At 42.8% G+C, this 69199-nt stretch overlaps 1 protein-coding gene across 1 annotated transcript; it reads left to right on the top strand.

The window, feature by feature from the left end:
- Nucleotides 1-32020: 32020 nt before the first annotated feature.
- obi1 (ORC ubiquitin ligase 1) lies at nt 32021-61282 on the top strand. Its single transcript, XM_060920047.1, has 6 exons — nt 32021-32185; nt 38801-38936; nt 39310-39401; nt 54821-55039; nt 55991-56079; nt 60396-61282. The coding sequence occupies exons 1-6, from the start codon at nt 32114-32116 to the stop codon at nt 61264-61266; spliced, it is 1479 nt and encodes a 492-aa protein (XP_060776030.1). The 5' UTR covers nt 32021-32113; the 3' UTR covers nt 61267-61282.
- Nucleotides 61283-69199: the final 7917 nt, after the last annotated feature.

Raw genomic sequence — 69199 nt, 5'->3', positions numbered from 1 at the left:
GTCACAATAACTATCTAGTTATAATAATAATAATAATAATAATAATAATAATAAGCCCTGTGATGACCTGGCGACTTGTCCAGGGTGTACCCCGCCTTTCGCCCGTAGTCAGCTGGGATAGGCTCCAGCTTGCCTGCGACCCTGTAGAACAGGATAAAGCGGCTACAGATGATGAGATGAGATGAGATGAGATGAGATGAGATAATAATAATAATAATAATAATAATAATTATTATTATTATTATTAATCTTTGCTAGCAGCACTGTCACAAATTGTTACTCTCACTCTAGATTTTTCTACTTTCTCTTCTTCTTCATCTTCTTCTTCTTCTTCATCTTCTCATTATTATTATCCTAACATTTTTAGGATGCTATTTCTCCCTCAGTTTTCAACCAATCATCACCGAATTTCACATGAAGAATCCCTCTGGGCTGAATTACGCTGCTATCACTTTTGGTGCTGATCTGGATCACTGAACCAGAATGATCCATGAAAAACCGGCTTTTTTCCTCACTAAAAGTCTTTCTCTATCTCTTACCGTTCCGGATCTATAGGGTTCAGTGACCAGACGTCCCGGTTTGTAACAGCTAGCACAAATCACTGTGACTTTAGTCACAGTATCTATCTAGTTATTATTATTATTATTATTATTATTATTATTTAATTTGGTCCTTTGTGTAGAAAGTGTATAAAATATATTAGGGATATCAAAAATCAACATAAATATTTATTTAAAATGTCAGTCCAGGTCTCAAGTGAGTTTGGAAGTGTGTGTGTGTGTGTGTGTGTGTGTGTTTTAATAATATATCCAATATTTTCCCAGAAATGTCCTTAAATTGACTCTCCACAAGTGTAGACATTGTATGTTTATCTAATTGCGTGTTTAGGGTTTAGTTACGGACTCCACATTACAGTTTACAGTCCATGAAGCACAGCCTATAATCACACAGGTCTGTGATTTCCTCATTTTGTTATCGTGCAGGAAATCACAGCAGCACAGCAGGGCCAAGGTTATCACTGTCGTCTCACAGGAAGAAGGTTCTGGGTTCGAACCTTGTGGTCACCTTTCTGCATGGAGTTTGCATGTTCTCCTCATGTCTGCATGGGTTTCTTCTGGGTTCTCCGGTTTTCTCCTGCAGTCCAAAGACATGCAGATTAGTTCATGGCACCTCTAAACTGTCCGTGAGTGTGAATGTCTCTGTGTTAGTCCTGTCATTGATTGGCGACCTGTACAGGGTGAACTCCGCCTCTCACCTGAAGTCAGCTAGGACTAACTCCAGCTTCTTCTAGTGATTTGTCTGTTTGACTTTCTGTTTGAAATGAGTTTAATCCAAACCACAGTCGATAAATAATATCAGCTTGGGCATAAGGAAAAGCTCCGAGGCCCCAAACTCAGTGTCTGTAATATCACCGAACATGTTTAGTAATAAACTGAATATTTGAATCGTTTATAAAGAGGATCTTGGTCTTTATGAAAGAAGTGCATGCACAGTCTGGAGACTCTGGTCCTTTATGTCTCTAAATGTGGACCAGAACTATTGACTTTTACAGAAAGAGCCCATTTGAGTGACATTGTAGTCACTGTTCTGCACGAGGACACAGTGCACGCTTGGGTTTTGAAATAAAATGAGCACCTTTGTAAGCGAGATCATGTGTGTGGTCTATAATATGTAATGATTAAACCTCCACACTGTACTCCAGCCTTACATACTGATATTTACTCAGTGTGTCCATTAGCAAGCATGAAAAAGTAATATGTGTTTTGTGTATCTGTGGGCGTGGTCTATACCTGAAGGTTATTATTATTATTATTATTATACTGATGAAACAGTGATGCTAGAAAAATATCTCATCTCATCTCCTGTAGCCGCTTTATCCTGTTCTACAGGGTCGCAGGCAAGCTGGAGCCTATCCCAGCTGACTACGGGCGAAAGGCGGGGTACACCCTGGACAAGTCACCAGGTCATCACAGGGCTGACACATAGACACAGACAACCATTCACACTCACATTCACACCTACGGTCAATTTAGAGTCACCAGTTAACCTAACCTGCATGTCTTTGGACTGTGGGGGAAACCGGAGCACCCGGAGGAAACCCACGCGGACACGGGGAGAACATGCAAACTCCACACAGAAAGGCCCTCGCCGGCCACGGGGCTCGAACCCGGACCTTCTTGCTGTGAGGTGACAGAGCTAACCACTACACCACTGTGCCGCCCGCTAGAAAAATATATATTTTTTAATTTTTAAAAATGTTTTAAAATTATTTTATACAAATTTTAAAGAAAAAATTATATAAATATTTATTTTATTATAAGATATAAATAAAAACATATTTGTTTTGTTTGTCCAGAAATGTAGTAGAAATATAGTTCTATTTCAAGGCTGCTGTTAAAGTCAAACCACTGATAAAGAATAACGAATAGATGGATATAAATAAAAAATATTATTCATGGGCTGCACAGTGGTGTAGTGGCTAGCACTGTCACCTCACAGCAAGAAGGTTCTGGGTTCGAGGCTCCCAGTGGCTGACGAGGGCCCTTCTGTGTGGAGTTTGCATGTTCTCCCCGTGTCTGTGTGGGTTTCCTCCGAGTACTCCGGTTTCCCCCACAGTCCAAAGGTTAACATTGGGTGGCCTTGGGCTGAAGGGCCCTTGAGCAAGGTACCTAACCCCGAACTGCTCCCTGGGTGCTCTAGTGTGGCTGCCCACTGCTCTGGGTGTGTGTGCGTGTGTTCACTGCTTCAGATGGGTTAAATGCAGAGGACGAATTTCATTGTGCTTGAGTGTACATGTGACAAATAAAGGTTTCTTCTTCTTCTTCATACTAATGAAGCTGGTCTGTGGAACAGGGTTGCCAGGTTGTTTAATCTCTGTGTATTGTAGATATATACTACAAGTCAGAAACGTTCAACGTTGTTAACTTGTTTCATTTGATAATACTACAATAAAAAAAGAATAAACATGCGTTTACACTCGCTGGCCACTTTATTAGGAACACCCAGACATCCACCTGCTATTTTATTTGATGCAGTTCTCTAATCAGCCAATCTCTTGACAGCAGCACAATGCATCAGATCATGCAGATACAAATCAAGAGCTTCAGATAATTAATGTTCACTTCAAACATCAGAACGGGAAAAATGTAATTGTGATCTCAAAATGTGACTTTCTTTCACCGCGGCATGGGTGTTGGTTTGAGCCAGATGGTTTGAGTATTTCAGAAACTGCTGATCTCCTGGGGTTTTCACACACACACACACACACACACACACACACACACACACACACACAAAACAGTCTCTAGAGTTTACACAGATAGAATGGTGCAAAAAACAAAAAACATTGAGTTGATTGAGCAACACTTCTGTGGGTGGAAACAAACGCCTTGTTGATAAGAGAGGTCAGAGGGAAATGGACAGATTTAAGGTGGTTTGAGCTGCCAGGAAGGATATAGTAACTCATATAATCACTCCTGGTGAGCAGAAAAGCATCTCAGCATGCAAGAGCAGAGGAACACATTAGGTGCCACTCCTGCAGCCAAGAACAGGAATCTCAGAATCAAGAACAAGTTCCTATTATTGTAGCGGGTGAGTGTATATTTAATGTATTTTGGGTGGCTTTGCCAGGGCTGCCAACTTTTCGAAATTCCTTGGAGTGAGATTTTTTTTTGGGGGGGGTCGACGGCAAAATTTTTCCGCACACCATGCAGTAAGTGGGAATTTTGTATTCAGTTTGATATTCACTTGTCCCCCTGCATTCTGGTGTTTTGTCTGTGGGTTGTCCAGCTGGAGATGGACAATGGGGGGGGTGAGATTTTGGATTTAGTAGATGTTCCTGCATTCTGGTGGATTTTTGGAGTGGCCTGCTGTGCCATACCTACATTCTTACACACCCTGACTTGCCAGGCCTTCAGCTTGTGGCCAACAAAAGCACCAAGTTTTGGCTTAAAAGCCCCCACACCAGAAAACTACAGATGACTGCCAATGTTCCTGTAGCCCTATAGACCTGTGTTTCAGATTTAAAGGCAAGTTCATGTTGGAAAATATTTCATCAGCTAAGCCTAAACACCTTCTGAATTGAAACTAAATGTTAAGTTTTTAATAACTGTTGCAAAAAATAAGATTGTCCCTCACTGACTATTCATTATGCATTTAAGGGCTTTCCCTACCACTGGGTTCAGCAGAAGATTGGCATGGGGAAAAATATCAACAGCAAAAGAACAAATAAAATGCTTAAACAGTAAGCAAAATGTGCATGTGCTACAAAAAACATTAAAATGATTAAGTTTGAACAGTATTGAAACACAAAAAGCTGAACCTTGGCCATAGGTGGGAATGTGCACACAAAGTTGGGCTTAAAAATTTTGGTTATACTTAAATAAGCTATATTAATATATTTCTTATTAATTTATTTCTTATCTATGTTTCTTATTAGTAATAGAGCATTCGTCAGGGCCTGTTATTCTCTACCTGTCTTGCCCTCTTTGAAACCCCGTCTCCTCAGTATATTGTTCTCTGTCTTTTTTTTTTTTATTATTCACAAGTTCAAGTTCTTTGATATTACAGGTGACCATGCTTTATTTACTTTAACTGAGCAATTACATACATCATAAATAATTAAAAATAAATACCCTGTAAATAAACAATAGGTATGGTGGCTAATGGCTCTTCTTGCATTTGTAATATTATCTCTTACTTGCTTTATTTTACAACATTTCCAGTATGGCTTCAAATAAAGTCATAAAGTACGATAACATACAGTAAACAAACTAAAAATGCGCCTTAATAAACGTGTAAGGAGGTGCTCTCCCGTGCTGCTTGTTGGGGAAGATAGAGGCTGTGGCACGGCAGGAGGCCTATAATGATTTAGCATGCCTAGTACACAGCTCTCGATATGGCATTAAATATTCTCACAACACTTATAGGCTAAAACGATTCAGAAACTTTATACAAGTTCATAATTACGCCAGTAACACCACACATTGGCGTGCATATGTACAAACCTGTCTGAGACACCCGTCTTCAACTCGGACACCTTCTTCTCTCTACTCTTCCTCTAAATTGACGGTAGGCAATTATCCAACGTCCGGCGAGTGCAGCATCATTAGATGCGCCACCTACCATAGGGGAGTGTGTACAGAAGGGAACACCTCTCTGCCTGTTTAGCCGTGCGTAAGGCGTAATTGATCAATCGCAAGTGGTTGGCGCGACGCAATGGGTAGCCTAGATTAGATAGATAAACTAGATTTTTTTCTAGAGTGAGAAATCGGAGGTATGGCGTGTGAGCATGTGAAGACAATCAAATGCGTGTGTCTCACGCTCATTGCGTGAGAGTTGGCAGCCCAGGCTTTGCTGAAACTTGGCAACCCTGTGCATTACGAGTTCAGTCAGTTTTCCTTTTGTTTTATCCTGTACAAACATCACAATCATTTAATTTAGGAAAAAAAAAAAAACACCACCACCAACAACAACAACAGACAAACAAAAACAACAGTACTCCAGATCTGTATTCGTATTTGCTTTTGGATGCATTATCTGTTTATTTAAAAAAAAAAATTTAATCATATTTGGTTACATCCCTACAACCAAACTTGAAAAGTATCCCAATATGTAACATATTGACTAAAATTACACAATTACCAAATCACATTTACACACAGACAGGAAGTGAAGGAGGTCTGAAGGAAGTATTGAGTAGAGTAACGTGACAGATGAGCCTGAGCTGCTTTATTGGTCAGTGACTGATAATCCTCAGTGGGAGAGCTAATCTGATAACAAGTCTCTCTCTCTCTCTTGGCTGAATTGGAGGATAATCCTTTTCTTTAAACGCTGCAACACGTATTATTATCAGTTGTTCCTGGAAATTTCTGGAAAATATGAAAGACCTGTCATAGTAACAGCAACAGCACGTTCTTTCATTTCAACTTTAAAAATACAGTAGTCATGTGACGCAGCTTCCCTCGAAACGTTGTGTAATATCATCATCGATACCACGGATTTCTGCACTAAAGCGATAGTTTTGTGAGAAACGAAATGCAACGTTGCGTCTTACATGAAACTTAATCCATCAGCCAAGACATTGTCTTGTGTTTTGTTCCAAGGAGCAGACAATGTCGATAATCAGTATCGGTATCTTACGCTCCCCAGCTGAACACATTCTTCTCAAAACACGTGAATTAACACCATTAGAGCATAATCAGTTCCATAGAACTGCAGACTGAAACCATTATTGAAACAATCAGGTCTAAAAAGTGCAAATTCCTCCCTGATATTCAGCCATGTTTTGGTTTGACAGAAAATGCTGAGTCAGTACCTAGTGCTAGTGACTAGCAAGCAGCAACACGAGCAGGATTGTGTCAGATTTCATGACTGCCTTCAGACTGGATTTCATTTTTAGCTTGAACTTTGAGTCAAGCCCTGATGGAGACCCTGAGAGATGAGATGTTTATGGATTGATGCTCAAGTTCGGAGAATTCATGACCTTGGTACAGTATTATAAGGTTCCATCTTCCAGCAAGTAAAACTCTGAAAGTGCTGAAATTTACATTGACAGGTCAACAAGATCTAACTCTTCAGCTTATGGACATGACTGAAATTCAAAGACAATCAGAAAGTGAATGTTTTGAACAGGAGACAAACACAGATCTTATTATTCTATCTGTGTGAACAGTCCAATCATTTACAGGTCTGTTTTTATAAGATTCTAGATTATTCAGGAATCTTTTCATCGCAATAAAGAAGCACCTAGAAGGGAAATTGGTAGAGTGTATACCTCCACCAAGCCAAATATTATCGACATCAAAATCAAGTCACTTGAACCTATGATAATGCTAAAGCTATCCACCAAATTTCATCCAAATCCGTTCACTCGTGTTTGAGTTACGTTGGGAAAAGACAAAAAGATCCTGGATCCAAATAGATATCCAGATTTGTATCAAAATCTAACCAGTTGTTCCTTGGCCCATGGACCAGCTTTCCACCAAATTTCATCCAAATCCTTTCACTACTTTTTGAGTTACATTTTGAACATGCAAATAAACAGAGGCAAAAACATAACCTCATTCAACAATGTTGGTGGAGGTAATACCACTCTTTACAACTGTGGTGAGCAGAAAAGCATCTCAGAATGCACAATATGTCAAACCAGATGGGCTTCAGCAGCAGAAGACCACACTGTTTTCCACTCCATCCAAGTGAGAGACCAAGAATATGAAGCTAAAATGAAAATGTAGTCAATTGTTCTTTTGCCCATGGCCCACCTTTCCACCAAATTTCATCCAAATCTGTTCATTACTTTTTGAGTTACATTGGGAACAGCCAAACAAACAAATGGAGAAGAAAACATAACCTCCTCCAACAAAGTTGACAGAGGTAATAAATGGTGAGTCAACAGGGAAAGACTTTTAGAAAACTATTGGATTGTATTTTTTTCTCCAGTCAAAAGTCTGTGCACCCCGACTCATACATAGGTTTCTCTGTATTTTGTATTTTCTTCATTGTAGAACAATACTGAGGACATCAAAACTATGAAATAACATCTGGAACTTATATGGAATGATGTGCTAAACAAAAAAAAAGTATTAAAAAATCAAAATATGTTTGATATTTTAGATTCTTCAAAGTAGCCAGTGTTTCCCTTGATGACGCTTTACACACTATTGGCATTATCTTAACCAGCTTCATGAGGTCGTCACCTGGAATGCTTTTCAATTAACAGGTGCCTCGTCAAAATTTCATTAGTGGACGAGTTTCTTGCCTTCTTAATACGTTTGAGATCAAACAGTAAACAGTAAATAATAAAAATACAGTAAACAGCCCCATTCAACATCATCACTGTAGTAATCCATATTATGTCAAGAACCAAACAACTAAGTAAAGAGAAATGGCATCCATCATTACTTTAAGACATGAATTTTAATTAATAAAAATAAAGAAAAAACACTGAATTAGAAGGTGTGTCCAAACTTTTGATTAGTACAGTTTAACCAAGTTTATTTCTGAGTTTGATGGATTATGACCTATTGATACTGATTTTAATGATTTTGCTTATTTTTTATTGTCAGGTCACAATGGCCTGTTTGAGGAATATGATCTTTATTGGGAGGTGAGTGTGTGAAGAGCGGTGGAGGATGGTGTGTGGTGGTAGAGTGTTAGATACAGGTGTAGTAGCAGGCAGAGGAGAGGGTGAGGGTGTGTGTGTGTGTGTGTGTGTGTATGTGTGTGTGTGGGGAACAGATTGGCGTGGTGCTGTAATGGAGCTCCACCCAGCTGTGCTACAGGAGGGACAGAGCGGAAGAAGCACAGTATTTCCATAATAATCCACCCTGCGTGTTCCCAGAGGCCCCCTGACTCTCTCTCTGTGTGTGTGTGTGTGTGTGTGTGTGTGTGTGTGTGTGTGTGTGTGTGTGTAGACACTCAGAGGTTGATAGGGGACGCAGCTGCTCTGTAAAGGAGCATGGAGAGAACAGTACACCGCTGCAGGCCACGCAATAAAGAATACACATTATACAGAGAGAGAGAGAGAGAGAGAGAGAGAGAGAGAGAGAGCCTGAAAAAGAGAGAGAAAACAGAAATATACAAACAAAAATAGGGAAAGGAAAAGAGAAAACTAGATACAGGAAGAGAGAGACAGAATGACAGAAAGAAAGTGAGCGAGAGAGATGGAGATGGGGAGAGACAAGAAGAGAGAGGAAAAACAAGAGAGAGAGAGAGAGAGTGAGACAGGTAGACAAACAGAAAAAGAGAGAGAGGCAGGAAGGAAGATAAAGCAACAAAAAGAGAGACTGAGAGAGAAAAGGAGGAGTGAGAAAAAAATGAGAGCGAGAGAGAGAGAAAGAGAAAAAAGAGACAGACAGTAAGATGGTAAGATGAAAAGTGAGAGATGGTAAAGAGAGAGAAAGAAAGAGAGAGACAGGAAGATGGTAAGATGAAATATAAGAGATGGTAAAAGAGAGAGAGAGGCCGAAAAAGAGAGACAAACACATTTCCAAACAAAAAGAGGGAAAAGAAAAAACTAGATACAGGAAGAGAGAGACAGAATGACAAAGAAAGTGAGCGAGAGAGAGATGTAGATGGGGAGAGAGAGACAAGAAGAGAGAGAGAGACAGACAGACAGACAGACAGAGAGAAAAAGAGAGAGGCAGGAAGGAAGATAGAGTGACAAAAAGAAAGAGGCAAAAAGAGAGACAGTGAGAGAGAAAGAGGGAAAAAGAGACAGAAAGCAAGATGGTAAGATGAAATGTAAGAGATAGTAAAAGAGAGAGAAAAAATAAAGAGAGCGAGAATGAGACAGAGAGAGACAGACAGGAAGATGGTAAGATGAAACATAAGAGATGATGAGAGAGAGAGAGAGAACAGAAATATACAAACAAAAATAGGGAAAGGAAAAGAGAACTGGATACAGGAAGAGAGAGAGAATGACAGAAAGAGAGCGAGAGAGATGGAGATGGGGAGAGAGAGACAAGAAGAGAGAGGAAAAGCAAGAGGGTGAGAGAGACAGACAGAAAAAGAGAGAGAGAGGCAGGAAGGAAGATAGAGTGACAAAAAGAAAGAGGCAAAAAGAGAGACAGTGAGAGAAAGGGAGAAGGAGTGAGAAAAAATGAGAGCGAGACAGACAGAAAGAGAGAGAGAAAAAAGACAGACAGGAAGATGGTAAGACAAAATGTGAGTGAGGATGACAGAGAGAGAGAGAGAGACCAAAAGACAGAGATCAGTGCTGATGGTGTTTCTTGTGTTTCTCTCCTACAGAAATAACCGGAGTGTGTAAGTGTGTGTAACGCCGTTCAGCCTGACAGAGCTACACCACACTGACATCGGCCCTGTCCCAAATACACCATCTTCAACACTACACTGAAGTCCTCTCATTCCACCAGAGTTTAAAATGCACCCTCTCCCTCACCTCATCCCTCCTCATTCACCAGTCCGGTATTTAACACTGACACTGATTCCACTGACTCCAAAAGATCATTGGTTTGATTCCCTGGACCAGCAGGAATGGCTGAAGTGCCCTTGAGCAAGGCACCTAACCCCCAACTGCTCTCTGGTTGTCTCAGGGTCCTGTTGCACGTCGCTCTGGATAAGAGAGTCTGCTAAATGCCTGTAATGTAATATAATTTATTGGGAACAAGGAGACTCGGGACACGGGCAGCTAGGGAGACTTTTGTAAATTAGGGAAGAAGGGCACAATCAGGAAGAATGACTCTAGGGAGCAAGGAGACTAATACACAGGGTTCTAGGGGCACTTGTAAAGTAGGAATGAGGAGTCTAGGAAGGGAACAAGAACAACGGAACTGGGAATGAGAACCAGTAGACACTCAGGAAGAGTGAACCTACTGTAGGGACACTGGATATGAGGGATTATCTTATAAAGTAAGTAACAAGGAAATTTGGGACGCCTCAAAATTGGAAAACAAGGAACTGAGGATTCATGGAAATAAGGAGAAAAATAGGAAAGGATGAAGAAGAACATGAGGAACATGTAAACTATAGACATAAAAATACAAAGAATATATCTAGAGATATAACCTGTAAACTAGGGAACAAGGAACTGTGGGATATGGAACACAACCACCCCAGAAACATCTAAGTACTATATAGTCAAGTTCATAGTGTATAGGGTTAGTGCAGAGTGAACACTTTGAGATAAATTGGACAGAAGTCGAAGGTGAGCATCCGAAGATCCTGTCTCCATGGCGATCCCTGTTGGGCGCATCCCTAATCAATAACTCCGACCTGCAGGAAGTGGAGTGAAATGTCTCAATCGCACTGAGAGTTCAGCCTCGGCATGCTAAGGCTCAGCTAAAAGACACTAGTATGTGTGTGTGTGTGTGTGTGCATGTGTGTGTGTGAAGGACAGCAGGAGGGAAGGAAGGGGGCATGGCTAATTAATGTAAGCATTTGTCAGTGATTAAGCTCCGAGCCGTAAAGGTCAGGCGAGCAGCAGAGCTCGGCTCCGTCCCAATCCTCTGCTCTAAGGCAGTCTAAACCTTTCCAGCCTAAATGGTAAAGATGCCATTCTGACACACGGGTCACGCACCCCACCACCCTCCATTACGTGGCTCTGCCGATCTGTGTCATTTAGAGGATGAAAAATAAGAGCGGCGGGCGAGATCGATCAGCGATGGCGTCCCAACCGGCTGTGATTAATTGACTGTCACCAATTAATGAGCAAACGATTACAAAGCAGCGTGTGAGGCCTGTGTGTGTGTGTGTGGGGGGGGGGGGATGATAATTTTCAGAAAAAGTACTAAATATTCAAAGACTGCTTTATTTCTTTACAAATAATGACTGGTTTGGGTGCATGATTAAAAAAATGACATACTACTGTACATTTGCATTGCAGGGGATGAGGTCATAGACAGTGGTTACCCATAATGCTGTGTGTCTTCAGCAAAAACAAACACGCCCTTTGGGTCAATCAGGGTGGCGCTTAAGTAAAATCCATTTGGCCAATCTCATATGGAATCAATTTTGTGCCAAAATGTTCATACAATACTTTTGAAATATCAAACAAAAACGACAAATCAAAATACAAAAAAAGAAAAAAAGTCCATTTTTTTTAGACTGGCAAACAAATTATTCGTGTAATCGTGCAAAATATCAGTCTATTACTCTTCAGAAACCTTTTATTTTTGTTCTGCGTCTTTCTGTTTTGTTTGACGTAATTTATTTTGGTTGCGATTCCAGCTTTCTCGTTTGCGCTCCCTGACTTTTTGCTTGCAGTTTTGGCACAAACTTCACGTGTGGGCGGGCTGTCCAGGAATGCATTCCCATTGGCTAACTTGTGTTTGACTGACAGCTCTGCTCAGCCATTCCCTACTCGGATTCTGGCGGACTGTTTGACGAGTGACCGATCCATTGACGGTAAACAAGGATCGAGTGGACTTCAGTGGCGACTATGATCTCATCTCATCTCATTATCTCATCTCATCTCATTATCTCTAGCCGCTTTATCCTTCTACAGGGTCGCAGGCAAGCTGGAGCCTATCCCAGCTGACTACGGGCGAAAGGCGGGGTACACCCTGGACAAGTCGCCAGGTCATCACAGGGCTGACATATAGACACAAACAACCATTCACACTCACATTCACACCTACGGTCAATTTAGAGTCACCAGTTAACCTAACCTGCATGTCTTTGGACTGTGGGGGAAACCGGAGCACCCGGAGGAAACCCACGCGGACACGGGGAGAACATGCAAACTCCACACAGAAAGGCCCTCGCCGGCCCCGGGGCTCGAACCCAGGACCTTCTTGCTGTGAGGCGACAGCGCTAACCACTACACCACCGTGCCGCCCGGCGACTATGATATTGAATTAATTCAACAAAGTGTAAATTCAATATCATAGTCGCCACTGAAGTCCACTCCATCCTTGTTTACCGTCAATGGATCGGTCACTCGTCAAACAGTCCGCCAGAATCCGAGTAGGGAATGGCTGAGCGGAGCTGTCAGTCAAACACAAGTTAGCCAATGGGAATGCATTCCTGGACAGCCCACCCACACGTGAAGTTTGTGCCAAAACTGCAAGCAAAAAGTCAGGGAGCGCAAACGAGAAAACTGGAATCGCAACCAAAATAAATTACGTCAAACAAAACTGAGAAAGACGCGGAACAAAAATAAAAGGTTTCTGAAGAGTAATAGACTGATATTTTGCACGATTACATGAATAATTTGTTTGCCAGTCTAAAAAAAAATTACTTTTTTTTTCTTATTTTGTATTTTGATTTGTCGTTTTTGTTTGATATTTCAAAAGTATTGTATGAACATTTTGGCACAAAATTGATTCCATAATCTCAGACCAACGTGAAAACATCATCAGCTGTACTTTTTTCTTCTTTCACTCAAAGTATTACCACGACACCCAGTGTGATGGATCGGATATCGGAGAAAAACAGATCAGATATCAGATCCTGTAACAAACCCCAGAGACTGGAATCACATTTGGAAATGCATTTTTGGAACTGGAAATGTTTTACAGACTAGAAAGAGATCTTTTGCTCTACAGTTGATGTTATTATATTCATTATATTTAAATGGAAAGTGATTTTTGTGTGAAAGAGTTTAAGTGTGAAGTGCTACAGTTAAAAATGTTCAGATTAGTACAAATAGGTTTTTTATTTTTTAAAGAAGTGACGGCTGATCCTTGAGGTTTCAGTATCTGGACCGGAAAAGAAAACATGGTATCATACCATCTCTACTTACAACCCCAATTCCAAAAATGTGTAAACTGTAAATAAAAACAGAATGCAATAATTTGCAAATCATGGGAACTCGAAATTTCATTGAAAATAGTACAAAGACAACATACAGTGGTGCTTGAAAGTTTGTGAACCCTTTAGAATTTTCTATATTTCTGCATAAATAGGACCTAAAACATCATCGGATTTTCACACAAGTCCTAAAAGTAGATAAAGAGAACCCAGTTAAACAAATGAGACAAAAATATTGTACTTGGTCATTTATTTATTGAAGAAAATGATCCAAAATTGCATATCTGTGAGTGGCAAAAGTATGTGAACCTTTGCTTTCACTATCTGGTGTGATCCCCTTGTGCAGCAATAACTGCAACTAAACGTTTCCAGTAACTGTTGATCAGTCGTGCACACCAGCTTGGAGGAATTTTAGCCCATTCCTCCGTACAGAACAGCTTCAACTCTGGGACGTTGGTGGGTTTCCTCACATGAACTGCTCACTTCAGATCCTTCCACAACATTTCGATTGGATTAAGGTCAGGACTTTGACTTGGCCATTCCAAAACATTAACTTTATTCTTCTTTAACCATTCTTTAGTAGAACGACTTGTGTGCTTAGGGTCGTTGTCTTGCTGCATGACCCACCTTCTCTTGAGATTCAGGTCATGGACAGATGTCCTGACATTTTCCTTTAGAATTCGCTGGTATAATTCAGAATTTGTTGTTCCCTCAATGATGGCAAGTCATCCTGGCCCAGATGCAGCAAAACGGGTCCAAACCATGACACTACCACCACCATGTCTCACAGATGGGATAAGGTCCTTATGCTGGAATGCAGTGTTTTCCTTTCTCCAAACATGACGCTTCTCATTTAAAACAAAAAGTTCTATTTTGGTCTCATCCGTCCACAAAACATTTTTCCAATAGCCTTCTGGCTTGTCCACGTGATCTTTAGCAAACTGCAGACAAGCAGCAAAGTTCTTTTTGGAGAGCAGTGGCTTTCTCCTTGCAACCCTGCCATGCACACCATTGTTGTTCAGTGTTCTCCTGATGGTGGACTCATGAACATTAACATTAGCCAACATGAGAGAGGCCTTCAGTTGCTTAGAAGTTACCCTGAGGTTCTTTGTGACCTTGCCGACTATTACATGCCTTGCTCTTGGAGTGATCTTTGTTGGTCGACCACTCCTAGGAAGGGTAACAGTGGTTTGTACACAATCTGTCTGACTGTGCATTGGTGGAGTCCAAACTCTTTAGAGACGGTTTTGTAACCTTTTCCAGCCTGATGAGCATCAACAACACTTTTTATGAGGTCCTCAGAAATCTCCTTTGTTCATGCCATGATACACTTCCACAAACATGTGTTGTGAAGATCAGACTTTGATAGATCCCTGTTCTTTAAATAAAACAGGGTGCCCACTCACACCTGATTGTCATCCCATTGATTGAAAACACCTGACTCTAATTTCACCTTCAAATTAACTGCTAATCCTAGACGTTCACATACTTTTGCCACTCACAGATATGTAATATTGGATCATTTTCTTCAATAAATAAATGACCAAGTATAATATTTTTGTCTCATTTGTTTAACCGGGTTCTCTTTATCTACTTTTAGGACTTGTGTGAAAATCTGATGATGTTTTAGGTCATATTTATGCAGAAATATAGAAAATTCTAAAGGGTTCACAAACTTTCAAGCACCACTGTATATATTGCCAAAAGTATTTGCTCACCCATCCAAATTATCGGAATCAGGTGTTCCAATCACTTCCATGGCCACAGGTGTATAAAATCAAGCACCTAGGCATGCAGACTGTTTTTACAGTTTGGAGCTGGCCCCTTCCTCTTCCAACATGACTGTGCACCAGTGCTCAAAGCAAGGTCCATAAAGACATGGATGACAGAGTCTGGTGTGGATGAACTTGACTGGCCTGCACAGAGTCCTGACCTCAACCCGATAGAACACCTTTGGGCTGAATTAGAGCGGAGACTGAGAGCCAGGCCTTCTCGTCCAACATCAGTGTGTGACCTCACAAATGCGCTTCTGGAAGAATGGTCAAAAATTCCCATAAACACACTCCTAAACCTTGTGGACAGCCTTCCCAGAAGAGTTGAAGCTGTTCTAGCTGCAAAGGGTGGACCGACGTCATATTGAACCCTATGGATTAGGAATGGGATGTCACTTAAGCTCATATGTGAGTCAAGGCAGGTGAGCAAATACTTTTGGCAATATAGTGTATATGCTCATTTTGAATTTGATCCCAGCAACACATTTCAGAAAAGTTGGGACAGGGGCAACAAAAGACCAAAAACGTTGTGCAATGCTAAAAAAAAAAAATCTAATTTGGTTAATTGGCAACAACAGGTCAGTAACATGATTGGGTATAAAAAGAGCATCCTAGAGAGGCGGAGTCTCTCAGAAGTAAAGATGGGGAGGGGTTCACCGCTCTGTGAAAGACTGCGTGGGCAAACAGTGCAACAATTTCAGAATAACGTTCCTCAATGTAAAATTGCAAAGAATTTAGGCATCACATCATCTATGGGGGTGGCACGGTGGTGTAGTGGTTAGCGCTGTTGCCTCACAGCAAGGAGGTCTGGGTTCGAGCCCAGTGGCCGGCGAAGGCCTTTCTGTGTGGAGTTTGCATGTTCTCCCCATGTCCGCGTGGGTTTCCTCCGGGTGCTCCAGTTTCCCCCACAGTCCAAAGACATGCAAGTTAGGTTAACTGGTGACTCTAAATTGACCGTAGGTGTGAATGTGAGTGTGAATGGTTGTCTGTGTCTATGTGTCAGCCCTGTGATGACCTGGCAACTTGTCCAGGGTGTACCCCGCCTTTCGCCCGTAGTCAGCTGGGATAGGCTCCAGCTTGCCTGTGACCCTGTAGAACAGGATAAAGCGGCTAGAGATAATGAGATGAGATGAGATCATCTATGGTCCATAATATCATTAAAAGATTCAGAGAATCTGGAGAAATCTCTGTATGCAAGAAACAAGGTTGAAAACTGACATTGGATGCCTGTGATTTTCAGGCCCTCAGGAGACACTGCATTAAAAGCAGACGCGTGTCTGTAGTTGAAATCACTGTATGGACTCAGGAACACTTCAGAAAACCATCGTCTGTGAAAATAGTTCATTACTGCATCCACAAATGTACAACTAAGTTAAAACCAGATATAAACAATATGCAGAAACGCCACCACCTTCTCTGGGCCCGAACTCTTTTACGATGGACTGAGGCGAAGTGGAAAATTGTCCCAAGGTCTGATGAATCAAAAATAGAAATTCTTTTTAGAAATCATGGACACCACGTCCTCCAGGCTAAAGAGGAGAGGGACCATCCGGCTTGTTATCAGTGCACAGTACAAAAGCCACCATCTGTGATGGTATGAGGGGGCATTAGTGCACATGACATGGGGAGCTTGTACATCTGGGAAGGCATCATTAACGCTGAATGATATCTACACATTTCAGAGCAATATGCTGCCATCCCCCCCCGTGTCCACGTGGGTTTCCTCCGGGTGCTCCGGTTTCCCCCACAGTCCAAAGACATGCAGGTTAGGTTAACTGGTGACTCTAAATTGACCGTAGGTGTGAATGTGAGTGTGAATGGTTGTCTGTGTCTATGTGTCAGCCCTGTGATGACCTGGCGACTTGTCCAGGGTGTACCCCGCCTTTCGCCCGTAGTCAGCTGGGATAGGCTCCAGCTTGCCTGTGACCCTGTAGAAGGATAAAGCGGCTAGAGATAATGAGATGAGATGCTGCCATCCAGACAAAATCCTTTTCAGGGAAGGCCTTCCTTCTTTCAGCAAGACAATGCCAAACCACTTTCTGCACATATTAAAACTGCATGGCTCAATAGTAAAAGAGTCTGGGTGCTAAACTGGCCTGCCTGCAGTCCAGACCTGTCTCTCATTTAAAACATTTGGTGCATTATGTAGTTAACAATACAACTGTATCAGATCATCAGTTAGAATGTTTTACTCCCCTAAAAGAAACTGAATTACTCTCATTAATCTCTACATCAAAAGCCTCAACTTGCGTACTAGATCCCTTACCGACACATCTATTCAAACAGATAATGCCTGGAGTAATTGAACCGCTTCTAAAAATAATAAATTCTTCTCTTATGATTGGCTATGTACCCAAATCCTTTAAACTAGCAGTTATCAAACCCCTGATTAAAAAACCTGACCTTGATCCCTGTCAGCTGTCCAATTATCGGCCAATATCAAACCTCCCCTTTATCTCCAAGATCCTTGAAAAAGCTGTGGCACAGCAGTTATGCTCATATTTACATAGGAATAACATCCATGAAATGTATCAGTCAGGATTTAGACCTCATCATAGCACAGAGACAGCACTGGTTAAAGTAGTAAACGACCTACTGTTGGCGTCTGATCAGGGCTGTGTCTCGCTACTTGTGTTGCTTGACCTTAGTGCAGCATTTGATACCATTGATCATTCCATTCTTCTGGATAGACTAGAAAATGTTGTGGGAGTTAAGGGAATGGCCCTCTCCTGGCTCAGGTCTTATCTAACTGATCGTTATCAGTATGTCGATATAAATGGTGATATTTCTAGACGTACCGAGGTAAAGTTTGGTGTTCCACAAGGTTCTGTCTTGGGTCCACTGCTTTTTTCTCTATATATGTTACCTTTGGGCGATATTATTCGTAAACATTGTATTAGTTTCCACTGTTATGCTGATGACACACAGTTGTATGTCTCTGCAAAACCTGATGAGAGACACCAGCTTAATAAAATTGAGGAATGTGTTAAGGACATTAGACATTGGATGCTTATAAATTTCCTTCTGCTTAACTCTGACAAGACTGAAGTACTTGTGCTAGGACCACATAAAGCTAGAAGTAAGTTTTCTGATTACACAGTAACTCTGGATGGCCTTTCTGTTTCTTCACGTGCAGCAGTAAAAGACCTCGGAGTGATTATTGACCCCAGTCTTTCATTCGAAACTCACATTGATGACATCACCCGGATAGCTTTCTTTCATCTCAGAAATATTGCAAAGATAAGAAATTTAATGTCATTGCATGATGCAGAAAAACTAGTCCATGCTTTCGTTACCTCCAGGTTGGATTATTGTAATGCCTTACTGTCTGGATGTTCCAATAAGTGCATAAACAAGCTCCAGTTAGTGCAAAATGCCGCAGCAAGAGTCCTTACTAGAACTAGAAAATATGACCACATCACGCCTGTCTTATCCACACTGCATTGGCTCCCAATTAAATTTCGTATTGATTATAAAATACTACTATTGACCTTTAAAGCACTAAATGGTCTCGCACCACAGTACCTGAGTGAACTTCTGCTCCTCTATGACCCGCCACGCCTACTTAGATCAAAAGGTGCAGGCTATCTGCTGGTACCTCGTATAGTGAAGGCTACATCAGGGGGCAGAGCCTTTTCTTACAAAGCCCCACTGTTATGGAACAGCCTTCCAAGTAATGTTCGGGAATCAGACACAGTCTCAGCATTTAAGTCTAGGCTGAAAACATATCTGTTTAGTCAAGCCTTTTGTTAATGGTGTTTATGAGGTAAAGGAGTAGATCTGGAGGGTCCTCAGACATAGAGTGTTTTGGTAAACTGGGATGTATGGATGCTGTCAGTCCCCACTCGCTTGCTCACTCGAGTTTGTTGACGGTGCAGTGGCTGGCTGCTTTATGTCCCGGGGCTCCCTCATGCCTGTGTTACCTTCTGGCTCTCTCCTTTTAGTTATGCTGTCATAGTTAGTTGCCGGAGTCCCTGCTTGTACTCGGTGCAATATGTATACTGTTCCTACTTATTCAGGTGACATTGGGCATACCTAACCACCTGTGTTTTCTTTCTCTTTCCCCCCCCCCACCCCAAATCTGTCCCTCTGAGTTACATGGAGTCAACAGGAAATCTTTTGGTGGAGACGGTGGGGACCTCGACTGGCTATCGTAGCCTGCAGGGAATCGGCCGTCAGACGTTCTGTCGCATGTCCCAGACCCGGTGAAATGTAACTGAATTGTCTTGGCCAGGCCTAAGGGTCCCATCTGCATCTCATCATTGCTGAGGAGTGTGCTCCCATCACCCAATCAAGCATCCAGCCAGAGCAGGTCATGATATATTTTTTACCATATTAACATGCCATTGTGCGTCATGCCTGATGTAAAGACTCTCGTCTCTGCGAGCCTACCACACAGATTTAATACTTGTCATTTTTAGGGCATACCTAACAACGTGTTTTCTTTCTCTCTCTCCCCCCCCCCCCCCCCATCTGTCCCTCTGAGTTACATGTTGATCCTGGGATTGAGATGCTGGCCTCTTCTGCCCCTCGGACCTGCTTGATCCATCCTGGTGCCCTGTGTCTGGTCGGAGTTTTATCGCCCCACTCCTGTGAAGGACGGCCCCATGAGGACAGTTGAGGGTTATACCTGTTAAAACTGTTAATATTATAGTCAGGCTGTCTGTTGTTGCCCAAATGAGGATGGGTTCCCTTTTGAGTCTGGTTCCTCTCGAGGTTTCTTCCTCATGTCGTCTGAGGGAGTTTTTCCTTGCCACCGTCGCCACAGGCTTGCTCATTGGGGATAGATTAGGGATAAAATTAGCTCATGTTTTAAGTCGTTCAAATTCTGTAAAGCTGCTTTGCGACAATGTTTATTGTTAAAAGCGCTGTACAAATAAACTTGATTGATTGATTGATTGATTATGAAGCACAAAATCTGACAAAGGAGACCCTGAACTATTGAGCAACTGAAATTGTATATCAGGCAAGAATGGGACAATATTTGTCTTTCAAAACTACAGCAACTGGTCTCCTCAGTTCTCAAACGTTTACAGACTGTTAGTAAAAGTAGAGGTGATGCAACAGTTTTAATTATACCCCTGTTCCAATTTTTTTGAAACATGTTGCTGACATCAAATTCAAAACGAGCGTATATTTTTCAAAAAACAATAAAATTTCTCAGTTTCAACATTTGATATGTTGTCACTGGATTATTTTGAATGAAATATAAGGTTTCCATGATTTACAAATTATTGCATTCTGTTTTTATTTATGTTTTACACAGGATCCCAACTTTTTTGGGAATTGAGGTTGTAGTTACATTTAATGTTGTTGAACATCCAGAAAACATGTTAATTCCTGTTATCACTTCTAGCAACTACAGTCTTTCCCTCACCATCACCTCTCTTTTTTCACCCAATTCAGGTAATGTTAGTGATAACTAGTAGTTTTTATTGCTTTTGTCCATTTTGAGACTTTTTTCCCCCTGCTGTTAACTAGTAGCTCTTCGGGATGGCAGCAGGAAGACATTTGGAGTGTTTTAAATTTGCATAAACATTTTTAATGAGGGCGGCACGGTGGTGTAGTGATTAGTGCTGTCGCCTCACAGCAAGAAGGTCCGGGTTCGAGCCCCGTGGCCGGCGAGGGCCTTTCTGTGCGGAGTTTGCATGTTCTCCCCGTGTCTGTGTGGGTTTCCTCCGGGTGCTCCGGTTTCCCCCACAGTCCAAAGACTTGCAGGTTAGGTTAACTGGTGACTCTAAATTGACCGTAGGTGTGAATGTGAGTGTGAATGGTTGTCTGTGTCTATGTGTCAGCCCTGTGATGACCTGGCGACTTGTCCAGGGTGTACCCCGCCTTTCACCCGTAGTCAGCTGGGATAGGCTCCAGCTTGCCTGCGACCCTGTAGAACAGGATAAAGCAGCTAGAGATGATGAATGAATGAGATGAGATTTTTAATGAAGAATGAGGATAAAAGTCTACAGGCAGTTTGTGAATGTTAAAAATCATATCCAAGCATTTATTCTTGCCCACAATGTATGCAGGTTATATGTACTAAGTGTCAGATTTGACATGTTTAAGGGGTAATATTTGAGCGCATGCGATACACTTTCATCTACTTCTGTATGTTTTCCAATGACATGGTGAGAACAGCAATAAAGATAAACACCAGGGGTCCGTTCACCACACCGCAGCCTCAGGCGTCTCCCGGACAACTGGGTTCATAACTTTTGGGCTGGCTAAAGTGGAAGCAAGATCCAGTGAGGTGATGTGTAGCTCACACTGATGATGCATTACATGTGATGGGTTATCATGTTGACACTGAGGAGCAGGAACTCCTAACATATCTCAACATATTGTCTTCCTTTCATTTCACCTGGCTCAGTTGGACCTGGCGTGTGGATTCACTTCCTGTGTCTCTAAAATGGACAGACTATTAAAGAATTTATATCTGGCTTAAAGCAAAACATCCTACTAACTCTGGTAAAGATGTCACACTTCATTTTCGGAACATGCTGGAATTTCTTTAAGAGGGCTGTAGAGATCTGTGCGATTAAAAAAAGAGCATAATAATTATAACTTTTAAAATGGTGCATTTTAAAGCCACACATTGCTGTTTCCAGGGCATAAATAAAATAAATTGTTGAGATTTAGGCAATGTTTTTATTTAGATACAATGGATGAAATTGATGGACACGTTCTTTCATTAAATAATAACGTTATTTTAACAAATATTCTGTATGGGGAAATACACATGGCCAAATGGTTAGAGAAACAGGTTTAGGACCAGAAGGTTGCTGGTTCAAGCCCCTGAACCAGTATGATGAGCAAAAGTGCCCTTATGCAAGGTACCTAACCCCCAACTGTTCTGGCAAGTGTGGTGGTGTATCTTGTGTCTGATTAGCCAAAGAAAAACTGATGATGTGATTATCAGTTTGGCCAAGAACCCAACCCTAATTAAAAGAAAAAAATATTGTATGAAAAACAATAGTTCACAAAGTATTTTTATTGTCAGCAAATAAATTGAAATTCAAATGAAATTCCAAACAAACAAAATTGCAATGCCTTTTTCTCTTCACTGGATATAATTTCAGTTCATACATTTTCTCTGGGTTTCCTCCATTGGTTTTGTGGGTTTCCACTGGGTTCTCCAGTTTCCTCCCACAGTTCAAAGACATGCAGATTAGGTAAAATCCCCAGCCGCTGGGTTTGCACAAGCTAGTGTGTACTTAGTGCCAGTCCCAAGCCCGGATAGATTGGGGAGGGTTTTGGTGTAAATAAATAAATAATATTAAAAAAAAAAACACCCTAAGCCAAATGGAATATATGGATTATGATGATCTGCTGTGGCGACCCCTAATGGGAGCAGCTGAAAGAAGAATATATTTCTCTGATTTATTGAGAGCTAAAGTTCTGAATAATTAGGAGACCACAATTCAATTCCATTAATTTCTAGAGAATGTTTAAAGCAGCCAAAGCTGACCAAAGAGCTGTACATCCATCCATCCATTATTCATAACTGCTTATTCTGTGCAGTTTTGCAGGCAAGCTGAAGCCTATCCCAGCTGACTATGGGTGAGAGGCAGGGTACACCCTGGGCAAGTCACCAAATCATCACAGGGCTGACACAGAGACAAACAACCATTCACACACACACACACACACGGGCAATTTAGAGCCACCAATTAACCTAACTTGCATGTCTTTGGACTGCGGGGGAAACTGGAGCACCTGGAGGAAACTCACAGAACCATGGGGAGAACATACAAACTCCAAACAGAAAGGCCCCCATCAGCCACTGGGCTCAAACCCAGAACCTTCTTACTGTGGAGGTGACAGTGCTAACCACTACACCACCGCACCACCTAAAACAAACCCACTAAAAGATAATAAAATATACAAAGTATGAATCTGCTTAAAAATAGACATGTGACTTTATCAGACCAAGGGTTAGATGCAGTTTTATGCCGAAGAAAAAAATTAAGCTGTGAGGTACGATTGAAATTCGCCAACAGCTGTCACAGATCTTACTCTGAAAGATAGAGTATTCCTTAGTCTCGAGGCAGCTACTGAGAACACAAGGTCACCCTTGTTTTTAAGCATGAATGTAGGATGGCTAACAATAGTGTCTGAGAAGATTGAAGTGCTCTGCCTCAAGTATAAAAACTAATCATATCACGAATATACTTTGGACTCTGACCATCATCATCATCAATAGTCCATGGGCTTGAAAAAAACCACTGGTGCTTCATTTTGTGACGTTTACCGCTGCCCTCCACCATTCTCAATCTTGTGCCGTCTCCATCATCTGGTGAAGGGCCATGTCTGTCCATTCTGTGATATCATCAATCCACGCCCATCTAGGCTGCCCCTTTCTGCTGCTTCCATGATTGTCTTCAACACCTGGTCATCCTTCATTCTACACATGTGCCCAAACAGCTGAACTTTCCTCCTCTTGATGGTCGTCACATCATCATCATCATCATCTTCCAGGTGCACACGCTGCCTGATCTCTTCATTCATCACATAATGGAACCACTTCACATCAATAGCCTTCTGTAATACTTCATCTTGAATGCTTTCTGTCTTCGCTCATCATCTTTCTTTAACGTCCAAGTTTTGGAGGCATACAGCAACACACTGAAAACACAAACACATAGCAGTTGTAGTTTCATCCATAGACTCAGTTCACCGACTTGTTGAATCCAGCCAACACACCATATGCCTTCCCAATCCTCTGGCGAATTTCCTTGCTGCAGTCATCATCACATGTGATTAGGCTACCAAGATACTCAAACCCTGACCATGCAGCGCCTTAAAAACAAACCCAGAAGTTTCAAATTAGAAGGTGTATCCAAACGTTTGACTGGTATTATATATGCACACACACACAAAGACAAAAATATTAAGAAAGCGAAAGGTTATGGTTTTAAGACAGCAATGGCGGCCTGCAGCTTTGTCTCTACATCACGCACATCTCCACGATATTCTAATAGCAAGCCAGCGATGGATGTTGTGTTGAAATGAAACACTTGCATTAAATGACACTAATGTAGTTCCAGCATCGGTGCAATCAATGTACAACACTGTTTTCCCAACGGTTCAATGCTAATCGAGTTAGCTCACGAGGCCTCGGAGACTGTCTGGCATTACACTATAAGACAATAAAGCAACACGCATATTCTGCCCTGATATTTGACAATGAGTTATGAGGCATCGCCAACCGAGCATGTCCAAAATTGTCCTGTGAAGAACGTTCTCTGTCCTTCACTTACAGAATTAACAACATCAATATACTAAAAACCCTAAAAAGGCCTCAAGGGTAATACCTAGCTAGCTATCATTTGCAAAATTTAAATATAGTTGCTAGCTAGGTGATTTGCACTTATATACACTTAAATAAATGATTTTATATGTATATTTTCAAATGCTTGCCTAGAATGCATGCAAAAAACATAACATTAGCTTAAATAACCAAGAAATCATCAGCATTCTATGACTGTGACAACTATGCAGCTAGCAAGCTTTAAAGGTTCATTAAAAAGTTGGGTAGCTACAGGATTTACAGCTACAGACTGGGATTGTTGTGCAAGTTTTAACAAATAAGTTCAAATCATATGCCATGTTCTTGAGGAGTTATGGGTTAATTGCCTTGGAAGATATGTAGAAGTGCATCAACAGCTCCCAAGCTTTGTGAATTTTGTTCCCCCAAATTCATTATTCCTTCTAGTTTTGTGTATATTGTGACTTGAAAATTTTATATATATGTGATAAATATACGTTACAGACCAAAAAATGTCAACCTGGGTGATTTCTTTTTTGACCTGGGTTAAAATTTTTAACCTAGTTCATCATTTCCAACTGAGGTAAAATTTTGGATTATCTAAGATTCTTAAAAGGGATTTTCCATCACTTCTTTTGTCTCTCTTTCTTCCATCCACTTTCTCCCTGTCTACACCTACCGAGTATTTTCTCTTGCTTGTCTGTCTACCTACAATGTCTTGCAAAAGTATTCATCCCCCTTGCTGTTTGTCCTGTTTTGTTGCATTACAAGCTGGAATTAAAATGGATTGTTGGAGGGTTAGCACCATTTGATTTATACAACATGCCTACCACTTTAAATGTGAAAATTGTTGTTGTATTGTGACGCAAACAATAATTAAGATGAAAAAAAATAAAACAGAAATCTGGAGTGCGCATAGGTATCCCTCCCAAAAAAAGTCAATACTTTGTAGAGCCACCTTCTGCTGCAATTACAGCTGCAAGTCTCTTGAGGTATGTCTCTATTAGCTTAGCACATCTAGCCACTGGGATTTTTGCCCATTCCTCAAGGCAAAGCTGCTCCAACTCCTTCAAGTTAGATGGGTTGCGTTGGTGTACAGCAATCTTCAAGTTATGCCACAGGTTCTCAATTGAATTGAGGTCTGGGCTTTGACAAGGCCATTCCAAGACATTTAAATGTTTTCTTTTAAACCACTCCAGTGTAGCTTTAGCAGTATGCTTAGGGTTATTGTCCTGCTGGAACGTGAACCTTTGTCCCAGTCTCAAACCTCTGGCTGACTTAAACAGGTTCTCCTCCAGAATTGCCCTATATTTAGTGCCATCCATCTTACCTTCAGTCCTGACCAGTTTTCCTGTCCTTACAGATGAAAAAATATCCCCGCAGCATGATGCCACCACCACCACCATGCTTCAATGTAGGAATGGTGTTCTCAGTGTGTTGGGTTTGCGCCATGCACGACATTTCCCATGATGGCCAAAAACATCAATTTTAGTCTCATCTGACAAGAGAATCTTCTTCCATGTGTTTGGAGAGTCTGCCACATGCTATTGGGCAAACTCCAAACATGTTTCCTTAACCAATGGCTTTTTTTCTGGCCACTCTTCCATAAAGCCCCGCTCTGTGGAATGTACAGCTTATGGACAGATACTCCTATCTCTGCTGTGGATCTTTGCAGCTTCTTCAGTGTTATCTTTGGTGTCTTTGTTGCATCTCTGATTAATGCCCTCCTTGCCCAGTCTGAGAGTTTTGGTAGGCAGCCTTCTCTTGTCAGGTTTGTAGTGGTGCCATATTCTTTCCATTTTGCTATAATGGATTTAATGGTGCTCCCTGGGATATTCAAAGTTTGGGATATTTTTTATAACCCAACCCTGATCTATACTTCTCCACAACTTTGTCTCTGACCTGTTTGGAGGCTCCTTGGTTTTCATGTTGCTTGCTTAGTAGTGTTGCAGAGTCAGGGTCCTTCCAGAACAGGTTGATTTATACAGACATCATGTGACAGCTCATGTGCCACTTTGATTGCATACAGGTGGATCTTAATCAACTAATTATGTGACTTATGAAGTGAATTGGTTGGACCAGCTCTTATTTAGGGGTTTCATACAAAAGGGGGTGAATACCTATGCACACTCCAGATTTCTGTTTTTTCATCTTAATTATTGTTTGTGTCACAATAAAACAACAAATGTCACCTTGAAAATGGTAGGCATGTTGTGTAAATCAAATAGTGCCAACCCCCCAAAAAAATCCATTTTAATTCCATCTTGTAATGCAACCAAACAAGACAAACAGCAAAGGGGATGAATACTTTTACAAGACACTGTATTCCTAGCTACTTAATTAGCATTTAAAAAAATATCTTCTTATCCCCCACCGAAACAAAGTTCGGCGGGGGATATAGAAACGGGTTCCGTCCGGCTGTCCGTCTAGTCACGTTTTCGTTTCTGGGCCATATCTTTAAAACAACTGAAGATATCTTCATGAAACTTTGTATACATATCAAGCAACATGTGAACTGGTGCCTTTTGCTATTTTGGATTTTTGAAAAAAGTATTTTTCAAATTTTTACATAAAAAATAGATTTTGACTTAGTTTCTAAAAGCAATGTTCATTTCCGGAGCATATATCCAAAACTATTCATGATACAGATTTGAAACTTGGTATACACATTAAAGGGGAACAGAGGGCAATATATAGAGTAAATATAACAATAAAACACACATTAACGAACCTTATTCAAGACTTAAAGTTTTTTGTTCTAAGGTTGGAAAGTTATAGTGTTTTGAAAGTAGCTCGAGCAAACTATTTCCGCAGTTTGAACAGCCCGCCATGATATTAATTTTATCCAATCAGAATGCACGTTCATTTTCTCTGCGTAACACTCATGACGTATGTATGTGCCCAGTTGTGTTGGCTCATTGAGGTTGGGACTAGCACGTGTGAATCGGAAAGTAGGATGAATTGTAAGTGATCGGCTACACAAACTGGTTCAAACTGGTACCCTTCTAAGCCATAGCCTGCTTGCAGTGTGTCTTGCGGGATTTCTTCGTATGATTCGACAGAGCTGTCGCTTTCACTTGATGCGCCCGACGCCATGATTACACGCTTCTCTCCTAGTGCAGTGGGTAGGGCTGACGTCACGGTCTTTTAAAAATGGCAACTCTTGTGCCGTTTAGCGTACCGACTATTATATTTACAATTACCAAGATATTTCATTGTTTTCTAGTATATAAATTTGATAGAATACTTAAGAATACGTTACTTTATCACATCAGCAACTGTATATATTATATTTGGTACCCCTTTAACAAAGTGATGTAGATGTGCCTTTTCATACTAAGCAATTTAAGAAATTTTAATTTTTCATGTTTCCATGGAAACAGTTTCAGACTTAGTCTGTCAGGTTAGTCTTAGGGGTAGGTTTTGTTTCCGTAGCAGAACTTGAAAACTATGAGTGGTATGGTCTTGAAAGTTGGTATATGTGTTGATTAAGTAATGTATATGTGCCTTTTGATACTAAGAAATGTGAAAAATTTTAATTTTTAGCTCACCTGGATGAAAGGTCCGGTGGGTTTATGCCATTTGCTGCTGAGGTCAATGTAAAGAGGTAGGGTTAGTTTCCTGCAGCAGAACTTGAAAAACATGACACATAATATCTTGAAAATTGGTATATAAGGCAGGGGATATAGATGACTCTTTTTGTTTCATACTTAACCAGGATTTGAATTCAGAACCTTCTGATTCTTAACCCAACACCTTAACCACTAGACCAGCAAAAATTACAATGGAAGGAGTGATTTTGAATTTATTAACCAGTCCAGTCTTATGGTGCATCAAGTAGTTTAAAATACAAAGTCTCCCCAAATCCTCACCCTAAACCTAACTCCAAGGTACGCTATGGTTTATTATAAAATACAAAGTCTTCCCAAATCCTCACCCTAAACCTAACCCCAAGGTACTTTATGGTTTATTATAAAATACAAAGTCTTCCCAAATCCTCACCCTAAACCTAACCCCAAGGTACTTTATGGTTTATTATAAAATACAAAGTCTTCCCAAATCCTAAACCTAACCCTAGATATAGTAAGTCTCCCTAATCCAAGTAGCAAATTATGACCTGGGTTAAAAATTCTAACCTAGGTTGAAAAATTCCACCTGACCTACTGTACAATTCTGACCTGGAACATATACATTTTTGCACTCATATACCATCATTTTCATCTCAGTCGTCTATAAGCAGCTGGCATGGTGGTGTAGTGGTTAGCACTGTTGCCTCATAGCAAGAAGGTTCTGGGTTTGAGCCCAGTGGCTGTCAGGGGCCCTTTCTGTGTGGAGTTTGCATGTTCTCCCTGTTTCTGTGCAAGTTTTCTCTGGGTGCACCAGGTTTCCCCCACAGTCCAAAGACATGCAGGTTAGGTTAAATTGGTGGCTCTAACTTGCCCATTGGTGTGTCAGCCCTGCAATGATCTGGCGACTTGTCCAGAGTGTACCCTGCCTCTTGCCTGTAGTCAGCTGGGATAGGCTCCTGCAACCCTGCATAGGATGAGTGTTTATTAGATGGTATGTAAGCTTATAGTTGTGTAATTGTTGACTTTGTGAATTTTTTAAAATGCTATTAAAAAAAAAGGCACAGTGCTCCCATGTTTGATTGTCTATGTGGAGTTTCACATGTGTCCCTGTGGGTTTCCTCAGAGTTTTCTGGTTTCCTCCCACTTCCCCAAAATTGCCAATATGTGGATCAGCTAATGTGGTTATTTGGGGCAATGTTGCAACTTATAATTCCCTGTCTACAACTGGTAAAATCCACTGAAAACATGCCTGTCAACTTGTAATTTCAACTTGTCAAACTGTGTACTCTTCTCAACTGCTAGTTCCTTCCTTGCTTATAAAATGACATCAAATCAACAAGGCCACAGACTCTGAACTCCCTAAAGTCCCCCTTCTCTACTTTTAAGGGCTGTTTGACAATCAGGGAAAACTTTTCTGTTCCACGATAGTTCAAAAATAAAACCTTAGATTTTGTGTTTTTCTCTGCTGCCAAAAATTAACTTTTGACTTGGAAATGAACTGCACAGAATTTCAGAGCTACAGGTTATATACCGGGCATGTTACTTGTGGTGAGAAGAGGTGTAGAATGTATTTCTAAAACTGACCACCTTTCTTATAGTCCACAAGAGTAAGGGATACAAAGTGAAAGACTGTTGAAATAGATTGTGATTTTAAGTATAAATTTTCAAGTACTGTGCAATGATGTTTGTACATGGTGGTAACTGTAACAGCAACTGAAGTGGTGATGATCCTTGTGGTTTTCCAGAGGACACTTTTTGAGACACACGTTTCAACCACATGTGAAGCTCCGCTGCAAATGTGTCCACATCTGTTTCAAGTCCTGTTTTTTTTTTGCTGTGCAACAACAGAATATTCTGCTTCAAGAGAGACAAATATTTTGATTCAAATACTTGACTCAGATCAATACTGGACTCAACTCGAAATTTTCTTTAATGACTTGGACTTGACTCAGACAGTGGAGATCCAAGACTGGACTCAGACTCAAGGTTTAGTGACTTGACTACAATGCTGACAAGCGAGCAATGAGCGCGTGCACACACAGAGCAGGGGGGCAGCTATGCTACGGCACCCAGGGAGCAGTTGGAAGTTAAGTGCCTTGCTCAAGCGCACTTCAGCCCAAGGCCACCCCATGTTAACCTAACCACATGTCTTTGAACTGTAGGGGAAACCCACACAGATGCAGAGAGAACATGCAAACTCCACGTCAGCCGTTGGGCTTGAACCCAGGACCTATTTGCTGTGAGGCAATGGTACTAACCTCTACACTGCTGTGTTGCCATAAATAAATCAAGCAAAACATGCTTTAGTGGAGACATGAAGGGTGGATTTATTTTTCTTGTCCATGTCACACTGAATGCTCTGAGATGGGAAATGACATTATTACAACTTGCAAATTACCGCTTACAAGGTACCGTGAAAGCACTATAAAGGCCTCTGCATGCTCTTGCGACAAGGCTTTCGCAGATAGCTTTTCGCAGACAGTTGTAATTTATCATTGAGCGGGGAGTAATAGGCGTGCGCGATGTTATTCACCGCTACAATGCAAGGGGGCGCGAAGTCGCAAAATCGCTAGGAGTAGTTGGTGGGTGTGGTTAGTGGAGTGTTTATCCTCCGGTTACTTATAATGACTAGAACTGGAGTCGTATAGATGTACGTACTTTCTCACTTCCTCGATCAACCGCTCTTCGTGCTGCTCCATCTTCGCTCGTGTTTTTAAAAATGGCGGTCGTGAAAACAAACCAAACCGGGAAAGTAGGGAAGCGGAAGTGCGTGTACAGCGGATGTAGAGTGGACCAATCAGAGCCCTCTTGTCTGCAACGCTGTCTGCGAGGCTTCTGCGGTGGTCACAATTTTTGGGAGGTGCGCGCAGAGCGTCTGCGAAGGTGGGGGGGCTACGCGGACGCCATCTGCGAGGACTGCGTTGTCAGCATAAATTGGCCTTTAGTGTGTATGCAGAGTGCTTTATGATAGACTAGAATCCCATCCAGGGTGTTTCCTGCCTCCCACCCAGTATTCCTGGGATAAGCTCCAGATCCACCCTGATCCTGAATTATCCATTATCTGCAGTCGCTTATCCTGTTCTATAGGGTTGCAGACAAGCCGGAACCTATCCCAGCTGACTATGGGCGAGAGGCGGGGTACACCCTGGACAAATCACCAGGTCATCGCAGGGCTGACACAGAGACAAACAACCATTCACACCTACGGTCAATTTAGAGCCACCAATTAACCTAACCTGCATGTCTTTGGACTGTGGGGGAAACCAGAGCACCTGGAGGAAACCCACATGGACACAGGGAGAACATGCAAACTCCACACAGAAAGGCCCTCGCCGGCCACTGGGCTCGAACCTGGATCTTCTTGCTGTGAGGCGACAGCGCTAACCACTACACCACCGTGGACCCTGAATTAATTAATATTAAAATAATCAGGTAAAATCTAAAATTAGAAAGAAAAACAGTCACGTTTCTGTATTAGTCCACTCAACATTGTGAAGCTTGTATGTACTCATCTCATCATCTCTAGCCGCTTTATCCTTCTACAGGGTCGCAGGCAAGCTGGAGCCTATCCCAGCTGACTATGGGCGAGAGGCGGGGTACACCCTGGACAAATCACCAGGTCATCGCAGGGCTGACACAGACAACCATTCACACCTACGGTCAATTTAGAGCCACCAATTAACCTAACCTGCATGTCTTTGGACTGTGGGGGAAACCAGAGCACCTGGAGGAAACCCACATGGACACAGGGAGAACATGCAAACTCCACACAGAAAGGCCCTCACCGGCCACTGGGCTCGAACCTGGATCTTCTTGCTGTGAGGCGACAGCGCTAACCACAACGCCACCGTGGACCCTGAATTAATTAATATTAAAATAATCAGGTAAAATCTAAAATTAGAAAGAAAAACAGTCACGTTTCTGTATTAGTCCACTCAACATTGTGAAGCTTGTATGTACTGCTATGTTTAATCAGGCTAATTTCTCTGAATGTCGTGCTTCTGCGACCTTGAACCATTTTTCATTATAAAGTTCTGCAAGTCTGTTGATCCCTCAACATGCTATGTGTTATTTATCTGCAAAACTACACCATAATACACAGAAAACATGGCGGATTCAAAACGGCAACGAATGCTACCTTACTGCGCATGCGCGTCACTCATTTCTTCACAGGAAGCTGATTCGCGAATCCGTTCTCGGGTCGTTTGGTCCCGCCGACTCGCCGTAGCTACAGTGATCCAGAGGAAGGAGTTTTGTTTTGATTAAAGTAACTTTAACGCTTTATTTTACATTCAGAAATGGCTCAGAATATCCAGAACGTGACTTTGTCTCTGACATTACCCATATCTTGTCAGATTTGCCTCGGAAAGGTAACGTTTATCGAGTTTGGAGTTATGATTAAAAACACGTGACTTTTTTTTTTGTTTATTCGATTAATATTTATATTTCTATAATTGTATATGCTAAATTTAGTTTGTTTAACGCAAATTATTTCTATTAAATCTAAAAAAAAACCCCAAACAACTCAGTTTTAGATTTGAATTAACGCTAAAGGACTTTTTAATATTGTTTTAACATTTTTTTTTTAAATATGCCTTATAATGTCCCGGATGTTCCCAATTAATTGCAAACCATTTTAAATTTATACAATTAAAGAGTTTTTGAATTGTTGATACTGTCCTATAAATAGGTTATGGGATTCATGTATCAGGCCTGAGAGAGCTCAGAGTGAAAAATCTGAAATAACACTCCTCATTCTCATTATCTCTAGCCGCTTTATCCTGTTCTACATGGTCGCAGGCAAGCTGGAGCCTATCCCAGCTGACTCTGGGTGAAAGGCGGGGTACACCCTGGACAAGTCGCCAGGTCATCACAGGGCTGACACAGAGACACAGACAACCATTCACACTCACATTCACACCTACGCTCAATTTAGAGTCACCAGTTAACCTAACCTGCATGTCTTTGGACTGTGGGGGAAACCGGAGCACCCGGAGGAAACCCACGCGGACACGGGGAGAACATGCAAACTCCGCACAGAAAGGCCCTCGCCGGCCACGGGGCTCGAACCCGGACCTTCTTGCTGTGAGGCGACAGCGCTAACCACTCCGCCACCGTGCCGCCCATAATACTCTTGTCTTGAATTTTAATATAATAACAATGAAAGGAAAGTCTTAAATCAGATTTTGAGCTGAAAAATCTCCTGCCTGAATATTGTATCCATACAGAGACCCACAGAAAATAACACAAGTGATGCTTTAGAAGAATGTTTATCATTTCTTAAAAGAGTCACAGTGAATGAAAGTATTATTGGATTGCATCAAATGTGCTTTCCTTCTGTAAGCTCATGTAAAAATACAGAGAAGTATATCATCTTTTATATAAATTAAAATTTTTAAATAAGATTTAACCAAAATAACAACTCAGGGCGGCACGGTGGTGTAGTGGTTAGCGCTGTCGCCTGGGTTTGAGCCCTGTGGCCGGCGAGGGCCTTTCTGTGCGGAGTTTGCATGTTCTCCCCGTGTCCGCGTGGGTTTCCTCCGGGTGCTCCGGTTTCCCCCACAGTCCAAAGACATGCAGGTTAGGTTAACTGGTGACTCTAAATTGACTGTAGGTGTGAATGTGAGTGTGAATGGTTGTCTGATACCTCTTTTCCGCCAAATCAGTTCCAGGGCTGGTTCGGGGCCGGTGCTGGTTCACAACTCATTCAACTTGTGAGCCAGCTGAGAACCAGTTTGCTTTTCCATAGCTTGTGGTGCTAAGGGGAGCCACATCATGTATACGTCAGTTACGTTGCTGCGTTTGCATAAACCTTGTCAACAACAATAATAATGGATGACTTCGTGTTTGTACAGCTGCTGCTTCTCGTCGCTTAAAAATGGTGACCTTTCGCGGTCTTGCAATTGTTGTTGGTCTTAACAACTCCGCCCCCCACTGACATAAGCGGTTCTTTCCTCTGGCCCAGCAAAGAGTTGGTGCTAGCCTGGAACCGGTTTTTCTGGCCCCAGAGCCAGTTCTTTGTCAGTGGAAACAGAAAACCTGGTTCCAAACTAAGCACTGGCCCCGAACCAGTCCTGGAACTGATTTGGTGGAAAAGGGGCATGTGTCTATGTGTCAGCCCTGTGATGATCTGGTGACTTGTCTAGGGTGTACCCCACCTCTCGCCCGTAGTCAGCTGGGATAGGCTCCAGCCAGTGTTGCCAGATACTGCTGACATTTTCCAGCCCAAAACATGTTCAAATCCGCCAAAATGCACTTAAAACCGCCCAATCTGGCAATACTGGCTCCAGCTTGCCTGCGACCCTGTAGAACAGGATAAAGTGGCTAGAGATGATGAGATGAGTAACAACGCAATTAAATAAAATACTGCACTGTCTTAGTACTACTAAAATGCATCTCTCTCACTAAACACTTTCCAACAAAATATTTAAAAATCACTAGAAATACTATCAAAATCCTATCCCAATGCATCAGAGGAATTTGCTCATTTGCAAACTTTGAAAGTTTTCAAACAAAATGTAAAAAATGGCACTATACATACTACCATACTATCAAAATATAATCCGCAAAGAAATTCACTCGAATGCAAAATTTTAGTACGACCAAAATACACTTGTTAGTAATCTTGAAATTACTAGTGAGTGTATTTGTGGTGTAAGTGGTTAGCACAGTCGCCTCACAGCAAGAAGGTTCTGGGTTCGAACCCAGTGACTGGCGGGGTCTTTGTGTGGAGTTTGAACATTATGGAAGTGACTGTCGTTCTGTGCGTTGATTGGTTAAAAATCAGTTGACGTCAGCAGTGCTAGAGGTCTGCGCGGGTCGGATTTTTCAGTCCCGCTCCCGCCCGCGTTGTACAGTCCCGCGCCCGCAAAGAATTATGATTTTCAGTCTTGCTCCCGCCCGCGCCTGCCATATTTTGGCCGAATCCCATTTCACCCCTTGGACCAACCCCTTGGCCCTTCCCCTCCATTTTGCGCGTTCACGTGAAGGGGTAGGGGTATCCCAATCCCAGTTAACGCGGAGGGGTAGGGGAAGGGGGAGGGCTTCTGTACCCCTCCAAACGGAGATTTTCCTGGAGCAGACTCCGAACGAAGGGGTTTGAGTGATTTCCCACAATGCCATGCGGATTTCATAAAGATGACGGTTCCCGCGGCGAAAGATTGTCATAAATGTATTTTCTCCATTATTTACGTGTTTTAAGTTGTTATCCAGAGGAAACACGCCGCTTGATTCGCTTTCGAGCTGAGAATGAGCAGCGATTTCTGAAATCCAAGCTGCTGCTAAAAAGCTTTGGGAGTGAGTATTGTTTTCGGTTGCTTTACTGCGTACGTTTTGTTCTGTTATTCTCGCTTTTATTGTTTACATGAGTGTTCTGACACCTCATTCTGTCGGATGTGGTGCACGAAGTGCCAAAGATATCCCATTCAGTGGTGTTAGTTAACAAATCACACCCTGCCAGCAGAGATTTCTGGTTCTGCCTCTGACTGTAGCGGCTGGTCGCAGCCAATGACGCATTTGGTCGCGTTTTGCTAACGTAAACGCTGACGGAGGTACGCGATGACGTATGCGATCGTTGAAGGGCTATCCCAATACGTAAGGGTTGAATTTCAAGCCCTATCCCTTGTAGCTCAGTTTCAAGGGGAAGGGCCAAGGGGAAGGCGGAGGGGAAGGGGGAGGGGTAGGGGTAGAAATTAGAATTGGGATTGGGCCTTTGTCCCGCTCGCAAATCCCGCATGATGCAGACGTTCGCGTTATTTCTCAGGAAAGTTCTTGTCTTGACACAGCGTGATGGTGCCCCGCCCCCTACTTTGAGTGGATTTGAGCATAAATATCTACAGTTCACGTTTATTATTTACCTTGTTTCTGAATTCAGCATGTAGTGTCTCTAATAATAATAATTATTAGTGCTGTCAAGCGATTAAAATATTTAATCGCGAATCGCACATTTTTATCACATGAGAAGCCATTGTAATTCTCTGATCAGCATAAAAAAGTGAATGGGCTTACTTTGTACCAATGGTGTTTTTTTTTTTTTTTTTTTTATTGCAGAGCTAGTAAGAGAAGTGAATTGATTTACTGCTTGAGTTAGTCTACAACTCTAATCAGAGAGACAGGTTACACAGTGACGGTAGGCTTGACTCAATGCTATCCCAGAAATCCTTCCTGTAATATGCAAATTTGGCCACCTCTGATTGGACAGCCAAATTTGCATATTACAGGAAGGATTTCTGGGATAGCATGGAGTCAAGCCTACGGTTACTGTGTAACCTGTCTCTCTGATTAGAGTTGTAGACAAACGCAAGCAGTAAATCACTTCACTCATGGTTCTCTTGCTAGCTGGGTGTGAACTGCGAGTCATTAGAGTGATCAAAGGATTTCCCGTTAGGGTGATCAGTGGCAAATTTAAGATGCCATTCCTCACTCAATCTGGCAATCTGACTCTCTCTGCAAATTTAGGCATCTTAAAATGTTTTTATTAATGCCAAATAAAATATCCAGCAAAAATTATATATGATAGACATAAATTAATAACTTATAAATTTTATTTCAAACACGTTTTTAGTTAGCGGGACTGTAGCTTATCACCGCTCCCGCCGCATATGTGCACTCCCGCCCCCGCCTGCGCGCGCATATGTGCACTTCCGGTCCCGCCCGCAATGAGCTTTCAAAATTTGTCCCGCGCCGCACTGCTTTGCGGCGGGTCCCGCGAGTCCCGCGGGAGTGCAGGGCTCTAAGCAGTGCTTCTCATAAGATTCTGATTGGACATAATCGGGAGTATTTTTAACTTGGCGGTAGGGATTTCCCAAAACCGGGAGATTATCCAGTTTTTAACAAATACAATCGGGAAGCAGGAGATGGAGGCTAAAATTGGGAGCCTCCCGCCGAAATCGGAAGGGTTGGCAAGTATGACTTACTTATAGTTGATTTATTTTTATTTCATCAAACTTAATAGTACATATATATGTTTGCTCACGGCACAAATCTACCCTGAAGCGCCTTTATATTTTTAATTTGTGTATTTCTGTATTTATTGTTAAATATCAAAGTATATTTTTCACATTCAGACGTCCTGCGCATGCGCGTTTCACTTTTGTATTCCCATATATTCCTTTTACTTCATGCATTTTAACAGAGACATTTATTTCCTGATAAGGTTACAGAAATATTTTATAGGAGATAAAATGGCACTAAAGCCTGCTTGGGTAGGACAGATATTCTCAGAATATGGTGCCAAAGCTGTATCTTAATTTATTGGTCATGGTATAGTTTAAAAATGTTCAAAAAGCCCCACAATAACAGACATCACTGGATAACTTTCAAGGTTCATGAAGCAGTAAAAATGGTTTAATGGAAAAAGAATTTGTCCCACAAGTCTAAAGAGTTGTACTACTTCAGAGTCCTTTGCATTAAAAAAAAAATCCAGATTAATTTTAATATGCTGATCGGAGGTATGAAGTCTATCAAACAGTTTTAAATACTATAAATAAATGTGCAGTAATAGGTTTTTATTAAATTTAAATTGTTATTCTTGTACAGACAGAGATATGGAGAACATGAGACATGAACATATGCCTTTAAAAATAACTTAAAAAAAACCCAAACAAAAAAAACTTCTGAAGTGTTAAGGTGTAGATAAGTGCTTCCAGGGTCAAAGTTTAGAGGAGTGGGCGGCCAACACCGAGTAGAGTTTCCTTCCACGCTCAAGTTTTATATTTTCGATATATTAGAGTTACACTTTAGTCTTACTGAAAAAAAGGATTGAATAGACTAATGTATTGATGCTGGTGGGATGAATGCTGTGTGCTTTGAGTGCTGTTGATGTATTTAATGGAAATTTGTCACTGATGTAACATCTTGTGTTTAGAAACAACTGACTAACTTCAGTGACTTAAAATATGGACACCACATTCAAAAAGGCTTTCATTATACTCCCAACTTCCTTAAAGGAATATAAAAACATTTCTGCATTATGGCTCTGACTACATTCTCTCTGTGCGTCTCTCTCTCTCTCTCTCTGTGTCTGTCAGTCTCTCTGTCTCTCTCTCTGTCTGTCTGTCTCTGTCAGTCTGTGTGTCTGTCTGTTAGTCTCTCTGTGTGTCACTCTCTCTCTGTGTCTGTCACGCTCTCTGTGTCTGTCTGTCAGTCTCTCTCTGTGTGTCTGTCAGTCTCTCTCTGTCAGAGACTGACAGAGAGAGACTGACAGACACAGAGACTGACAGACACACACAGAGAGAGAGAGACTCTGTCAGTCTGTCTCTCTCTCTCTGTCTGTCAGTCTCTGTCAGTCTCTCTCTGTGTGTGTGTGTCTGTCTCTCTCTGTCAGAGACTGACAGAGAGAGAGACTGACACAGAGACAGACAGAGACTGATAGACAGAGACTGACAGACACACACAGAGAGAGAGAGAGAGAGAGAGAGAGAGAGACTGACTCTGTCTGTCAGTCTCTGTGTGTCTCTCTCTCTGTCAGTCTCTCTCTGTCTGTCTGTCTCTCTCTGTCTGTCTCTCTCTCTCTCTCTGTGTGTGTGTGTCTGTCTCTCTCTGTCAGAGACTGACAGAGAGAGAGACTGACACAGAGACAGACAGAGACTGATAGACAGAGACTGACAGACACACAGAGAGAGAGAGAGACTCTGTCTGTCAGTCTCTGTGTGTCTCTCTCTCTCTCTCTGTCAGTCTCTCTCTGTCTGTCTGTCTCTCTCTGTCTGTCTGTGTGTCTGTCAGTCTCTGTCAGTCTCTCTCTGTCAGTCTCTCTGTGTCTGTGTGTCTCTCTCTCTGTCAGAGACTGACAGACAGAGACTGACAGACAGAGAGAGAGACTGATAGACAGACACAGAGAGAGACAGAGAGAGAGACTCTGTCTGTCAGTCTCTGTGTCTGTCTGTCAGTCTCTGTGTCTGTCTGTCAGTCTCTCTCTGTCTTTGTGTCTGTCTGTCTCCATCTCTCAGCTCTCATCGTACTGACCTTCTGTCTTGTCCTGTGTGTAGGTCCGTAAGCCGATGATCTGCTGTAACCACCACGTGTTCTGCGCAGCCTGCATCGAGCTTTGGCTTCAGAAGTGCAGTCAGTGTCCCACCTGCAGAGTTCCCATCACACCTGAAAAGCCGTGCCGGGAGATTATTGGTAAGAGTCAGGAGTCAGATCCTCGGTGTTGAGGAATGTTATCACCTTTAGACACATTTAGAGACGGAACAACATAAACCTGTTGTTATGAAGAACAAGAAATACTGTCTAATCCAACGAACTCCATGGATCTGTATGCTAATGTGACCCACACAGCACTTCTCAGTTCCTTATCCAAGTTTATCATCAGATCGATCCATCAGAACCCTGAGGGTTCCACCTCAGATTAGAGGCGTGATGGAGAAATCCTCACCATGTGCCAGACACAGCTGTTATGTTTATGCTTCGTATTGTTTAACTGGATTAGATATGTGAAGAGTGCACATGTGTTTCTCACCTCTTTACCTCTGACTCATGCTGGTGGTGAGACCAGGAGCTGCTAATGAGGGCGAGTCCAGGGAAAGCCATTCGGTCAGGAAGCATCTGAGGAGGACGCGAGCCAAATTACTACTGCGAGAGTACGAGGTCAGATTTGTGTCTTCCTGCATGTTGTCTGTCCAGAATAAATCACTGCTGTTGGACAAAAAGAATCAATATTATGATGGTGGTGTGATGGTACAGACATGAAGTGAAGCTACTGGAACTAGTTTCCTATAACTGCGTGTCCTGACATTGTTTGTTCCTCCTGTTACACCACAGCAATGATGATTTTTTTTTAATTAATTATAGAATGACTATCAATTTATGGTTACATTTATTCTTATGGAACGTCCTCAGATGAGAGGTTCCAGATATGTTTACATCAGAACAGCCTCTGTCTGTCTTTACTGATGTTAATAATAAATAAATAAAATAAAAGCAGCTTGTGATGTTACCAAGAAAGCAGACACACCCTGAAGACTTGAAAGAACTTTTTAAGAATTACAAAACACACAAAGAAATTATTCTACATTTTTGTTCAGTAAATTATGACATTTACTAAACAATTACAGAGCAAGCAAGAGGGAGACAGGGCGGGAGAGAGAGCCAGAGTGAGAGAGACAGAGCGAGGGGGCGCGAGGGAGACGGAGCGCGCGGGTGCAGAACATAGGGGAGTGTGCGGGAAACGGAGCACCAGAGCATGGGAGACGGAGCACTGGAGTGCGGGAGACAGAGTGCAGGAGATGTGGAGCGAGGGGGAGATGGGAAGCGAGGGAGACGGAGCACTGGAGTGCGGGAGACAGAGTGCAGGAGATGTGGAGCGAGGGGGAGATGGGAAGCGAGGGAGACGGAGAGCGGGAGCGCGAGGGAGACTGGGAGTGCGTGAGAGTGAGTGTGTGAGGGAGACAGAGTGCATGGGAGAGGGAGCGGGATCGAGAAGATGGAGCGTGGGGGAGACGGGGGGTGCTAGAGGGAGACGGAGCAGGAGTACAAGGGGGAGATGGAGCGGGAGCGTGAGGGAGATGGACCGCGAGAAGGACATGGGGAGACGGGAGCAGAGCGAGAGGGAGGTGGAGTGTGGGCGGCAGAGCGCAGGAGACTGAGCGGGAATGTGAGGGAGACGGAGCATGAGAGACGGAGCGGGAGCACTAGGAAGACGGAGCGTGGGAGACAGAGCGCGAGGAAGTCGGGGCGGGAGCGCGGCAGACGGAGCGTCAGAGTGGGAGATAAAGTCTGGGAGATGGAGCACGGGAGACGGAGCGGGAGCACTCAGGAGACGGAGCGCGAAGAAGTCAGGGCTGGAGTGCGAGGGAGCATCAGAGAGTGGGAGATAAAGCACCAGAGTGTGGGAGACGGGGAGTGCCGGAGACGGAGCGCGAGGGAGACAGAGCGAGATGGAGGGGGAACGCGCGGGAGCAGGAGCACGAGGGAGACAGAGCATGGGAGACGGCATGCGAGAGCGAGCACAAGAGCTCGAGTGCCAGAACATGAGAGCTACAGCGCGAGGAGACAAGAGCGCGGGGAGACAGAGCGCGAGACACAGAATGGGAGCGCGGGAGCCAGAGCACGAGAGCTAGAGTGCCAGAGCGCAGGAGACAGAGCAGGAGCGCAAGGGAGGGCAAGTGAAAGGGAGATGGAGCGTGAGAGACAGACAGAGAGCGAACGAGAATGCAAGGGAGATGGAGCGTGAGAGACAGAGTGAGAGGGAGACGGCACATGAGAGACAGAGCGCGAGAGCGAGGGAGACGGGGCAAGAGAGAGAGAGACTGACAGGGAGCGAGAGGCAGACAGACAGAGTGAGTGAGTGTGTGGGAGAGGCAGACAGAGACAGCGAGTGAGAGAGAAAGAGCGAGAGAGACAGAGCCAGAGAGTGAGTGTGAGAGAGAGACAGAGACACACATGGAGAGAGGCAGACGGGGGGGGGGGGGATGTCGTCTTAGCCGTAATGCAGAAATTATGTTTTATGCTCTTTTCAGGAGGTTGTGAGTGTAAATGTAGTAACTGATGACCTTTACTGCAGCAGTGCATTAGAGCGAGTGTACAACACAAACCTGTCATTAGTAACTGTATTACAGTCCGAGCTGCTCGTATAGAATACTAATCAACACCTCCTGACCAATCAGATGGGAGAAGTCGGTGTAGCTGTGCTGTCAGTACTCAGGAATTGTTGTGACACGTTTCAAGATTGACTTTAGTCACTTCTTTGACAAGCTTTCAATTAAGGTATAACTTGTACCTTTTCAGATGGATGATAACAGAGGGATGGATGAATGTCAAGCGAGGCAGGCAGACAGGGAAGCAGGCAGATAGTTGAATGGACAAAGAATGCTCCAAACAAATCCTGTAATTCAAACAAAATGGTCAGTAGGCAAGGTGGTTAAAAAAGGTACAAAGTATATCCAAGGAGAGATCAAAAACTAAGTATATCAAAATTCAAAGGCTTGTAAAGCTCAAAGCTTGTAAAGAACTATATGCCACTAGTCTCCAAACAAATTCCTTTGTTCTCTGCTTCTGAGATCAAAGGTGAACGGCGGCCATCTTAACTTCAAGGCTGTATCCAACTCTATCAAACTAAGGGTCCTTTTCAAAATAAAAGAACTAGGGGGTAAGGGAGCTCCTGTAGCACATATTACAATTTGACTTTAAACTCAAAAATGGCTCTTACACAGCCCGCCCCTTATAGCTACCACAGGAAGCAAGCTATAACAAAACAAAAATGTAAATTTTCTAAAGAGCCATGTACTATACAGAATCTACTGTATGCAAAGAATCAGTGCATGCGTCTGTGTGTGTGCACGTGCGCAAGTTCATACAGGCTTATTCAGCTTTAGGTTGCTGGCCTTCTACCAGCAAGCAAATCTTGCTGACAGGTCTCTCAAGCTGGCTTGTTTTGGTCTGAAGTTGTACACTGCGAACCAAGCCTTTAGAATCAGGGAGGGCTTCAGTAACTCTGGCCAACATCCACGATTCTTGTGGTGCCGTGGTGTCTGCTACAAGTACAATGTCTCCCCGTTGGAAGTTGCGTCTGACGCGAGTCCATTTTTGCCTCATCTGCAAAAGGGGGAGATATTCTCGGATCCATCGCTTCCAGAATAGGTCGGCAATGTACTGCACTTGCCTCCAGCGGTGCCTCACATACAAGTCTTCCTTTGCAAACAACCCTGGAGGTAAGACAGGCTGAACCTTAAGCTGTAAGAGATGGTTAGGTGTTAGTGGCTCTAAATCATTCGGATCATCAGAGACCGTTGTGAGTGGATGGCTATTAAGAATGGCCTCAATCTCTCACATCGCTGTCTGAAGGCCTTCATCATCCAGATACTGTTGGCTGGTCACGGACTGTAGTATTCTCTTAACCATGCGAATGAGTCTCTCCCATATCCCACCATGGGGAGGATTAAAGGTCCATTTCACTCCCTTTTGGAGTAGACTTTGTTCTATTTGTTGCAAGTTTCAGGATTCCAAAGCTTCAGTTCCTTTTCAGTTGAGACAAGGTTTGTTCCATTGTCAGACCGCAACTCAGACACTTGCCCTCTTCTAGCGATGAAGCATCTGAATGCATGTATACAGGAGTCATTATCAAGCGATTGTGCAACCTCCAGATGTATAGACCCTTTTCAGTCACGTGACCTTCGTAAACGCGACCACCATTTTGGACATGTAGTGGACTTCGGCTCGAATTGGTTTGAATGCGAGGAAGGCGACAAACGGAGAACATACAAGAAAAAGGAGCGAGATGCAGAAAACACCTTCGCTATCCAGCGACGTAGGGCATTTACAGGGCGAGCAGAGGGAGAAATAACAGTAACGACACATTAGCAACGCCGTACAGAAATAACGGTTTATGGCACAGACCCTTTCGGTTCTCGCTCATCTAGCTGGTACAATGACTGCTTAGACTGCAACAATAATACCTAACACACATTTAAGTATCCGTCGTAAAGACGTGAAACTCGTCGAATGACGAGTGTGTTCATTGATAAGCTAACACAATCTAAAAGTAGACATACCATCACACTGCCCTGGCGCTGTGTACAGTTTCCCTTCTATGGTTTGTGCACTCGCTATTTGCCATTACTTTCTCCAACCGCTGTTAGAGATTACAGGGAACGGCCTGGATTTAAGAGACAAATACATGTTCCTCTTGTTTTGAACACTTAGCCCATGTTTACATTAGACCGTATCAGCGGATCATCAGATTAACGTTTTTAAAAGCGATTAGCGTGCACACAGCAACACCAATACACGATTCGTCTGCACACAGCAACACCAATACACGGATACGCTCGGCTCCGCAGGCATCCTGTGCTCCAAAGCACTCCGCCCTGAACAGCGAGTGCCCTCTGGAGGGTGCGCACTCCGGCCCTGCGCAGCTCACAGAGCGCGCGAGTGAAGTGCACGAGCCACGATTCGGGACTGAGCCGCTGTGTGTGTGATCCCAGCGCAGATCACTTACCACTCGCAAGTGGAAGGATGGCAAGCCTAAAGACAATCGTTTTTTTTTTTTTTGGTTACATAGTCAAGAGAGGTGTAGGATCACTGGATCCAGTGTAAATAGCTGCCGGAGCCAACGCCCGAGGTTCCGGAGCGCGCTCCGGCTTGCTCCCCCTCAAATTAAGCGCTGTTTGTAGAACACTGCCTCTGATCTGTCCTACAGTCTACCAACAGCAAAGGAACACAACGCTAGCTAATGTCGTTAGCTAATAGCTACTACAGAAGAACAAAGAGGTTACAATGGGTTATTTTAGCCTATTTGGTTACACACTCGCCGCCACAGAATGTTAACAGCAATGTAATGCCTTTTCTGGCTAATTTTATTCGTCTTGCCTCCAACAAAGTGGTCACTACACAAGCGTTGGTATGCCGAGGGCTGCCAATCTGTTAATGGCCGCTATCCATCTTCTCCGTCGGGATCCGATAAAATGATAACCCTTGCCTTGTTTGTTGATGGTTACTACATCCAGGTGCACAACAATATAGTGGCATAATGGAAGTCTTGCTGAAAATAAACACTTTCTTTGCTGCCGTTCCTCAATGCTGGCTGTGGTAAACTACTGGTAGTACATGTCCAAAATGGCGGCCGCGTTTGTCGTGACGTCACGTGAAAAGGGTCCATAGCACGGCTGACAAGACATGTAAAAATCACTCCATAGCGCTTCACAAAAGGGGTGTTCACATGGCAACTTTTACTCCGGTGTAGCACCGGGGCTGCCCCGGTAGAGCGTTCACACGGTACAAAGTTATACCGGTGTAGCCCCTGAAAGCTGCTTAAACCGGTGCAAATCTAACCCTGCTCAGGAGGTGGTTTAAGAAATTTACTCCGGAGTAAATGCTAGTTTGCGGGGCAGCACCGATATAAAATGGGCCGTCTGAACGCTACAGGGGTAGACTCGCTACGCGTGAGGAGAGTTGATTACATACGGGCATTGCATAACTTGCATCCTGGTATTTTGCGCTTCCAAAATGGCGAATATCAACAACAACAGAACTGCGTGTCTTCCAGTGTTGCCAGATTTGGCGGTTTTAAGTGCATTTTGACGGATTTGAACATATTTTGGGCTGGAAAACGTCAGCAATATCTGGCAACACTGGTGTCTTCATCCACGTTGTTTTCCCGGCGCTTGGTGATGCCATGACAACCGGGAAAAAGAAGTACAGTTTCACGCATGCGCATATTTCATTTCCGCATTATTACTATCGGAAATGATAGTAATAATGATAGGAAATGATAGTAATAAAAGGAAATATCAAAACTTTATTACTATCAAAGGAAATGATAGTAATAGTTTTTGCTACTATAACACGGTCGCAGAAACTGCCGTGTGACCGCAAGTGGGGCTGCACCGGTGCTAACACGCTTCTCTCTAGTAAGCAGGGTTGTGACGTGTGAACGCTGCACAAAATTTACACCGGTGTAAGATATATCGCAACAAAATACATCGGTGCAGCATCGATGCAAATATGTGCCGTGTGAACACCCTAAAAGCTATGGCCTCGTTTTACTTCCAGTGGCCCAAAATAAATCAACCCCTACATGAGTAAAGGGTGGTAGGTCAGGAGGTCAGCCTGTCAACAGGAAGGTCTGCCATCTTCTGTTCACCAGAATTTGAATGGACTTTTCTGCATGTAGTGCACTCATGAATTACAACCCCGATTCCAAAAAAGTTGGGACAAAGTACAAATTGTAAATAAAAACGGAATGCAATGATGTGGAAGTTTCAAAATTCCATATTTTATTCAGAATAGAACATAGATGACATATCAAATATTTAAACTGAGAAAATATATCATTTAAAGTGAAAAATTAGGTGATTTAAAATGTCATGACAACAACACATCTCAAAGTTGGGACAAGGCCATGTTTACCACTGTGAAACATCCCCTTTTCTCTTTACAACAGTCTGTAAACGGCTGGGGACTGAGGAGACAAGTTGCTCAAGTTTAGGGATAGGAATGTTAACCCATTCTTGTCTAATGTAGGATTCTAGTTGCTCAACTGTCTTAGGTCTGTTTTGTCATATCTTCCGTTTTATGATGCGCCAAATGTTTTCTATGGGTGAAAGATCTGGACTGCAGGCTGGCCAGTTCAGTACCCGGACTCTTCTTCTACGCAGCCATGATGCTGTAATTGATGCAGTATGTGGTTTGGCATTGTCATATTGGAAAATGCAAGGTCTTCCCTGAAAGAGACGTCGTCTGGATGGGAGCATATGTTGCTCTAGAACCTGGATATACCTTACAGCATTGATGGTGTCTTTCCAGATGTGTAAGCTGCCCATGCCACACGCACTAATGCAACCCCATACCATCAGAGATGCAGGCTTCTGAACTGAGCGCTGATAGCAACTTGGGTCGTCCTTCTCCTCTTTAATCCAAATGACACGGCGTCCCTGATTTCCATAAAGAACTTCAAATTTTGATTTGTCTGACCACAGAACAGTTTTCCACTTTGCCACAGTCCATTTTAAATAAGCCTTGGCCCAGAGAAGACGTCTGCGCTTCTGGATCATGTTTAGATACGGCTTCTTCTTTGAACTATAGAGTTTTAGCTGGCAACGGCGGATGGCACGGTGAATTGTGTTCACAGATAATGTTCTCTGGAAATATTCCTGAGTCCATTTTGTGATTTCCAATACAGAAGCATGCCTGTATGTGATGCAGTGCCGTCTAAGGGCCCGAAGATCACAGGCACCCAGTATGGTTTTCCGGCCTTGACCCTTACGCACAGAGATTCTTCCAGATTCTCTGAATCTTTTGATGATATTATGCACTGTAGATGATATGTTCAAACTCTTTGCAATTTTACACTGTCGAACTCCTTTCTGATATTGCTCCACTATTTGTTGGTGCAGAATTAGGGGGATTGGTGATCCTCTTCCCATCTTTACTTCTGAGAGCCGCTGCCACTCCAAGATGCTCTTTTTATACCCAGTCATGTTAATGACCTATTGCCAATTGACCTAATGAGTTGCAATTTGGTCCTCCAGCTGTTTCTTTTTTGTACCTTTAACTTTTCCAGCATCTTATTGCCACTGTCCCAACTTTGAGATGTGTTGCTGCCATGAAATTTCAAATTAGCCAATATTTGGCATGAAATTTCAAAATGTCTCACTTTCGACATTTGATATGTTGTCTATGTTCTATTGTGAATACAATATCAGTTTTTGAAGTTTGTAAATTATTGCATTCTGTTTTTATTTACAATTTGTACTTTGTCCCAACTTTTTTGGAATCGGGGTTGTACCTTTCTGGCAAGAGCATTGGCACAGGGAATCCACCATCTTTGTCTAACCTTGGAGAGCATAAAATTCCTTCCAGTGTGTCCAACTTCTTGATGGATGTGGTGAAGTAACAGTTTGGAAACATGATGGTCCTTAGGTAGAATTGAAGGATGCTTTTGTTCAGTAGGCATGGCCATTTTTCTCAAGCAGCCACCAACCCTTAAGGTGCCAGGGTCTAGCCTATAGATGGCACCGTTTCTGCTTATGTATTGCCAGCCTTTCCGTAGGCAAGCCATTTCTTGTGGAAATCCCTGCCTCTGGCAAAACTGCACAATAGCCATCTCTGCATCTTCCATATCACTGGCTGATAACACGTATGGACCAGTTTTCTCTTGTTTTCCTTTTCTTGTGACCATTGTATGCCTGCTTTGATCCATCCCTGCCTGGCGTTTCCTGGCCAGTTCTAAAAGAATGGACTTCAACCTGAGGAACCATGCCATGGTTTTATTCAGCTTCATCCATAGTGAGAAGTAATTCATCAGGTAAGTAGTGACATCATAGCTGTCCTTTACAACAACGTTCACTGTAACAACCTTTCTTAACTCAGGATCGTCTGGAGGGAGGACAAGTTCAGACGGAGGGTCAGGCCAGCAATCAGGTGATTCCTTTAAGAAATCCGGACCGCTGATCCAGGTCTGTCTTTTCAGAAAGGTTTCAATGTGCAGTCCCCAAGAGGCTCAATCAGCAGGGTTCAATTTTGTGCCTATGTATTTCCACTGAGACGCCTCTGACGTACTTCAGATGATGTTAAGGTGGTTGGCTACAAAGGTCTGAAATCTTCTGCTTTCATTCCGTATGTACCTCAAAACGGTTATCTGTCCAGAATAGAGACCTTTCCAATTCTATATGTATCTCCTCAGATAGCATCTGGTCCATACCTACTGCAAGAACAGCAGCAGTGAGCTCCATCCTTGGTGTAGTCATCAGTTTCAATGGGGCAACATGGGCCTTTCCCATTAGAAAGGTGACGTGAACCCTGTTGCTGCAACTTGTCAGCCTCAGATAGGTAACTGTGCCATACCCAATGTCACTTGCATCACAGACGTGGTGCATCTGGGCTGCCTTGACACTTCCAAAAGTGGCTGGGACCAAACAGCGACTGACCTTGAACTCTTTCACTCTTGGAAGATCTTGCCACCATCGCTTCCAGGATTGGACATGGATCTCTGGCAACTCCTCATCCCATCCAATGTTCTGCTTGCATAACTCCTGTAGAATGCATTTTGCAGGAAAGGTGATGGGTGCAAGGAACCCAAGTGGATCATATATGGAGCTGACCATGGAGAGAATTCCACGTCTACTGGTTGGATGCTCTTTGATGGTTACCTGGAACATGAATACATCTTTGACACACCATTGCACACCCAGCACTCTCTCAATGGGCAGATCCTCAATGTCAAGGTCAAGATTTTTTACATCCTTTGCCCTTTCAGGCTCTGGGATGGAGGCTAGAACAGCCTTGTTGTTACTTATCCATTTAGTTAATTTGAAACCCTCAGTTGCACAGAGTAACTTCAACTCCTCGCAGAGCTTGATGGCATGGCTCTTTGTGTCAACAGCCTTCAAGTCATCTACATAAAAGTTGTTCTTAACTGTGCTTGTTGCTTCAGATGCGAAGCACCCTTTGTTATCCTCAGCTGTCCTTCTTAATGCGTAGCTTGCTGAGCTGGCTGATGATGTTGCACCGAAAAGATGCAATCATTCTGTATTTCCTTTAGTGGCCGAGAGATGTCCCCATCTGGCCACCAGAGGAAACGAAGGAAGTTGACATGACGAAGCGGGATTTTCACTTGGTGGTACATTTTCTCCACGTCTGCCATGATGGCAGTTTTGCCTTGATGAAAGCAGACTAAAACTCCAATCAAGGTGTTCATGAGGTTCGGACCTTGAAGAAGCTCGATATTTAGCGAGGTCCCCTGATAACCCGCAGAGCAGTCAAATACTACACGCAAGCTCCCCTTCTTTGGGTGAAACACACCATGATGTGGTATGTACCACACCTTTCCTTCTTCTTGAGTCAGCTGGTCTTGGGGTACAAGCTCAGCATGCCCACTAGAGATGACTGTTTCCATAAAGGCCCTGTATTCTTTGTTTAAATCACCATTTCTCTGAAACTTTTTCTCCAATGACAATGCTCTTTGTTCTGCCAAGTGACAGTTGTTTGGCATTGTGAGGTTGTCCTTCTTGAATGGTAAAGGCAACTGATAATGTCCATTGACCATCTCAGCAGAGCTGTCCATAATCTGCATGAATTTACACAATCTTCTACTGACATTTGTTTCTTTTCATCAAACCTCTTCTCTGGGAAATCATGGTTATATTGCTGGATCAGAAGCTCACTCAATTTATCAATGGAAATACGATGCACATGAACATGCCTATGACCTTGCTTATTGGTGCATGCATCTTCACCATGGAGAAGTCCATTCACCACCCAGCCTATGAGAGTCTTGACAGCAGAGGGTCCATTATCCTGGCTATTTATGATTCTCCAAGGCTCCATCAATTTAGGTGCATTTATACCTATGAGCAAGTCAACTCCTGCATCAATGCTGGGAATCTGAACATCCTGAAGATAAGGCTATTTTGCTAGATCATCTTGTGTAGGGATGTGTTTTTTGCTAACTGGAATTTCCTGCTGAGTATAAGTTTCAGGCAATTCTATAAAGGCCTTTCCTTCCAGTGCACAAACTTCCAGGCCCCTGACAACCAGGCTGTTAACAGCTTTCTTTTGCCCTATCGTGCGCAGAAGAATTTTTGTTGTTGTTTGCCCATTGCATTCAACCTTCTTCTGAGCTGCTCTGTGCAAAATGTTGCGGAACTCCCTGGGTCAAGGAAAGCATATGTCTGTATTGTGTGGTTTGAGTTCTTCAGTTTGACTTGGACTGGGACAATTGAAAGAGTGCAGTGCTCATCACTATTATCAAACACCTCTGCTTTCAGCGAAACTAGGCCACTGTTCACCGTCTTTCCAAGATCTTTGCCTGAGTCACCTGAAGAATTCTGGCCTTTCATTTCATTCTGTGATGTGTAAGATACTGGGATGGTGTTTAGAGCACACAGAACATGTTTGCCTGTTTTTAAAATTTCGGCTCATGTGCCCTTTAATCAGACAACCAAAGCAAATACCTTTTAGTTTTTAAAAGGTCAACTCTTGCATTATGAGACCTTTTTAGCAATTCCTGACATGACATAATCTCATGCTTATCATCACAGACAGGACAGAGTTTTGACAGACTGGGCACTTTGGACACTTGCACAACATTCTCTGCAGTAGAATGTCCTGCAGTGTTCTCAGGTGCCACTGCTACAGTTGTGGTGAAGCTGGCCCCTTTGCTCTTCTGTCTGTGACTCGGAATGGGCTTACCAATGTTGATGGTTGCCCTTGATGGTCTTTTAGATGCTGGGACATCTTGAAGGCTTCCAAAAATGGGATCTTGCAGAATCCTGGCCTGTCTTTCCAAGAAATGAACGAGATCTCCAAATGTGGCCCTTGCTCCTGTTCTTTCTTTTATATCATAAGCATGCGTTCTCCATTTTTCTTTCACTTTGTATGGCACCTTGGAGGCAAGCAGTCTCAGATTTGATAGCAGATTTAATTCATCCATGTACCTTAAAGTGCGCAATAGATTGCAACAGCCACGCAGGAAGAGAGCATAACTCTGTAGAGCCTCACCATTGTTTGATGGGATGTTGTCCCAACTTAAGGCTTTGTCTATGTAAGCACTTATTTTGAACTCATCTCCAGAATGAACTTCCAGTAGCCTCTTTGCCTCTGCATAGCCCCTGTCTGCACCCATATGAAGACAGCTTCTGACCAACTCCTTTGGCTGGCCAGAGGTGAACTGTTCGAGGTAATAAAGCCTGTCTTGGCTACTGATTGTATTTCTCTCAATGCAGTGTTCAAAGGCTTGTATGAATGGTCTGAAATTGGGAGGTTCTCCATTGAATACAGTCAGATCTCTAGTTGGAAGTGAATTCATCTTTTGCTGCTGCACAAGAAGATCAGCTATATCACCCATGTTATTGTCGCTTGAGGGTGTGAGCGGTTGGAAAGTGCCTGCAGCAGCTTGACTGGTCTGATTCAGTTGCATCGTTTGAACACACTGGTCGGACCTCCGTGGCCTTACGTCCTGTACTAAGGCTCTTTGCAGTGGAGTTTTGGGAATGACAGAAATTTGGGCATATTCCACAGGTGATGGTTCTGGATGAAGCTCTCCCTTTACTCTTTTATACTGACTCCAGATATACATTCATGGCATCTCCTGGCGTTTCTGAAAGCTCTGTTGATGCGAGTTTGGAGCTCATTAGTTGAGTATCGATGCTCTGTAAAACCTGTATTTTAGCATCGGCTGCAGCCAGCTCTGTTTCAAGTTCAACTCTTTCCATTGCATTTTGAACTTCAATTTGTTCCCTTTGCAAGGCATGTTTTTTTTCTGAAGTGCTGCGGTACGTTGCAGAAGAGCTGCCTTTTCAGCTTCAGCTTTCAGGCAAGCAGAAGACACCGAAGATGACTTGGAGGCAGTACTAGTAGAACGTGTAGGTCCTATCCTACTGGCTGACACATTAGATATGCTGTCTAGAGGAGTAACCACAGGCTGAAATTCACTTTGAGAACTTTTCCACATGTCTACCTCCTTCAAAAAATGTTTCGAATGTTTGCATCTTTGCTTCATACCAATCGTTATCACTTCTCCTTTCATCTTCACCAAGTAACACTTGCACAGATTGATGAACATCTTTAAAATCATTCAATGCCACATTTAACTGTTCAAGGCCTGTGCTAACAGCTTCAATGTTTCCACTCTCCAGTGATTCCTTCAGTTCATTCATTCTGCATGTACACACCCCAAGTTTCCCTCTGCACATTGCGCAAAGTGAATTAAATTGGTCATCGGCCATATTTATAGCTCAGTTCACAATACACAAAATATATACTCTTCAAAAATCCGCATAGCAGTTGTATATTTTTCTTATTCTCTTCAAAACACGAACCAAAATCGTAATCTGCTCCAATAGTAAATTCAAGTTCAGCAATAGGGCACTCCAATAGTGAACCACTTTCAAAGGCAAACTCTCAAAAGATCAAAAAACTTCTTAAATTCCAAAGACTTAACTCAAAAACTCCAATTGCTTCCATTGCAGTCAACAGAGGATTCCATGCTTTCCAAACAATTAAAAAAAATAAGTCCATTGCCAAACAGTGCAAGCAATGGCAAAGTTCTTTACCATTTGTTGTGCCACGTTTCAAGATTGACTTTGGTCACTTCTTTGACAAGCTTTCAATTAAAGTATAACTTGTACCTTTTCGGATGGATAGATGGATGAATGTCAAGCGAGGCAAGCAGGCAGATAGTTGAATGGACAAAGAATGCTCCAAACAAATCCTGTAATCCAAACAAAATGGTCAGTAGGCAAGGTGGTTAAAAAAAAGGTACAAAGTATATCCAAGGAGAGATCAAAATAAACTAATAAATATATCAAAATTCAAAGGCTTGTAAAGAACTATATGCCACTAGTCTCCAAACAAATTCCTTCGTTCTCTGCTTCTGAGATCAGAGGTGAGTGGTGGCCATCTTAACTTCAAGGCTGTATCCAACTCTATCAAACTAAGGGTCCTTTTCAAAATAAAAGAACTAGGGGGTAAGGGAGCTCTTGTAGCACATATTACAATTTGACTTCTCATCTCATTATCTCTAGCCGCTTTATCCTATTCTACAGGGTCGCAGGCAAGCTGGAGCCTATCCCAGCTGACTACGGGCGAAAGGCGGGGTACACCCTGGACAAGTCGCCAGGTCATCACAGGGCTGACACATAGACACAGACAACCATTCACATTCACACCTACAGTGGTGCTTGAAAGTTTGTGAACCCTTTAGAATTTTCTATATTTCTGCATAAATATGACCTAAAACATCATCAGATTTTCACACAAGTCCTAAAAGTAGATAAAAAGAACCCAGTTAAACAAATGAGACAAAAATATTATACTTGGCCATTTATTTATTGAGGAAAATGATCCAATATTACATATCTGTGAGTGGCAAAAGTATGTGAACCTTTGCTTTCAGTATCTGGTGTGACCCTCTTGTGCAGCAATAACTGCAACTAAACATTTCTGGTAACTATTGATCAGTCCTGCACACCGGCTTGGAAGAATTTTAGCCCATTCCTCCGTACAGAACAGCTTCAACTCTGGGATGTTAGTGGGTTTCCTCACATGAACTGCTTGCTTCAGATCCTTCTACAACATTTCGATTGGATTAAGGTCAGGACTTTGGCTTGGCCATTCCAAAACATTAACTTTATTCCTCTTTAACCATTCTTTGGTAGAACGACTTGTGTGCTTAGGGTCGTTGTCTTGCTGCATGACCCACCTTCTCTTGAGATTCAGTTCATGGACAGATGTCCTGACATTTTCCTTTAGAATTCACTGGTATAATTCAGAATTCATTGTTCCATCAATGATGGCAAGCCGCCCTGGCCCACATGCAGCAAAACAGGCCCAAACCATGATACTACCACCACCATGTTTCACAGATGGGATAAGGTTCTTATGCTGGAATGCAGTGTTTTCCTTTCTCCAAACATAACACTTCTCATTTAAACCGAAAAGTTCTATTTTGGTCTCATCCGTCCACAAAACATTTTTCCAATAGCCTTCTGGCTTGTCCACATGATCTTTAGCAAACTGCAGATGAGCAGCAATGTTCTTTTTGGAGAGCAGTGGCTTTCTCCTTGCAACCCTGCCATGCACACCATTGTTGTTCAGTGTTCTCCTGATGGTGGACTCATGAACATTAACATTAGCCAATGTGAGAGAGGCCTTCAGTTGCTTAGAAGTTACCCTGGGGTACTTTGTGACCTCGCCGACTATTACACGCCTTGCTCTTGGAGTGATCTTTATTGGTTGACCACTCCTGGGGAGGGTAACAATGGTCTTGAATTTCCTCCATTTGTACACAAGCTGTCTGACTGTGGATTAGTGGAGTCCAAACTCTTTTTAGAGATGTTTTGTAACCTTTTCCAGCCTGATGAGCATCAACAATGCTTTTTCTGAGGTCCTCAGAAATCTCCTTTGTTCGTGCCATGATCCACTTCCATAAACGTGTGTTGTGAAGATCAGACTTTGATAGATCCCTGTTTTTTAAATAAAACAGGGTGCCCACTCACACCTGATTGTCATCCCATTGATTGAAAACACCTGACTCTAATTTCACCTTCAAATTAACTGCTAATCCTAGAGGTTCACATACTTTTGCCACTCACAGATATGTAATATTGGATCATTTTCCTCAATAAATAAATGACCAAGTATAATATTTTTCTCATTTGTTTAATTGGGTTCTCTTTACCTACGTTTAGGACTTGTGTGAGAATCTGATGATGTTTTAGGTCATATTTATGCAGAAATATAGAAAATTCTAAAGGGTTCACAAACTTTCAAGCACCACTGTACGGTCAATTTAGAGTCACCAGTTAACCTAACCTGCATGTCTTTGGACTGTGGAGGAAACCGGAGCACCCGGAGGAAACCCACGCGGCCACGGGGAGAACATGCAAACTCCGCACAGAAAGGCCCTCGCCGGCCACAGGGCTTGAACCCGGACCTTCTTGCTGTGAGGCGATAGCGCTAACCACTACACCACCGTGCCGCCCCACAGTTTGACTTTAAACTCAAAAATGGCTCTTACAGGAATAGATGAGGCTGTGTGTTGGAACCCTGTGTGTGTCTCCTGGTTCCAGGATGAAGTGGAGGCTCTGTTGAAGGAGAACGAAGAGCTGAAGAGCAGAAGTGAGAGTCTGGAGTCACAGCTGAAGGCGTCACTGAAGCCCACTGCCACTCCCATCTCTCCTCCCCAAACTCTGCCTGACTCCGCCCTCCTGGAGGAAACGGCCAATAGGCTGCGGGCTGCCAATGAGCTCTATCAGAGAGTGCAAGAGGACATGGACAAGCTAAGAGACGTACGATCTTCGTCCAGTGTCCCTCCATTCATGTCCACAACCTTCTTTCTTTCTTTCTTTCTTTCTGGGACTGTGGACACCTTTATGACTTTCTTTCACTCACACTCCATCAAAATCTCTTTGACTCTGAACACTTAAAACTTTACCACTGATTTAGAGGGCTCACGTCTATGACCTTTTTGTTTGTTTTTTTTTCCTTTTATTTGTGCCCCCCTCCTCTTTTCTTTTATTGCTTTAAGGTTAAAATAAAAGTTTTTTTTAATATCTTTTTTTCTTTTGATGAGTTATTTGGAAAGTGCTAGCTGATGATGTCATGGATACTTTCTCTCTCTCTCTCTCTCTCTCTCTGACTATGAACATTTATACCTTTAGAACTGATTTTTTTTTCTTTTATTATTTTTTTCTAATTCTTTCTTTTTTTCCTCTCATTTTAAATAGATTTTTCTTTAATTCATAATTTTTCTTTTGTTATTTAATAACTGATCTGATTTCTTTATTTTCTTTTTTGTCCTTTTTTTGTTTTCTTTTTTCCTCATTCTCTTTTTTTAGTAATTGTTCTTCCCCCTTTTAAAGTATGTCTTCCTTTTGTTCTTATTTAAAGCCGATCTGTTGGCCGTCAGCAGCGTGTGAGTGCAGCGTTAGATAGTTAGATGGATTTATTGAGGTAAAAATGACATGAAAGTAGGAAAATATACTAATGTACAAGTGAACTAAATACATGAAACTAACAGCAAGGACAACACAACAGTGTAAAACACTTATTTCTATTGTGGTCCTTAGAAAAGCGTTCCCTTCAGGAAACGCACTGTAGTTAGCCGCGTGTGTTAGCTGCGTGTGAACTGGGCTTGACCTGGTGTCGGTGGCCTCTCTGAGGCCTGCGCTTCCTCTCGGCTCCTGAGCTGCGTAATCAGAAGGCCACTGGACTGAAGGTAAACTCGTGTTCCTCCTCAGGTGAACAGAACTCTGCGCTCCCACAATGTCGAGCTCGTCCAGGAGAACCTGCGCCTCAGAGCCGAGGTGGAGAACAGATCTCCTCACAAGTAAACACTCACTCACTCACTCACTCACTCACTCACTCAGTGTGCTACACACTCACTACTGTCACACACTCACTACTGTCACACACTCACTGCTGTCACACACTTGCTTCAGTCAACAGAGCAGATTCCCCATTCAGTGTGTTTCAGCCCAGCACATGCTCATGTTTATTACTCACAATATATAATATTGTGTACACACACACACACACACACACACACACACACACACTCTATTGCACACACACTCTGTCGCGCACACACACTGTCGCGTACACACACACTGTCGCGTACGCACACTGTCATGCACATACACACACACACTGTCACGCACACACACACACACTGTTGCGCGCACACACACACACACACTGTCGCGCGCACACACTGTCGCGTACACACACACACACTGTCGCGTACGCACACTGTCATGCACATACACACACACACTGTCACGCACACACACTGTCATGCACATACACACACACACTCTGTCGCGCACACGCACATACACAGACAATGTCGCACACATGCGCGCGCACACACTCTGTCATGCACGCGCACACACACCTATTTCCACACTGTCGCGCACGCACGCACACACCCACACACACACTAAACTGTGGGCGGTAAAAGAGAGCAGCTGGACTTGCTTGAAGATTCTTGAAGACGTTTCACCTCTCCTCCGAAAGGCTTCTTCAGTTCTGTCTGACTAATAGGGATTATCAGGTATTTATCCTCTCATGGATGAAAAGCAATCCTAAGGTGTCGTTGAGTCATCCTGTTGGATAACTCAACAATTCACCTGCATTCCCACCACAGAAGCAGTGGAATCTGTTAGAAAACGACTCCTTCAAGACAGCACCTTACTGGATAGAACGAACCTCACCACGGACCAGATTTGCACCCTGCTTAACCTCTGCCTGACCACCACCTATTTCCAGTTTAATGAAAGTTTCTACAGACAGAAGCATGGATGTGCCATGGGCTCACCGGTGTCCCCTACTGTGGCCAATCTATACATGGAGAAAGTGGAACATAAAGCTTTGACCAGTTTTTCAGGAGTTGCTCCCAGCCACTGGTTCAGATATGTGGATGACACCTGGGTTAAAATCAAAACCCATGAGGTGGAAGCCTTCTCTAAACACATCAATGCAGTGGATATCAACATCAATTTCACTCAGGAGGACATCAGTGGGAATGATCTAGCCTTCTTGGATTGTGAAGTACACATTAGACAAGACAGAAGCCTTAGCATCGAGGTCTACCGGAAACCCACACAGACCAGTACCTACTCTTTGACTCACACTACGCACTGGAACACAAATTGGGGGTCATAAGGACCTTGCAACACAGGGCTCAGAACATTCCTACAACGGTAGAGGGAAAAGAGAAGGAGCAAAATCACATCAAGAAAGCACTTCAGAACTGCGGGTATCCCAACTGAGCTTTCTTCAAGAGCAGAAACAGGAATATAACGGACAAGGAGGACAACAGGAACAAACGCAAGAACATTGTCATTCCCTATATTTCTGGTCTATCTGAGAAACTCAGGAGGATCTTCTACAAACACAACGTTCCGGTACATTTCAGACCCAGTAACACCCTGAAGCAGAAACTGGTCCACCCTAAAGACAGAATAGCCAGATACAAACAGGACAACGTAGTGTATGCAATTCAGTGCAGTGAGGAATGCACGGTCTCGTATATTGGGGAAACACAACAACCGCTTCACAGGCGCATGGCTCAACACAGGAGAGCCAGTTCCTCAGGCCAGGACTCTGCTGTCTATCTTCATCTTAACAACAAAGGACACTCATTTCAGGATTGCAACGTACGCATTTTAGCCAGAGAGGATCGTTGGTATGAGCGAGGAGTTAAAGAAGCCATTTTTGTCAACCTGGAACGGCCATCACTGAACAGAGGTGGGGGTCTAAGACATCATTTATCAGCCACCTACAATGCAGTCCTTGGCACACTTCCCAGACAACTGAATACACACCAAAACCCAGCTGTTTTCAGTCAGTGCGTTTACATGCACATAGAGAAAATCGAATTTCTGCCGTAGCTCGACTGAAATTGAGGTTCTAAATGCCATGGAAACACCTTAGCTCGGCTGAAATTGAACCGAACTGGATTTCTCATAATCGAGCTACGCGACCTAGATTATGCGATTGTAGCCGAGCTACTTAGTGCGTGTAAACCCTATCGAGCTACGTAGTCGAGCTACTTACTTCAGCACTGCCCCTTCCGGAAGTGATGAGTGACGAGACCACAAGTGGGAAACAACAGCCTCGGTCGGCATGACAACAGTAGTAGAAACGTGCACTTCTGGAGCAATGAGGAGATAGAGTTCATGCTCATTCAGCTTAAGGAGTTGAATATATATATATATATATATATATATATATATATATATATATATATATATCGATGTTGCTGTCCTCGTTGTTGTTCTTCTTGTGAACACGGAACTGATAACTTTGTTTATACTCTTGAATAGCTCTTCTTCATGACGACAACCGGAAGTGTACCAACACGATGGGGCATGTAGCGCCACCTGTGGCTCGGGTGCACAATGTACCTCACACAATAGCTCGATTTCCTTGTGTGCATGTAGGATTGGATTTCTCTGGCACCCCTGCTGGGACCCTTAAGGCCTCTGCATGCTCTTGCGACAAGGCTTTCGCAGATAGCTTTTCGCAGACAGTTGTAATTTATCATTGAGCGGGGAGTAATAGGCGTGCACGATGTTATTCACCGGCACAACGCAAGGGGGCGCGAAGTCGCTAGGAGTAGTTGGTGGGTGTGGTTAGTGGAGTGTTTATCCTACGGTTACTTATAATGACTAGAACTTTTGTTTTATAATGACTAGAACTGGAGTCGTATAGATGTACGTACTTCCTCAATCAACCGCTCTTCATGTTGCTCCATCTTCGCTCGTGTTTTTAAAAATGGCGGTCGTGAAAACAAACCAAACCGGGAAAGTAGGGAAGCGGAAGTGCGTGTACAGCAGATGTAGAGTGGACCAATCAGAGCCCTCTTGTCTGCGACGCTGTCTGCGAGGCTTCTGCGGTGGTCACAATTTTTGGGAGGTGCGCGCAGAGCGTCTGCGAAGGTGGGGGGGCTACGCAGACACTGTCTGCGACGCTATCTGCGAGGACTGGGTTGTCAGCATAAATTGGCCTTTAGCTCGATTACCGACAGTAGCTTGATTTGGATGTGCATGTAAACGCATTGAGTGACTCACAGGAGGACAGAGAGAACCAACAACCCATTGATCACCCCAACGACTCTCGAGGCCGTTCACATGCAGCCCCCAGTGACCCACACCAACAGGATGACTCAACGACACCTTAGGATTGCTTTTGATCCATGAGAGGATAAATACCTGATACTCCCTATTAGTCAGACAGAACTGAAGAAGCCTTTCGGATGAGAGGTGAAACGTATTCAAGAATCTTCAAGCAAGTCCAGTTGCTCTCTTTTACCACCCACAGTTTACTATGACCTGGATGACTGAGAATCTTCACACACACACACACACACACACTGTTGCTCACACACACACACACTGTCGCTCTCACTCACACACTATCGCTCTCGCACTCTATTGCTCTCAATCTCACACACTTGCTCTCACTATCTTTCTCACACTCACTGTCTCAGTGTCACACACTCACTCTTACATTCACTCTCTTACTAACACTCACTCCCATACTCATTTTCACATGATTGCGCGCGCGCGCACACACACACACACACACACACACACACACACACACACACACACACACTCTAAGTGACTCTGATACATTCTTGCTCTCACACACTCACTCTGTCACACACACACTGTCTCACTCTGAGTGATTCACTCTGACACATTCTTACTCACACTCGCTCTCACACACACTCTCACACTCACTCACTATCTTACTGTCACGCTCATTCTCACACACTCTTACTGTCTCACACACTTTCACACTTCACACCTCTCTCTCACTCACACACACACTTTTGCTCTCTCTCACTCACACACTCTTTTGCTCACTCTCTCACTCACTCTCACACACACTCTTTTGCTGTCTTTCTCACTCACTCTTGCTCACTTTACTCATGTTTATTCTGTCTCCTTTCTTTCTGAAGCTGACTATCACTTCTTTTCTTCCTCTTCTTTACATTTATTTACTTTCTTTCTTGCTATTTTTCTTTCCTTCCTTCACTTCTTTTTCTTTCACAAATCCTCCTTCCCAGTGATTTCTTCCTGGTGCTTTCTTACGTTCCCTTTTCTGTCTTGTTTTTCTTTCCTCCTGACTCAGGTTTGGCAGGTACACCGTCGCAGCGTTGGAGGCTAAGATCTCACAGTACGAGCGAGAGATGACCCAGCTGAAGAAGGCTCTGGAGCGAAGTGATGCATATATCGAGGAGCTGGAGTCCCAAGTGTCGAAGTCCCAGAGTGGGCATCCATCACAGAGCCCTTCCTCTGAACAGAGGCAGGACGGAGCGGGAGACAGTAGGAGCTCACAGCAGGACAGTACGTCTATAGATCCTTCAGACAGTCTTGCCTTCCTGCCTGTTCCTCTCTCTGATGAAGCTTCAGGTTCTCAGAAGGACATGACGGTGAACTTCGCCATGCCCTCCACTCCTCCTACTCCATCCTCGGCCCTCAGCTGTTTAAGTCTGAAAAGCCCGCTGGCACGGCGCGAGAAAAAGCCCAGCTGTAGCCTCGTCCCGTATCTCAGGAGGCTCCGCTTTGATGACTCGAGCAGCTCAACGTTTTCCTTAGTGGAACAAGCTTTACCTAAAATCCCTAACAATCTGTTAGAGCAGGAAACCTCACTCAGTTCAGCCAGTCAGAGTGTGTGGAGCAGGTGGGAGGAGCCTTGTTCCGCTACTTTCCACAGCGCAAAGGAAAAGGAGGAGAACGTCAGCGAGGGCGTGTCCTTAGCAGAGGAAGCTCGGATGGATGCGGCATTCCTCAACATCGTCTCTGAGCTCGACTCCATGATGGCTGAAGGGGAAAGCTCTCGCTCTCACGCTCATACGCCTCGGCCTCCTCCTGACTTTGATGCCGCGTCAGTCTCAGACCTTGCCACAGACGTACCACAGACCTTTGATGAACCTCTGAAGCGGAAATGTCCCATTAGCCTAGCAACATCCAGTCCCTCCAAACTGTCCAGGATTAAATAGCTTCATTTATAATTATTTTTTTAAGAATAAAACGTTCCAGCGATCACGTGTTCCAATCTGGAGGACTTGACTTGGTATTCATGTCTGCACGTGTCAAAGATTGTGTTAGCCAGCTCACTCAGATGAGCTAACGTGACAGGATTTCTATCAGGTTTATAATCTTAACAGACACCATTTCTGAGAAATATCCCTCATATTCACGAGAATATTCCTAACATAATATGAGATGTTCTTAGATCTAGGATCATTCAGTCAGACTGATTCTTTATAAACGCTTCCTTCTTACACAGAGTGAGGTCATTTGACGGCGACTAGCAGACGACCAATCGCACACGTTTTCATACGCAGCCTTGCTACTACGGAGTGTTTTCAAACCAAACTCGTAACTTTTTTAAAGGAACCTTTTGATCAGTCCGGTGACAGTCTCACTCTGAATGTTCAGTGTTCTCTCCTGGTTAATTACACACAAGAGTACGTAGAGAGCCAATCAGATCGCAGCGTTCAGTATTCTGAAGCACGTGGCTAGAAAAGTGTACAAACTCTGTATCCAGTGGGCAGAGCCTCCAAGGCTAAATTTTATAGTACAGGTAATTTGAATTTTTAGGTTATTTGCTTCTCTCATTAAAAAAATGTTTCAGTGTTTTCATGTTACCTAAAGATACTTTTACAGTGGTTCTTGAAAGTTTGCGAACCCTTTAGAATTTTCGATATTTCTGCATACGTAAATATGACCTAAAACATCAACAGATTTTCACACAAGTCCTAAAAGTAGATAAAGAGAACCCAGTTAAACAAATGAGACAAAATTATTATACTTGGTCGTTTATTTATTGAGGAAAATGATCCAATATTACATATCTGTGAGTGGCAAAAGTATGTGAACCTCTAGGATTAGCAGTTAATTTGAATGTGAAATTAGAGTCAGGTGTTTTCAATCAATGGGATGACAATCAGGTGTGAGTGGGCACCCTGTTTTATTTAAAGAACAGGGATCTATCAAAGTCTGATCTTCACAACACATGTTTGTGGAAGTGTATCATGGCACGAACAAAGGAGATTTCTGAGGACCTCAGAAAAAGCGTTGTTGATGCTCATCAGGCTGGAAAAGGTTACAAAACCATCTCTAAAGAGTTTGGACTCCACCAATCCACAGTCAGACAGATTGTGTACAAATGGAGGAAATTCAAGACCATTGTTACCCTCCCCAGGAGTGGTCGACCAACAAAGATCACTCCAAGAGCAAGGCGTGTAATAGTCGGCGAGGTCACAAAGGACCCCAGGGTAACTTTTAAGCAACTGAAGGCCTCTCTCACATTGGCTAATGTTAATGTTCATGAGTCCACCATCAGGAGAACACTGAGCAACAATGGTGTGCATGGCAGGGTTGCAAGAAGAAACCCACTGCTCTCTAAAAAGAACATTGCTGCTCGTCTGCAGTTTGCTAAAGATCACATGGACAAGCCAGAAGGCCATTGGAAAAATGTTTTGTGGACGGATGAGACCAAAATAGAACTTTTTGGTTTAAATGAGAAGCGTTATGTTTGGAGAAAGGAAAACACTGCATTCCAGCATATGAACCTTATCCCATCTGTGAAACATGGTGGTGGTAGTATCATGGTTTGGGCCCGATTTGCTGCATCTGGGCCAGGACTGCTTGCCATCACTGATGGAACAATGAATTCTGAATTATACCAGCGAATTCCAGAGGAAAATATCAGGACATCTGTCCATGAACCATTGTTGTAGTCAAGACCACCTAAACCGAGACCAAGACAAGATCAAGACCACAGTGTATCAAGACCAAGACAAGACCAAGACTTTGAGGGGTCGAGACCGAGACAAGACCAAGACCAGACCAGTGTCCCACACTGCATGACATGCAACATGCAAACCATAGGCACCCCTCAAATAGACCTGTAAGTAATCCACATTCCCATAAAAACACCCACAGAAAACAAATGAAGATTCCTGTTCATTCCCCTCTTTTGTTCACCTATATTATGTCTGTATAATGAAATGTCTTGATAAAATAATCAAAAGGCACTGCAGAGATGAATTTCATGTGTGGGAATTTTCCTTTGTTTTCTATAAGCAAACAAATACAAACACTAAGGAGCTGAAATCAACTTAACCATCTTTATTTTACACTGTACTGAATGATTAACCATTTACTGTTTCTCAGAAATTGTTCTTCTAGAGATTGGTGTGTACTTACTGTCCATTATCTCAAGAAAGTGTTTAAAATGTTTATTTTCTACAAGTGACAGAGGCAGGCAACACCCAATTACCAAATCTTGGATGATGGCTTCACTGATGGCTTGTTGCCTTGGTGAATGCAGACTGTAGACCTGCACTTTCTGGGCAAAAGATGCAATAGATGGCTGCGTGACATCTGTCTGTTGTCCTGCCTTGTCCTCCAGGAACCTAAAATTCAGGGCGAAAGAATCCGTACGATATCTGGTGATATGAACAATTGCATCAAATAGCAATCTTAAAAATAATGGTGTAAGATGTACAGAAAGTAAAAGTATCAAAACCTCATAACTGTATGTAATATCTGTGTACTGTATTAGAACAAAATGTGTGGATCATATACAGCAAGGCATTAAGGCAACCAAAATCTTTTTCAAATAGCTTTCAAGCAGTTACACAACGATATGATTGACATGGTACAATATGGCCAAACCAGTCAATTTTCTTACCATAACACTGAAATAACAATCACTTTTAATGTGAATAAACTTCCATGGAAAGGGATAAAAGGGACAGATGTGTATTTTTCTAAACACCCATCTAACACACAGTGTAAGAAAATCTGAGTGATTGACCGAGCCAGACTTACTCACACACACGCATGCTCTAGTGTTTGACTACATAAAGTTATATATTTGTTTGTGTATTTAACCCCCAAATTAGCACTCTTTAAGTATGTGATGTATGCTTATAGGGGTGGCACGGTGGTATAGTGGTTAGCGCTGTTGCCTCACAGCAAGAAGGTCCGAGTTCGAGCCCCGTGGCTGGCGAGGGCCTTTCTGTGTGGAGTTTGCATGTTCTCCCCATGTCCGCGTGGGTTTCCCCCACAGTCCAAAGACATGCAGGTTAGGTTAACTGGTTACTCTAAATTGACCGTAGGTGTGAATGTGAGTGTGAATGGTTGTCTGTGTCTATGTGTCAGCCCTGTGATGACCTGGCGACTTGTCCAGGGTGTACCCCGCCTTTCACCCGTAGTCAGCTGGGATAGGCTCCAGCTTGCCTGCGACCCTGTAGAAGGATAAAGCGGCTACAGATAATGAGATGAGATGTATGCTTATAGCCAGGCAAAGCATATTTAAAGTTATAAATGACATACGTCTTAATACTGATGCAGGCAAAACATCGGTCCTGGTATTACTGGACCTCAGTGCAGCTTTTGATACTGTTGATCACAGCATACTGCTATATCGACTTGAACACTGGGTTGGATTGACTGGTAAAGTTATCAATTGGTTAAATTCATACTTAAAAGATAGAAGCTTCTTTGTTACCCTGGGAAATTGTTCCTCAATGTCAATGTCCTTGACCTGTGGTGTCCCCCAGGGGTCGATTCTTGGACCATTACTTTTCAACCTTTATATGCTCCCACTTGGGCAAATTATCAATAAAAATTTAATTTTGTATCACTGCTATGCAGATGACACCCAAATTTATTTTGCTCTATCACCTAATGATTATGCCCCCCTTGAATGTCTCTACCAGTGTATCGATCAAATCAATAGCTGGATGTCACAAAATTTTCTTCAGCTGAACACAGATAAAACAGAAGTAATTCTATTTGGAAAAAAAGATGAAAGACTCAGGATTACCACTATTCTTGACACAAAAGGGATTAAAACTAAAGAAATGGTTAAAAATCTTGGTGTTTTCATTGACAGCGAGCTAAACTTTGACAGTCACATGAAAGCAATCACTAAAACGGCATTTTATCACCTAAAAAACATTTCCAAACTAAGAGGACTTATGTCAAAAAATGATCTGGAAAAACTAATACATGCCTTCATCTCTAGTAGGGTTGATTACTGCAATGGCCTTTTCACAGGCCTGCCAAAAAAGACCATCAAACGACTTCAGCTGGTTCAAAATGCAGCGGCTAGGGTTCTCACACGAACAAAAAGAACAGAGCACATTACTCCAATTCTAAGGTCCCTTCACTGGCTTCCAGTAAGCTACAGAATTGACTTTAAAGCATTGCTGCTGGTGTACAAATCTCTAAATGGTACAGGGCCCAGTTACCTCTCTGATATGTTGCAGCGGCCTAACCCAATCAGATCTACCAGATCAAAACAGAAAAATTTACTATTAAAACCAGTTGTTAAAACAAAGTATGGTGAAGCAGCTTTTAGCCACTATGCAGTACAGCTATGGAACCAACTGCCAGAGGACATTAAAAATGCTCCTGCTGTTGGCAGTTTTAAATCTAGGTTAAAGACCAAGCTGTTTTCAGATGCTTTCTGTTAAATAATTAATATTGTCTTCTTTACATTTTTTATAATCTTTACTTTCTCTGCATGTTTTAAATTTACTTTAACTTTATTCTATTTTATTCTTTATTCTATTCTGCTGGTTTCTTTTTTCTCCTCCTATTTGAACTACTACTTCATTTTATTATTTTATTTCTACTATTGTTTAATTCTTATTTTAATTCTTTTAATTAATTGTTTTAGAATAAAAATAAAATTATTTAATGTAATTTTATTTCTCTATTGTTTACTGTTTTTGTTTTTACTTCTGTAAAGCACATTGAACTGCCACTGTGTATGAAATGTGCTGTATAAATAAACTTGCCTTGCCTTGCCTAATGTGGAGCATAAATGTTACTCTGTCTCCACTCTGGAGACCGCTGACTCCTGCTCTCTCACCCAGGAGAGGGAGCGCGGCATGTATCATTTACGTCAGAGTTGACGTTGATGTAACATAACTATATACACATTAGCTACATAGCTTTACGTCACCTGTCTCGTCATTTTTATCACATGAAAAAACGTAACGTAGGAATAAGACACGTGTCCTGACCCCTCACTCTCACACAAAGTTAACACTACATTAGCTAACTTAATGTTACATCCATTGTAACATTAAGTTATCTGATGCAGCGAGGTAATGTGCTAATATGCTTGCGCGCCTAGCTAGGGATAAATAACCGGCAAGCCAATGAAACCGGTGTCCTGAAACATACTGTATACACATGGTTAGCAAACGTGTTTAGCTACTGTAGTATTCACTAAATCTCACTTACACTTAGCTTACCTTTCTTTATGCTTCCTCTCCAAGTGCCGGTAAAAGTTGGGCATGGTCCCAGCTGTCTCCGTTAGCGTTTCTTTACAAAATTTACATGTTGCGCTGTGTTTTCTTTTGGTTGTAGTTGTGCACAAAAACTCTTTGTGGTTCGGGTAACCAAATTTGATTACAGACGAGTTGGCTGACATCTTCACACGGCCGATTCTCCTGTCACTCACATGCACGTTTGTGGGGGGCGTGTGAAAGGGGGCAGGAGGGTTGACAGCCGTTAACGGTGACAACAATTTCAAATGATAAATGAGTCAAATGAGTACTTGAAGCAATACAATTTACGCAAAATCACAGCAATGATATTAACAAGTGAATCCAAAAATGCACAGGCAATTTATTGATATCCCCACAGTTGTGGTCTTGACCGGTCTTGAAATAAAATCCCGAGTCCGCTTTGTCCGAGACCGAGACAAGACCGAGTAGTAAAAATGTAGTCGATTCCGAGACGAGACCGAGACCTTCAAAAAGTGGTCTTGAGACCAAGACCGATCTCAAGTACTACAACACTGCCATGAACTGAATCTCAAGAGAAGGTGAGTCATGCAGCAAGACAACGACCCTAAGCACACAAGTCGTTCTACCAAAGAATGGTTAAATAAGAATAAAGTTAATGTTTTGGAATGGCCAAGTCAAAGTCCTGACCTTAATCCAATGGAAATGTTGTGGAAGGACCTGAAGCGAGCAGTTCATGTGAGGAAACCCACCAACATCCCAGAGTTGAAGGACTGATCAACAATTACCGGAAACGTTTAGTTCCAGTTATTGCTGCACAAGGGGGTCACACCAGATACTGAAAGCAAAGGTTCACATACTTTTGCCACTCACAGATATGTAATATTGGATCATTTTTCTCAATAAATAAATGACCAAGTATAATATTTTTGTCTCATTTGTTTAACTGGGTTCTCTTTATCTACTTTTAGGACTTTGGTGAAAATCTGATTATGTTTTAGGTCATATTTATGCAGAAATATAGAACATTCTAAAGGGTTCACAAACTTTCAAGCACCACTGTATAGACCCCTTTCACATGACGTCACCGCACCGCGAGATTTTGTTAGGCGCCATATTGGAAGACCAAGTACATGCACTCACAATATAAAACAAAGTACGAGCGAGAGTAAAGTGACACGATGGATGATAATTCGGGTTATGTGAGTACATTACCAGCTGCAGAAAGGGCACGGTATGTGGAGAAACTGGCTGTGATTGATGGGTTTGACCCATATGATAAGACTCGGGGCAAGGGAGAATGGAAACATAAGGAGGACCTGACACCAATTCTGCCATCTGTTTGCTACCCAGACATTGTAAACTATTTGTTGTTTACACCCAGTGCCTACACTCAGTGTTCGAACTATGCCGATATTTTCGGGGGGTCCCTTTTTTCCCCTTGGGGGTGTGTGTGCTTGCGCTTGTCTCGGAGCACGGATCTCCAAACACATGAGAAGCCTATCTTACGCACATATCACGCGGACTCCACACCTCCACACACGCATCGCGTCTGAAGTCATAACTCATCAGGGGAAATCGTGTCCGCATTGGCATGTTCAAAAAACAACCTCGCGTCAACAATGATACCACACGCAATAAAAAAAAAAACAGTCAGGCTACTCAACAACCAACCTGGCAGCAGCGAGCAAGCCCCAAACCATCCTAAATTATTATTATTAAATTGTAGAAGTCTGGGAGGCTTGCTCCTCATACAGTTATCAACTTGGAGCCAATTTAGCATGTTTTAAATCTGAATTTCTTGCGTTTGCTTACCTCAAAGTGTCCGCAGATCATGCACAGACTTATCCATTATATCCACAGGTTTTTGCCAAGTCTCTCACAGGTTTCTTTCAAGTCTACTGTTGGGCCAATAAATCATAAATAAAACAGCTCAGATTTGTTTGTTTAAGTCGTTTGCCACTCCACTTTATTCTCGTGGGTTCACATACCGCTGCCATTATTTCCCCCTAATCACGAGTTTGTTGGTCTTCCAATATGGCGCAGGGTCTGTTTACTTCCGGTTTCGGGTGACGTCAGTGAAAGGGGTCTATACCAGTATACTGACTACCGGGTCTGTGAATAATTGATTTTTGTGTTTTTATATTTTTCGGGCTGTATTATCCACCCCCAGTGACAGCTATGTTCATTTCTTGGACGTTCATTGTAATCCTCAAGTACTACAGCATGTTGTAAATGATTTTTCTGCTCTATCTTTTTTAACTAACTGTGAAAGTTCTTATTACACCTCATATATATATATATATATATATATATATATATAAATTTTTTTTTTGAAAATCATCCACTGTCAAGTTTTAACCTTGTAATAAATAAAATGTTGGACACAACTTGAAGTAACTTCTTTTTCTTCTTCATGTGTCAGGTCTAGAGTAGAAATCAACGCTCATGGCCCTTCAGTCCTCTGTTGTTAGCTAAGGCTACATCCACACGACAACGGCAATGAGATTTTATTAAAAAAAATATCGCGTCCACATGGGCAGCGGATCAGTAAACTATCAGGTACATATGGCAACGCAACGCTTGCTGAAAACGATGCAATACACATGCCACACCTCTACGTGCGCTGTAAGACGGTCCCATCGGAGACACCAAA

Source organism: Neoarius graeffei, chromosome 4 (assembly GCF_027579695.1).
Source record: "Neoarius graeffei isolate fNeoGra1 chromosome 4, fNeoGra1.pri, whole genome shotgun sequence".
NCBI lineage: Eukaryota > Metazoa > Chordata > Actinopteri > Siluriformes > Ariidae > Neoarius > Neoarius graeffei.
The sequence above is the reverse complement of the archived record's forward strand: the minus strand, read 5'-3'. Positions and strand labels throughout refer to the sequence as shown.

Coding starts and splice junctions, on each gene's coding strand:
- obi1 (XM_060920047.1), top strand. CDS start 32,114: ATGGCTCAGAATATCCAGAACGTGACTTTGTCTCTGACATTACCCATA. Junction 32,186..38,800: donor GTCAGATTTGCCTCGGAAAG/GTAACGTTTATC, acceptor TCCTGTGTGTAG/GTCCGTAAGCCGATGATCTG. Junction 56,080..60,395: donor GAGAACAGATCTCCTCACAA/GTAAACACTCAC, acceptor CTCCTGACTCAG/GTTTGGCAGGTACACCGTCG.